At 39.6% G+C, this 72,089-nt stretch overlaps 1 protein-coding gene and 1 long non-coding RNA gene across 2 annotated transcripts in view; both read left to right on the forward strand.

Moving 5' to 3' along the window:
• The first annotated feature begins 3,236 nt into the window (after positions 1-3,236).
• On the forward strand, positions 3,237-51,271 carry ZNF644 (zinc finger protein 644). The gene is made up of 9 exons (XM_051624528.1): positions 3,237-3,306; positions 19,862-19,913; positions 31,473-31,576; positions 32,846-34,889; positions 35,333-35,888; positions 36,082-36,687; positions 39,209-39,331; positions 46,520-46,622; positions 47,127-51,271. The coding sequence occupies exons 4-9, from the start codon at positions 32,877-32,879 to the stop codon at positions 47,317-47,319; spliced, it is 3,594 nt and encodes a 1,197-aa protein (XP_051480488.1). The 5' UTR covers positions 3,237-3,306; positions 19,862-19,913; positions 31,473-31,576; positions 32,846-32,876; the 3' UTR covers positions 47,320-51,271.
• A 17,874-nt stretch (positions 51,272-69,145) lies between these two features.
• The window catches only part of LOC127387062 (uncharacterized), a 5,914-nt gene continuing 2,970 nt past the window's right edge, over positions 69,146-72,089 (forward strand). Inside the window, exon 1 of the long non-coding RNA XR_007890040.1 lies at positions 69,146-69,296. This is a non-coding gene — a long non-coding RNA (uncharacterized LOC127387062). The remainder of the gene's footprint in view (positions 69,297-72,089) is intronic.

Below are 72,089 nucleotides of genomic sequence, written 5' to 3' on the forward strand. Positions count from 1 at the left end.
ACCTGGACAGACCATGCTGCCATTTTGATGAAACGTTGCAGTTACGTGCTCCATGAATTCACACTAAATGTGGATTTTTCTTTTTCCACAGATTGTGTGGATCATAAGCATTTTTTAGAGAGCCCACAACTGCTTATGGAATTGCACCTTTTAGCTCAAGTAGTAAGTTGAGGCATTAAACAAAGTGCCAGATGTATTTAAATTCTTACTAACATGGTGAGATTTGGCAGCGTAACCGAAGTTCAGATTTCCTTAAGCTAACGATTTTGCTGGTTTACAAACAGATATGAAATATAATAAAACACTGCATCTTTTTTCCTTTTTTTAAACTTGGTGTTTTCTTTCAACTATTAATTGCAGAATTGAAGCAAGAACTGCTGTTGCTTGAAAGGGGCCACAAAATATATTCTGCTCAGCAAGAAGCAATGGGTAGTAAAAATATTTGCTTTTTCATATATTTATTGTTTGTATTTTGATTAGCATGGAGCACATATAACCCAGAATCTTAGAAAAAATCTGCAGACTGCACAAGATTATATAATCTTTCCTGTGTTTAAGAGCAGTGGAAAACTGTTCGTACATGCTCCAAAATATCAGAACTTGATTTTATAAATGTATCTTTTTTCAAAAAACAAGCTTAATTCTCAGAAGAATAACATTAGCACTCATTAGGGGACTGAGCGCTTTAGGGTAATGTTAATGAAATTCATAGCCTTTTGCCTGTGAGCTATCAGTTTGAATTCAGTCTAACTCAGTGGGAATTAAAAATTGGCCTATTTAATGGCCTTTCAGTTTTCTCTAATGAGATGAGTTTGGTTGGTCTCAGTCCCATAACATAAACCATTCACACTGCCTTCTCCTAACTGGCAAGCTCCAGAGAAACCCAAAAATGTAATTTTTGGGGATTCTGGGGAAAATTAATCTCTGAAACCAGGAAAAAAAAACAACAACAAAGAAAAGCAAAAGCCTTGATTCCCCTTAGTTACATGAGTACAAACAAACACATTATTTTTAAATGTGGAAGTTATAGTGGTATGTAAAGTTCATAAATTAGCAAATTAGCTGAGCATGTGACATATGTTGCCACACAGCTATACAGAATGTAACATGACAAAGACTCCCAGAGGGCTTATCTACACCTGTGCATAAGATCATGCCAACACATTAAATGTTTAAATTTCTCTGAGATTGGTACCTATCAGAAAAAGATAGGATCAGAACAGATATCTGGGTAGTAACTGCAGTTACAGAAAATTATGCTGAAAGAAATGATTGCCTAGTCTACCTACATTACTTCACAGCAGAGTCAAATGCTTCTAACATGTTCATATGGACATTTAACTTAGTCTTAAAAACTAATAATGAAGTTGCCAGAACTCTCTAGAGAATATATGCCAGTTCTGTTTATCCATATAATGGCAACTCTTCTCCAAATGCCTAATGTAAATTTATTTCAGAGCAGTTTGAAACTCTTAATTTTTGCTCTCTCTGCAGTGGATATAGTGAACAATGTATTTCTCTCCCCATAGTCTTTTCTTTTCTAGACTTCCCTTTACTCTCTTCTATTGGACCTTTTTGAAATAAACTTTTCTTGAAATGCAGAGCCCCAGTTTCAACACACTATTACAGCTGAGGCTTTACCAGTATTAAATGAGGAGAATTTCTTTAGACGTCCTAGATATGACAGTTCTGTTTACACCTTTCTTCGTACTGCAGCTTTTTTCATAACAGTGTGACATTGTTGATACATGTTCAGTTTGTGATCTACTCTGATCCCCAGACCCTTTTCTGAAGACCTGGTGTTTATTAGTCTGTTGCCAGTCTTGTAATTGTACAATCGTTATATTCCTACTTAATCAGTTGGCACTTGTATTTATTCAATTGCATCATATTTCTGCAACCAGTTTGTCAAGAACGTTTTAATTCTCTTCTTGTCCTGCAACATGCTTCCAGCTCTGCCAATTTAGCATTGCTGGCAAATCCAATCAATGTAAACTGTACTCTGTCATTCACATAATTAGAGCGGTGCCAAGCTCAGGACATACTCCCCTCCAAGAAACCAAATCTGCTATATCCTGCTATTTTTCAGTGGAACATTGCTGATGTTATTTTGCACCACTGCAGTCATTTAATTATGTCTTTTGCTTGCTCAATTAAGAGCTCACTGAGACACTGTCAAAAGCCTTATTTAAGTCAGGGTCTAACAAATCTACTGCTACTCCCACCCCAAGCCCATGATACTGCCACAGCATGGGATGAGCTTGGCTTGATGTGGTGTTCTTGGCAAATCCATGTTGGCTGTAAGTTATCACTTCATTAGCTACCACCTATGTAAAGATGTGTGATTATTTGCTTCAGTACTTTTCTGGGAATAGAGGTTGAAATGATGGGCAGTTCTTCGCTCTACGTATTGCCCCTTTTGAATTACACGTGCTGTTTTTACTTTCCTCTCTCCTGAAATCTCAGTTGTCTTAGAGACACTCAGTGATGACTGCTCACACCTCTAATGTTGCCTTAATCAACTTCTCATGCTAGTGTGAAATCCTGTGGGCCTAGCAAATCCAATTTATCCAAGCAGTCTCTACTTCACGGATTTGCTGCTCTCCCCTGAGTCCCTGCCCTTTCGAATCTGGGTAAGAAAAGGCGGCACCAAATGCTTCTCCTTTCTCCGTGTCGCCTCTTAAGTTCCCGCCCCCCGCCTCGAAGGGCTTGACAAGAATGGCCGGGTCGCCTCCTCTCGTCGCTTCTCTGCTCTCGGGTTTCCTGTTCCCCTCTCGCATCGTTCGCCAGACGCGGCTTGTCGCAGGAGCCTGCCTCTCACTGGCACGGCGGGAGCGTTTGCACGGCTCCTGCAGCACTTGACCTAGTTTTCCACTTTCTGAGGGAAAGGCAGCGCCGAGCAGCTGCCGCTGCCCGCCCCCGAGCGCGGCGCGGCCCGGCCCAGGTGAGGGGAGGCCGCGCAGGGCGGGCGGCAGCCGCGCTGGCAGCCCTCGGAGGAACGGTCTGTGGGACCGTCCTGCCGTCACTGGAGGCGTCAACTTCTTGCCCTCGGAGCGCAGGAGGCGCGACCCGCGGGCGGTGGCGGCGGCCGCGGAGCTACCGGCGGCCCCGGCGCAGCGGCGGGAGGGCGGGGCGCTGCCGGGAGGGCGGGGCGCATGCGCGCTGGGCCCACCGCGTCGCCGGTGCGCGTGGGGCTCCCTGCGTGTGCGTAGCTGCGCGCGGAGTGGCGGGGTCGAGAAGTTTGCGCGGTGACGTCACGGCGCAGCGCAAGACGTAACCCCGGGTGACGCGCCGCCCGGAGAGCCCGTGAGTTTCCTTCCCGTTACGCCTTTTTTTTTTTTTTTTTTTTTTTTTCCTCCTTCTTTTGCCGCCCCCCCCTCCGCGCGCAGCGGGAACGGAAGCGGGGGGAGGGGGCGCGTGCCGCTCCGCGCGGCGCCGCGGGGGCGGGGCGGGCGCCCTAGCGGCGGTTGGCGGGGAGGGCGGCTCTGCCTCCATCCTGCCGCAGCGGGAACATGGCGGCCGCCTCCGACCTGGTGCGGCACCGCGACTCGGCCGCAGCCGCCCGTGCCGCGGTAAGTGGCCGGGCCGAGGCGGCGGCTGTGGCAGCGCGGCGGAGAGAGGGCGGGCGGGCGAGGCGCTCCGCTTCCCGGCCCTCTTCGTCGCCTTCCTCCGTACCCGCCGTCGTCCTTCGCCCCTTCCCCGAGCTGGTTAGCGGCCTCCCCGGTGCCCCGGCCGGGCCGGACACAAAGGGCTGTGCCCGAGGAGGGTTCTGTGCGGTCACATGAAGCGACGCAGCCAGTGAGCGCGGAGCTGGGAGGGTGAGCGGAGCCGCCGCCATTGCCGGGCGCCGAGGAGCTGAGCAGGCTGGTGCCGCCGCGCCGGGGCCTAGGGCGCGGGGACAGCCGCCCGGGGCCGGGCCGCCGCAGCGCGGGGCCGCGGGGACTCAGGTAATGCCTCGGTCAGCGGCCCGCGGCCCGGGCTGGTGGATGCCGTCGCTCGGGGGTGGCTGAGGTCACCCCGGGGGGGCTCCGGCTGGTGGCGCGGCAGGTCCTGCCGGGCGGACCTGCCTTCTGCTTCTCACCTGTTCGCTGCTGCTTGCCTGCCTGTTGCGGGTCGGCACACATGCTGCCTACCCGTGAAGGGCTGCCAGCTGCTGTCCTGGGGCTGGGGGAATGTACGATCTCCCTCCCCTTCGTTCCTGTCCTCCTTGGCACGATGCAGGGCAGCTCTTAAATACACCGTGTTGTTTCAAGGAGCTGGCAAGTTTGTGGCCCGCAGTGGGACTGGCCGCAGAGCCCCACGTACCGGGGGCAGTGTCGCTGTCTGCAGTGCTCCTGGAGCCGGGGGTGGTTTACAACAACGAAGGAAAAGTGAACAGTTCGGGTATCGAAGTCGTGTGTGTTTGGGCTCCCAGGGGCTTCAGGGTCTGGCGGTTTTTCTGACAGAGTTTGTGTTATATTAGCTTGCAGTGATGAGCATCTTCCTGACCTGTGTAACTTACCTGAAATCTAGAAAGTTTTATTTTTTCTTATGGCTTATATGTGATGGTCAGTCTATTGGAAATACTTCTGGTGAGTTAGTGTGGGCTATAAACTGACAAATCAGGGTGGCAATGAAAGACAAGCATGGGATATCAAAACAGGTTTTCATCAGTGTTGTACAACTCTGGCTCTTTAAGTAGAGTCTCATTTGCAATGATATTGTAATTCCTACCCCCCCTCTTTCTCAGGCATAATTTAGTTACGAAGATTGTGTCATGGAAGTTAACTCTCAGATGCATATGGGGAATGAATGTGCACCAGATTTTGGAGTAAGAAACCATTTCATGTTGTATAGATTAATTAATTAACACATGGGACGAACACTCTAGAGACTGATAAGCATCTCTGGAATTCCACCACAGAATCGTACCTTACACTGAGAAGTTTGTCCAAAGTTTGTGTTTTGTTGTTATTTTTTTTAATACAAGTAGCAAGATAATTTTTCATTCGAATTATTAAAAAAAACACTTTAAAGTGAAGATTCTTCACAGCTGAGAGTGAAGTGCTTCAGAGTTTTGGTAACTTAGTGAGATTCCTCTGCATAGTATTCTTTACTAGCTGGATTGTGCAAAGCAAGTGATTTGAGGACAGAATAAATGCACTGATTAGGCAATGCAGAATAGATCTGGAGGAGCTTTTAGTGGGTCACTGAGATGCCAAGAAAATGTAGCAATTTTCTTATTGGAGAGGAGTTTAAGTAGAGTGCATGGAGGAGCAGTGCAGTGTGACAATCTTATTACACTGACTTATAATCAAAGCTGATGTTGCAAAGCTGTCCAGTCTAACTGCAGAGGGATGTTGTGTGATTATACAAGACCTACAACAAGACCAAAAATTAATAATCTTCAAAATACTGTCCTAGTTTCTTCTGATATCTAGCATTCATTCAAATCGGGTTTTTTTAATGGAACAGGAGTTTTGTGAAGGAAAAAAGTTGCTAATGTCACCAAATAAACTTTCCTTTTAATGGATTTTTTTCTTTTTTTATATTTTAAAAAATCCTTGGCAAATATCACTGTAACAAAGAGCAAAGTTGTACTCTTCTGGCATGTATTTTTTTTAAGTTTCATGCAGTCCAGTATCTAGTTTTTAATTAGTAGGACTAGAAGGAATGCACCTGGGAAAATGTGAATGAAAGTCATTGAACAAATGCTGAAAGAGAATACAGTTGCCTTGAAATCCCAACAGGTGACCTGCCTAGTAGGAGGAAAAGTCACTGGATCACTTTGAGCATCCTTGAGAGGTTATTCAGTACAGCAACAATTGACTGAAACAGGGGCATCAGCAATTGAATAAACAGGATGTTAAACAATAATTGCAGTGCCTTCCACTTTAGAATAACAGTGTAGGCTTAATTTCAAGGGTTGTTAGTGGAATTTCTTGTGAAATAGTTTGTGCTTATAATTTAAAGTAATAGGAGAACCTACTAGCATGTATATTTTTTCTTAGTGAAGCCTTTTGAAGTCAATTCTGGAGAAAATTGAACTGAAAAGGGAATAAAATTCTCTGTAGCAGTAAAATACACATGCTCTCACACAGTTATTAATTTCAAATATTTTCAGGCTTTTTACTAGCTTGCAAGATATCTAAGAACTTAAAACTGGAAAAAAATACAGAATAGTTGTGTTGCTGTGCAGTTTCAATTAAAGGTCTTTGAACACTTGCTGATTGACTGCATTTGTCTGGCGAGTTGATAACTCACTTTCCTCGTGTTTTTACCTTTTCGAACAGCTTTTTGTCTTCAACAACCTCCAAGCAATGTGGCTCTTGGAAGATTACTTTAAGATACTTGTTTTATTCCCTCTATTATTTTAATACCAAATGCACTGCTCTAATGTTACAGTTATTTTAAGCCAAATTGATTTAGTTCCCTCTGTGCTCTGGATTGTGACTATACAACCTGTATTATATTTATTCAGAGATTAGGAGGAAAATAATTGAATAAAACTAGGTTATATCTGTACAGTGTTGCACTCACTTAAAGTGATTTTGAGACTTGCTTGAGCTGACATAGCCTCCAGAACCCGATTCCTTCAGATGAAAATAGTGTCCATGAAAATTCAGAGTATTAAGAAATCCCTGGTGAAATAAACCAAACCGAATCTGTCTTCACTGAAAATATGTTAATTTATCTTCTTGAGTGGTCAAAATACAAGCTGATTTTTTTATAATAAACTTTTTTTCTTGCTGCTTTTTTTCACTGTAGATACAAACTTCATATAGATACTGGAAAAAGAGTGTAAGGTACCCCAGGAAACTGATTGTTGGTCGTGCTATCTGATGCACATAAAGATGCTACTGGGTTGCTTAAGTTAAAGGATTTTAATGTAGTTTGCAGAATCATGAAAAAATACCCCTTTCATGCTTCATTAAAGCAAGAAAACACAGTACATACACGTTAATGCTTATATACATTGTGTCCCTTAAATAAAAATTTGTGTTAGTTAATAGGAACTGTTCCCACAAGCAGTGATGGTAGCAAAGCTGTGATGTTTACAGAACCTCAGAAAACCTCTTTGATAGGCAGAGGTGTGAAATAGTCACTCTGATTTCCCTGGTTACTTAAAGACAAATGCAGTGCATCTCTACAGTACCGTAAGACTGAGGTGTGATTTGATGCTCAAATCACAGCTATCAAAAAGATCATGTAATGAGTTTGCATAAACTTCTATTGAGTTTTTTTTACAAAAACTGAAAAAAAAGCATGATTATCATGGGATCAGTCATGTTACCTATTACGTGATAGAATGTCATCTTGGTACAAAGTCTACCAAGAATTTTGTGGTGTTTCATCTTAAGTGGTGTTGCTTCATTAAAGGAGAGTAAACTTTTAAAACTTAAAAGGAAATAAAATAATCCAAATAAAAATTAATATCCAGTTGAGCTGCAGTTCTGTCACTGTTGAGCTGTACACAGCAGCTGTTATGTTGATGATGCAGCAACGCCCTTTCCTTGCCAGTGATGTTGAAGGGAGGGAAGACAGTGGCTTAACAGCGAGTATGCGTTTTTGGTTTGGCTACACTAAATATTAACTGACTGAATATTTTTGAGCAAACTTGGCAATGCAGAGAACTCTTTCCCAGTTGATGTAATTCTGATACTCTTGGTATGGGAAATGCTGGTTTCAGATGTGACTAAATCTGGCTACTGGAAATGGTAAATCTCTAGTTGGCATTTATAGATTGATCCTGAGTGCTTAATCTTGCATATAATTGACGAGTTGAAGGATGATGGGATATGCAGTAATTCAGTGTTTCTTGAAACTTAATCCAGAGGATGCAAAATTCATGCTCAAATCAGAATAAAGGTCAGATTTCTGGGCTTTGGAGTTTTTCAGTCCTATTGTTAGTGTGCAGAACTATCTTCAGTATGCTTAACATTGAGACTTAGATACTTGCCATACTTAGAAAAGCTCTGGAGACTGTTTGGAGGACAGTCTTACCCTTTTCTGAGTGAAAATAAAAAAGGTTGAAGTTGCAGTCCAAGATATTTGCAAACAGCTTTTTTTTTTTTTTTTTTTTTTTAAATGGATATTTTGTGAGTATTTTAATAACTCTGTTTTTTGTTTGCCCTAAATGAGTACTTGATAATTTTGTAGTCTTCTCAAAGTAGCTGGAGCGGGGAAAGGATGCCTTTTGGGAAACAAGATGCAAGGAATTACAGGTGCCTTGCTGATTTGTCCAACTGTAGCTGAAGACAGGGGTCGAGATCATTGTGACTTCTCTGTTTTCTGGCCCAGCTGTTTCCTTGTAAAAATATTTTCCACGACAAAGGGATAGAACACAAGCAAAACAAGGTGCCAGCTATGTGTCTTGTATAGTTTACCTTTATTTACAGACTTTCACCTGATGTGTCCACTTTTAGTTTGAGTGAAAGAAATTAGGAATTCCTTAACAAATAATTGTAATTTTGAAACGTAGCAATGAATCCCTCCCGCCTTATTTTTCACAGAACTCCTTGCTGCTGCCTGCCTGTAGGAAGTTGTGGGTATCTGTTTCTTGTCTGGCTGCAGTCAGTGAGGTGATGGGTAGTGGTTACGCTTTGAGTTTTTGTTTAGTATTGCTGCTTTTTGTGGAGTATTCTGGTTGGTGGGTTGTGCCCTCCCCCCTTTTTTTTTTTTTTTTTTTTTTTTTCTTCAGTTTTTGTCTTCTTGAATGTCTGTCATCTCAATATTTCTGCTGTTTGCTTCTGATCCCATTCAGCTCTCCTAGTGGTGCTATCTTTGATATAATTCTTGAAGACTACCTTTTGAAAAGAAGGTCTTAATGTTTATAATTATTGTTGCTGGGATCTTTCTTCCTCTTCGAATGTAGGCACATACAAGAGTCTTGTGGCTGTAGAGTTTCAGAAATTAATATTAACTTAATTTTCCAAATCTATAATTTTCAGTCAGAAGAGGTAGGAATTTAATAGAATTTATATATTAAAATTAGGTTTCCTAACACCAAAGCAGTGGTAGTATGTTATTGAAGTATTTACTGTATTTATTATTATTTTGTTTGCAAATAAACCTATATTCTTACAGATGTTATTTGGACCCTTCAGCGAACTACACTAGTATCTATATGCCCATGATAATTGGTGGGGAGGAGACAGAATGTGTGTATTTTCTCCCAAAAGCTTTTTTTGTTTGTTTTTACTATAAGGTGGCTAGGTATTAGAGGCCATGGTTTCTGTGGAGGACAGCTTTTGCCTGAGAAGTTCCAATATGAAGAACTTAGTTTCTTGACACAAAAGTGCTGCTTTTGTTGTTTTAATACCTTAGCTGTTTTGAGTGTATCTTCTGTGAGAAAGTGTTGATCGTACATGCTATCACGGGGAGTGGGAAGTGACAGTTCTGCAGGTGGCTTCCCCCAGCTCCCTCCCACAGTGAAGTGGGTACTCTGTCCTCCTCTGCTTCCTTTTTTTTTAAAATTTATATTTTAACATCAGTGAAGTCACCTAATCTGTTTCTGAGCAACACTTAAAAACTGAGAACTTGTAGCATGTAATGAAAATAACTGCATTGTATACAAATTATAATGAATGATAGAACTTTGAAGTTACTTTTTAAAGTTTTTCATCTTCTAGAAAGTTGAGAGCAAAATACCAGTTAGTGCTCCCTACTCAGGTACTTAGTAACAAAACCCACCATATTATATTATGGCAGTTTTCTTTTTGGGGAAAAAGGGGAAGGCAAGTTGAGGGGACATGCGATAGTGAGTTAACCTGGAGAGGCTGCTATGAAGAAGTTGAGAGACTTTGAGACTGTTGCAGAATGGGAGGGAATACAGTTTACATGTCTAATATGCAAAATGAGCTGAAATGCTGATGAAACTAAGGTGGAAAAGTTTCTTGTGTGGTACATAAACCATAATCTGGTGGTACAGTACTGTCTGTTCTGTATTTTTGCTTTGGGAAGACCTCTGAAGGTTTGTTTTGTCTGCTTTGTTTTCTTTTAACTGCTTTGGGATCATGATTGTCCTTTTTTGTGTCCTTACAAAGCCTTGAATGTATTGGACAATAATGACACATGTAGTCACCTGAAGCAGTAGATTTGCTGATGAGCTGCTTTAGTGTGCATTCTCACAGATTTTTTCACTTGTTAGTGTTTTGAATTAAGGTAGGTACATCACTAGTATTGAGTGCTGTGTTGCTGTGAAATACAAGCCCTTTTTCCCAGATGTGCCACATGGTGAGACTCACTGGCTGAATTTGCTGTGATTCTCACTGACATACATGTGGCTGAAAGTGCTGGTGAGTGGGAGAGGTCCATTTACTTTCCTGGTGTGTGTGAGACTTGGAGAGGAAGAGGAACAGCTTGTTCAGAAAAAAATTGTTCTCCAGGTCTACCTCTCTACTGCAATTTTAAGACCACTGTTGCTTTTTACAGTTTTTACCAGCAGAAATGTGCAGGCATAATGTATTTCTTCACAAGGCAGAGAACCAAAAATAGAAATTATATTGGGAGGAACAATTCAGGTTCCTATATAGCTGATGTGTCACACTATTTCTAAAAATACCATACAGGTACTGTGATAATTCATTTTTAGAAATGTCTTTTAGATATGAAAAACAACTTGGGAATTTGCCTTCCATTTTTTAGTTCAGTGAAGTTTTATCAGAGGTGAGCAGAGAAGATGATAGGCAAGAGGTAGCCTAGCGAGGATTTATGTAAAAAACAAACAAATTGCAATGATATAGTGGGAGGGTTGTTTTTTCTTTAATCATTGCAGGAATTTTGTGTGTGTACATTTTTTTCCAGTGTAAGATTATTGTCTCATGAAACAAGATACAAAGTTCTAAAGGTTATATTTAGGGTAATTACTGAAATTCATACAATTGTGAAGACATCCAGGTTCTGCAGTCCTTTCAGAAGTCTAACAATGTCCATTAGGGAATAAGAGAGAATGGGTATATACTTTTGCTTGAAAAAGTGCTGCAGTATCCCAGTAGAACATTTCTTCAAGTCATTTGGAGCATTGCTGGTGAGTTGGATTTTTTTCATGTGTTCAGCCATTTAGAGAAAAATGGGTTTGTTGACTTCTGCAAGGGGTTAATTTTGTTGAGGATGTTTGGTGTTGGCTTAAGTAATAATATTTAAGTAATAAATTTCAAATAACTTGTATTTAAGTCCATCTAGTAGGCTGGTCCTGAAGGATGCTGATGCATACAGTTCTCTGTAAATATAAAAGGAGGGAGGCTTAATTAGTGATCTTTTGTGTTATGATTCCCATGATCTTCTTAAAATGAAGGCTTCTTCCAACTTAGTAATATTAATACTGGGACTCAGGGTGGTTTTATTCAAAGTAACCTCTTTTTGACTTCACTTTCATTCCACCAACAGTTTTCCCTTAACCTTTTTTTCAGTTTTTTCAAGTCATCTTCTGGAATGCTGTTTTGAACAGGAGAAAGTGCACTTTTTTACATTCTTGAGGTTCCCCAAGTTGTTTTCTGTTACTGTATCTTCATTAACATTTCTTCCTGACCTTAAAGGAGATTTTAGCAATCAGAAATAAAACCAAAGCTGTATGGCTTTAATCAACAGCTTAGTTGAAATAATAAAAAACATATTAAAGTATTGCCTTTTGTTATCAATACTCTTCTATTCAGAATTCAACCTTTGTTTTTAATAGGACAACCTTATTAGTGTAAGAAAAACCAACCAACCAAAAACTCTAAACCAGAAAACAAACCCACAGCGAAGCCCCCTTGTGTTTTGTTCAGTCTTGCCTTCAGTAGAAATCTGAATGTTTTACGGCTGCCTATACCTCAAAAAAATTAAAGACACAAATACAGTGTTGTTTTCCTGTAAATATTGTAAATTCCCAGCAATTTTCTGATAGGCTTAAATATAGTCAGAGCATAGCTTTGTACACGGTATTCTGAAGTCTGATTTATTACCTGTTCTGTGCTGTAACTTCCTTTGTTTTCTGTTTTATTTGTTCTCTACGTTTTCTTTGTGAATCTGAGGATAAAGAGAGGCTATTTCTTAATTTTGCAGTAATACCGTATGTATTTCTGTATTCTTAACAGGAGTTCTGGAGAGTAGTGCATTACTCTTATTTTCTCTGAAGCTCCTTAAAGCTGAATAAGTAAAAATTGTGTAAGTTTTAAGCCTTTTTAAATAGTCTTGCTCTAGTTACGTATGCTTCTGTATCTTGTCCGTGAGCATAAGGAAAAGTTCCTCTCTTTCCTTTAATCCATTTAAAATAGAAGATTGCACAGTCATAGATGTTCTCTAAGCATTTAGTGCTTATAGTTCCTTCAGTGTTCCAGCTGAAAACAATAATGAAATACTAGAGCTAACCTTGAAAATTCTAACTTGTATGCTTACAAAATTCCCAGTAGTGAGCTGAGATAGTAGCTCTGTGGCCGGTCAGTGGACAAATAAGCAACTCTATTTATGGGCCTAAAAAGTATGCACAGAACTTCTGTTGATGTAGGTAACTAAGTTTTAAGGATATTTTAGTTAATATCTATATGAATTTATGAAGCCTTTATGGGAGATATTCTTGTGGTCGTTTTGTTTTTAACCATGGGTGTCCAAGACAATGGCAAAGCTCCTTTTCTCTTAGGTGCTCACTTTCATTTAAGATGCTTTGTTACTAGTGCAAATAATGTAATCTGTTAATTTGCTAGAATAAAGTATTTCCATATCAGGGTTATGTGCTTTTTAAGATGCAAGAGAAGCATGGGAAACAAAGGTTTCTTTGCTTCAGTTAAAAACCGGTCATTTGTGTCTATATTCTGAAACAGTCACTATGTGGATGGCTTCTGCCAACTGTGGGTAATAGTTCTTTTATACTCTTGATTTTATACAACTTTAGCCCATGCACATCCTCCAGTTGTTTTGCACTCTCCCTATTATCCAAGGTAAAGCATATGAAACAAGCTTAGGTCTTGCATGTCTTGTCTCCTGTTTCTTGGGTTACTTTTGAAAGTTTGTTTGGGAAATCTGTTTTTGTCAGGAATACTGATGAATCAACTGTATGTTTATTTTTTAGCTCCAACCAGATTAGGTGTCTGAGGACAGCCAAATGGGCTGCATATGCACAGGTGGCATGTAATTCATCATACGATGGAGACATCAGCACCTCTATAATGATATCAGCATTTCATATTAAGTAGTAATGTATGTCACAAGATGGTGGTGATGAAGTGGCCAAATGCATGTGATGTAGTGGATTTATTGTTTTGTGGTGTGGAGGGTATGTTGTGACTCTGAAATACATTTGTTATTTATATTTGCCCTGCCTTAGTTTATTGGTTGTGTATTGTTATAGCTAGCTAGTGGAAATCTAGCTAGGCCAGAAGATAAGTATTTGCAGGTGTGACAAGGTAGTAAAAACCAACGTACTTTGTGTATGGAAATGAATGGAGGTAAGTCTCTTCATGAAACACTGCACACTTAGACCTGAAATCCCAAGTTAGACCTGAAATGCAAGTTAGAAGGATTGAGTTTTTCCGTTGTCTGTTATGTGTTTAGAAGAATTAATTCAAGTAGTACAAGAATCAAAGATAGAAAGCTTTTGCCCTTTTGATGGATAAGCAAAAGGAACAGTGAACAGTGGAACAAAGTCCACAAGCATTTAAAGGGTTCAAGTTTGAAGAGAGGATTGAGTCCTAACCATGAAGTGAAGCCTGCCTGAGACTGCTACAGTTTTTTGCAATCTGACATGGAGACTCCATTGAAGTTTATTGAATAATGTAGAAAGTAGGCCTCAAGGTACTGCTAACTTGGCTAGAGAGACCTTGGAGTAGATCTTGAGAATATCTGCTTCATAGCAAAATGCTTTTCATAAATGTCATAATTTTTGAGCAAAGACTTAGTAACTTTACAAAACACTTAGAATTTATGCTATAAGAAACAGTCCTATATGGTGATTGTGTTAGTAATAAAACTTGTGGATACTGAACACAGGGACTATGAAAAGGAGCTTGCTAATTAGACATTAATGTTGTGTCAGAGTTGATCTGTGGTTGTGGTGCTGGTGATGTGTGGCTGGTTTGCTGGAGTGTTCAAAATGGTAGCTAGTGGTCTCGAACTACATTTTGAAGAGGTGTGTGGAGGCATTGGCCCCAGTTTGCCTGTGTGGTAGTATAACCTGGGTTGTAAGATGTGGTCTGTTCCTATTTAAGGAAAAGAATAAAGCCTAATGCAGCTATCTAGCATAAAGATGTAAAAATAAAACACAATTGGTTTAATTCTGTCACATTGCTACAGCTAATCTAAAGTAGGAGATGTTTTTTTTCCTATTTATGTAGGTCATGGATAATGTTGGAGGCTTGAAGTGCCACCAGATCAAGAGTGAACACTGAGTAGGTCAGTGAGGATAGATTTTTACTTAGTTTAAAACCAAATTCCAGCAACTATTAAGGTGGTAGTGTAGACAGCATATTCTAACTTTACTCCTTCAACAAAACCAGTTGTCTGTGATCAAAAAGCAAGCTCCTGCAAAATGAAAGAAAGGCTTTAGTTTACTGGTTATTTACATGTGACTCCCCAAAGTGATCTTTTGTAGATTATAAGTAATAACATGTATATGAAGCCATTTAGAAAGCAAAGTATTTTGTAGCTTCACTTCAAAACCAATAAGCAGTAGTTGAATCCTATAATATAAAATACATGTCTATTTTATTTGGACAAAACTATTGCAGGAAGAATGCCAGTACTGTAATTTGTATTTTTAGGTAATTATTGTATATTATTTTCTCTATACTGAAACATTCATCATAGTGACAGTTTAGTCTTCTGATAAGCAAGCAGACTCCTTGGGAGTGGTGTTTGAAGTGGTGTTTAAAGATGCTAATACACTAATGTCTACTCTGTCCTCTGCTGGAGGTTACAGTCATAGAGATAGCAGAATAAAATGTCTCAGCCACACCAATTTGGAATTCAACATAAACCTACCTTCATTTTAAGCTTAAGCCCTTACATATGAGACATTTACAACCAGTTTATAAGCAGAGCTTTAAAAATACTTACAGAGATCTAAGTGTGCATGAAATCTCTAGGAATTTTTTGTTGCATTTTACATTTTTACATGCATAGAATACACTTCTTCTGAGGCTATCAACAGGAAATTCCCTTTCCTGCCAAAGTCTATGGGAAGTGTTAGAAACACTGTCTAGACAGACAACAGCAGGCATTAGAGCTCGTGATCCCAGCATAGCTACACATTCAACTGGAACAAACTTGTGAGGAACTGAATTTGGACTTAGGATCATGTTTTGTACGGGGTACTCGTGCACTAGTACCAGTTCTCCATTTCCTCCCATTGCTGTTACAAATGTTAGATATTTCACTTTCTTGTGCCCTCCCACCATGGCTTTCTTTCTAACTGTCATGATAGATTATTTTTTTTAAAGGAAGAAGTGAAAATAGGGTAATTTATCACTAATCTGGAGCTGTAGGATTTTAGTGTCAAACTTTTTTAAAAACTGCATTGCAGTATTAAAGCCAGGGAAGTGTTTCAGGTGTTGTCATTTTTAAGACCACAGAAACATAGAGGAGGAGTTGGAAATGAATGTGTATGCTAGTTTTGTCTTAAAATGGTTTTCTAAATGCAGAAAATTCAAACACTTCAATCTACTAAGAAATTGCTTTTGGCTGTGGCACTTGCTTTATTTTGTTAATCTGTGATCTAAGAAGGGGTTCTCTGTGGCTGCTGTCAGTGTAACGACCAAGGCTATATGCCTGCTATGTGGAAATCTTGTCATGTGCTGTGTTCTTAGAGACTGCAGGTTAAAATAATTGCATTGCTGTTCTTCCAGTGCTCTGCAAACTTTAGTCTCCTAAATGTAGTGTTTGGTTTTTTTGGGGGTTTTTTTGTTGTTTTTTTTTTTTTTTTTTAAAAAAAAGTGGACTGCCATACTTGTGTTTTTATTAGATAAACTGAAATCGTGTTGAGTCCAGGATTAGAGGTTAGGTTCTACATTATACTGGAGAAGACTGTCTAGAGTTGAGGTATCTGAAGTATGTAGCCAGAAACAAAACTGCTGAGCAGTTTGCCACCTTTGGGTTTGAACAGATTGCAGTAAGGACTATTTGCTTTAGAAGAGTGTTAAAACTGAAAAGAAAATGGCTACCAGAAATCATTGCTACAGTAACAACATGGCTTGACTATTAATATGCTGTTTTAACTACTATTAGCAGTGTTGTGTGAGATACTGCTTTTAGGTAAGAGTCCTTAATGAGAACAAGAGATTTAAATCCATTCAAGTATTATCTTGAGGCTTCTTATTTTAGAATACAAATCTATTTATTGGAAAAACTAATTTATAGTAAATATTTCTTCAAACCTAGTTACTGCTTTTTCTATCCCCAAAAATTATTTAATGGTTTTTAATTGTATTACTATAATATATTGTTCTTCTAAAACAACTTGCAGAAAAAGAACAGTACAGTGTATTGATCTCTTTTGGTAATTTTTTTTTTTAAATGTATACTGTTTCACAAAGTATGTAGTAATTGGTAACAATTCTGGTTTTCAGAAATTAAGCTTTTATTTTTTTCATGCAGCAAAGCCTTTTTTAAGAGTTTTATATTTTGAGTTCAAAATAAAAAAATACAGCCAATGTAAATCCCATTTGAAGATTTATAAATAAGAATCATTCTAGAGTGGAATCTACTCAGGGATCTGCATTGCATTTTACTTCATAAGGGCTTAAGTGTATGGGTTGTGGAGTAAACTTTTTACAGGTTTTTTTTATTAATGGAGAAGAGTGCAGTTTCATTAAAGAATTTCAGAGGAGTGTAATGCATCACATGAGGAATGTGGTACGTAAAGTGAGTAAATGTGTGAAGATTAATTGATGCATTTCTCTGTGTGACAGGATTCCACAGGTGTCAGATTTGATGGCAGATTAAAGACTGGCAATAAACTGTCTACTCTTCATCAAAGTCCTGTATGTGTGATGTGTCCTGTATACCTGCAACAGATCCCATTTTTCTGTAGTTCTTTCAGTTTCTGTGGTATTTTTGAAGTAGCACACATGCTTTAGTTACTTTGATTGTACTTTCATATTATCTTTACAGTCTTATTTCACATCTTCAATTTCTTTTTATGGAACTCTTCTGACTGATTTCAGTGCAATCCTGCCTCATTTTAGGCATATGTGGCAAATACATAGAATGCAACCTTCAAGGTGCAGAAGAATGCTTGGTACTCGGTACACAACAAGGGATGCTCTAATTCGATTTACTCAACCTTAGCTTGAACGTTTTTATTCTTGTGTTTAGCTTTGCCTCCTTCATTCTTTTATTACAATTGTGTGGGTGTTGTAGAAGGAGAGGATGACACTACAAATTTCTAACACCACTGTACAGTTTGGTTTTTTTAAAAAGGAACCATGAAACGTAACAGGCTGTTTTACTAAAATAAGAACAAGGAAGGTGCTGCCCCAAATGTTTCTAAAAGCGTGTTTTGTTTTGATTTTTTGACAAAAAATGCATGGTTTTGAATTATGGCTGTTGGTTCTTTGGAAAAGCATTCAGTGAAGAAGCTTTCTGGTTTGGATTTTCAATTACTTAGTTTCAGCTGAGAAACTCGGTGTGCAAACTTGGGACTAGACATTTGTAAGGAGTCATAATCAATTTCTATGAGGTGGTGTCAGAGACTGGTGACCTGCAAGGGTATGTATGGCTTGCCTACCCTTGCTAAATTCTCAGCCGCTGCTCTACGCGTGTGCTGACCACCAGGGCTTGCCTTGGAAGAAGCCCCCTCCTCAGTGTCATTCCAGAACTTTCTGGAATGTCTGACCGCACAGATGCGGACCCCAGAACCTGCCAGAAGTATGAACAGCGCAAGTGCAGAAGCTCAACTGCATATTGCTGCACTGAGGGTGGGTTCTGCGGGGCAAGACATTAATGACAAGGGTTGAAGGGGCCACGTGCTTGTCCATCCACCACCCGTGGACCAGCAGCTGAGGCTGGAGGCTGGCAGAGCTGGACAACACGCTGAGAAAGACCTCGCTGGTACAAAGGGTGGTGATATATCTGTTCTATCTCCTTGTCTATGTTTCCATCTTTACCTACAAGTTAAAGAGTTACAAACTCCGAGCCAGTTTCCGTAGTTCGATCCTTTCATCAGTTAAGGAGACGTTGTGAATCGACCACTAACATCTAAGTAGTGAGCTCTTAGTAAAGCATTTGTTGTGGTTCCTTTAGGCCACTTAACATGGCTTCTTTTGTACACCGCGCACTGCCTTCTAGAGAGCACGCCAGCAGTTTTGGGGTATAAAAAAGATTCACCTCCCTCAAAACCCACTGTGGGGTCGAGTGGGTCGAAACGGGTAAGATTTCGTGACTTTTCTGGAGTGCTTTTGTGCAGTGCCTGTTGTCAGAGGGTATGTCACTGTGTTTTGGGATGCTGTACGTGATTATATAGTAATTTAGACTGGAGGAGAGTGATTCCATAGCTGAAGGTTGAGCCAGTTCTGCGCAGGTAATGTATTGACAAGATTTTGCTGACAGCATAATGAAAGAAGTGGTGTTCAGTGTCAAGGGTGATGCCAAGATTATGTACTGTGCTGTGAGTAGTTTGGAGTGAAGAGATGTCATTCTGTGCTTTAAGCTTTTCTCAATTGAGAGAAGCTGTTGCATTCAAGGTATATAAATTCTGCAAATAAAGAGCTAGTTCATGTGGTCAACAAGCATAATCAGCTATGGGGACAAAAGCTAGTTTTGTATTACATTATAACTCTCTTTAAAAAAAAGCAACAGCCAAACAATCTCCAAACAACCAACCAGAAAAACCCAGCAAAAAAGACTTCTCTATTAAGTTCCTGACTGCAACCATTCCAGGAGAAAGTGGATAAAGATGATAAAGTGTTTTTTCCCAGATAGATACAGAAATATCAGTTATCACAAATCTTTTAGGAAATAAGGGCTAAATAGTAGATACATGGATCAAAATTTGTGTCAAAATTACTGCAAATTTTATTTACTCATTGTACACCTTTGCATTCTAGTGTTTCTCAGACTTCTTCCTTATAGGGGGATATGTTACAGGAGGTATTTAATTACAGGAAACAGAGCCCTAATAACATAAATAGAAGGTGAATAAAATTTAATTGTGACATAAGATCTGACTTATGATGAGTAGTTGGTCAAGTTTTATGTAGTAACTCTCATTTGAACTCAGATGAATTGTCTTTATACAAACCTTGTATTATGAATTGTTATGAGCTTGATGCAAGAGTCATAGATGAAATCTTTTCTGCTATCTTTGTAAACATGAAAGTAGATATCTTTGTTGCTTGGTAAGTGAGTAACAGGTTGAATGACAGCCTGCCATATTACCACAGTGCTCTGTTATTGTCTGAGCTCAGTCCTTCAATCCAAAGACTGTATCTGCAGTTGAACTACAAGCCATGTAGTTCATGTTGAGAACAGTTATTGCTAATGTTTAGCTAATGGCAGTGTTCCAAAGATGTTAACAGTTGGTGGTGTGAGATCGTTTTGCATCGGGGCAAAGTCATTGATGTCGGTTCTTCTACTGAGAGAAGTGTTAGATGAGCCAAAGCGCACAGGTTTACTGAGAAGTCTGGTTTAGCACTGATCTTGATGTTTCATAATGTAAAGCCTGCACAGACCTTCTTTCCTGTTTTTTTGAAAGATATTTTGTCTCCTCATACACTCAGGGTATATTATGTGGGTATTGCTGTTGTGGGTATATGTACATTTACCTTCTGTTAACATACAGTAGGGCTCCACTGCTGTATGAAAATAAGACTTCTGCTTCTTTACGTGCATGAATATTACTCTAAAACCTGACAATTATTTTTTTTCTGTAATACAGTTTATTTGAGAAATGAGATTTTGTTTTATTTTGCAGGTTTGTTTTAATGTGGAAGTGGATCTGACAGCCTAATGCAAATCAAGCAGAGGTGAGCTTCCTGGGTTTGTTTTTGGTGTGTTGTTTTGTTGGTTTGTTGTTTGTTTTGTTTGGGGTTTGTGGTTTGTTTTTTTTTTTTTCAAATTTCCTGGACTCCATTAGCATATACTTTTGAACACTCAGAAGAAGTGGCCAGTGAAAATTGTCTTGAAATGTGTATCTTGATTTCTGTAATTTATGGACATAGAGTTACGTCTGTGATACCAAAACAGGAACAAAACACAAATACCCCATATACTTAAAGATTACTGTGATAAGTATGCTTTTCTTCCATAACTGTTACAGTTAAAAAGCTGTCAAGGCATTCTGCTAGCTGTTGAGAGCCAAAACTATGAGTACTTCAAATCTATTTCATTGTCTGTGTATTATCCACCTGGTTTCAAAGTACTGGAAGTGTACTTTGCATTGTCAAAGCAACATGTTAAGCTTGTACTTATTATTTTAATAAATAACTGGGAAATTTGACCAACTACCTCAATAGCATTTCAGATTTTAATAATGAAATTAAGTTGGGATTTTTTTTCTACCCTTTCCTGACCTTAGGAACCCTTTGGGGAGCTATTCGAAAGACAGCATGTGGAAGTTTACTGCTGATACTCATGAGCTGTGTAGAACTTAAATGTCCATTTGCAAAGTGTCTGTCTAGCAAAAATTTTCTCTAACTCCCCCTGTTATATTGAGAAAAAGAACTAGCTAAATCCAGATGCTGTTTCTCTTCAAGTTAATTGATGTTTTGCTTCATGAATACTTTGAACTATAAAATTAATCTCTTCTCCATTATAACAAACAGCAATTTGCTTTAATCTGATTTAGCCTGAGTCTTTCAAAAGTATCTTTAGATAAGGCTCTACAGTTTGGTAGATTCTCTGCTGTGGAGACAAGGCTCGATGGACTTGTATACATGCTTAAGTAACAAACAAAAGTTGGCTTCTCAGGTTTCCTGCTTGCTGTTTGGCTAGTATGCCATCTCAGAACACAGCTGCTTGTGGTGACTTTGTGGTATTTTGAAGAGGTGAGAGGGAGAGCCTGTTTGCTCAGATTGTTCTTAATTTCAAATCTCCAATTAATATGTAGACTTAATGTAGCTTTAAAAATGTAGGATGTGCATTTAAAAATAGAAATTAGTTGCTTTGTTTGTATTGTCTGCTCTGCTGAGCCTTTTCTAGAGGTACTGCTGTCATCTTTAAAATTCTGATTATAGCAAAACAGTTTGTGGAGAATTTTAAACAACTCTTTGTTCAGTGTTGTTCCTCTTTCTAATTTATTAACTGATTTAGGACTTCAATTATGAATTGTCTTCTGAATTATGAATGATTAAAAGTAAGCTATACTGCTGTGGTATGCATATACTTGCTCTCAGAGGATGTTTACTGCCTTAGCCTAACTGCAGGTTTCAAGAATGTGCTGCTTTGAGAGAAGGAATAAATACATCTCTGCTACAGGAAATACTTCTGTTTATCTGAGGATGGGTGTGAAACAAGAATTGTGGCTAGAAAGGGGACTTGAATTCACAGGAAGATTTAGGTTCTTCCCTGTGCCTTCTAAAGCTTTCGGTACTTAATGCTTATGGTTTATGTTCTGTCTCTTCATAATTTATGTGTCATCTCATTACTGGTTTAAATACTGAAAACTAATTGGGAAGTCTAATATACAAATAACTGTTTTTTAAGCATGAAATCTTCTCAGTGAAACTCCAGCTTTCATCTTGATGGTGGTTAGCTGTGTAAAATAGAAAAAAGCTGGTCTCTGAGGAGGAAGTCTGTGCTTTTGCATACAGAACAAGAGGACAGAAAAATGGAAGAATACATGGAAACAGTGTAAAGATGTTTGATCAGTATTGTTATTGCTTGGAGCAGATCTTGAGGTTCTGACAGTTCTGTAAAAATTACAACTGAATAGTCAGTAAATCAATGAAAATATTATGCATTATCAGGGAACAAAACAAAAACCGGAACAAAACAAAAACCAGAACAAAACAAAACTCGGATCCGGTTATACTAATTTGTAGTGTACCATAGATGCATTTCATTGCAATGTGTATTGCTTCTTGAGTACTAGTCTGGTCCTGTGACTGAAAAATGACAAAGCAGAACTTACGAGGGTTCAGAGAGGGTTAGCAATTATGACTGAAAGATTTCATTTAGAAGAACAGCCTACATTTCCCAACTGTCTTGTCTTTTGTCTCCACTCATGAGTCTAGTGGCTGCAGCATCTTGTGGACTTAAAAACAATGAACTTAACTCCCACAGCTCACTGTGTTGAATTTATCTGTAACAATGTGTAAAGTGAGGTCAGATTTTAAGCATTTGAGATATCAGGCAAGACCACACTTGCTTGCAGAAACTGTCTTGAATTTATTTAGTATTGTTTTATCTAAAAGAAGAGTATGTAATAAGTGAATAATAGCAGAATTCTGCACAGGATAAATTTGAGCATGTGGGATTTGAGTTTCTTTGACTCAGACAGGAATCTTGTAGAATTTTCATCTTGTTCATATTATCATGCTAACATGAAGTTGAATTTCCTACCATTAAGTCACTTACTGTGATGACTTTTATTTAAAAAAAAAAAGAGAATAAAACTTAACAAAAACCAGTTATTAGGAGAATGACCTCCTTTTCTTGTCACTTGAAAGTGAGTTTTTTCTCTTCTTCTGGTCATGTACAGAGTTACATACCTTTGAGTCTTATAAAAACTTGTCATGAATATGTTTGTCAGCGAGAACAGTAACATTCTCCAAGTTGATAAAATTCTGTTATTTATCTGAAAAGGTACAAGATGGGTTTTTTTGCCTTACCTGGCACTGTTACCTGCACTCTTAGTAGCTTTTTAACCCTTGATCACTGAAAGAATAAAGAGGATGATGTAAGGATGACGGTATATCACTAATGTAATTCATTACACTAAGGTTCTAAAACAAATTGCTAAAAGCAGTCTTCATTTCAGGTAGTGATTTTATAATTGGGAAAGACAGCATGCGAGACACTCTAAAAATGTGTGGTACTATTACAATATGTACAGCAGAAGGGTATCAGCCAAAAAAGGCAAAAAGCAGGAGAAATAGCTAGATGTGTTTCAGGTCATGCTGGATAAAAAGAACTACAACTTTTGTTAACTAGAATAGGAATAAGGTCAGAATTTTTCCAAAGTTGAAAGGTGTGTCATGTCGTTTTCAAAGGTGTGTCTCAATAAAACTGAGTTAAATTCTTCTTAATGTCATATTTTAGGAAAGCTGTGCTGTAAATTCATTATGCAGCATCATGTTTTTGTCATGCAGGTTTTCAACTATGTTCTGTAGGACTGACACTTCAGGGCTAGTTCATGAAGGTAACTAACAATATAGTTTAATGAACTTAAGTAATGTTCCTGTAAAAATAGTCAAATATACCTGTCTTCTAAAAATCTTCCCAGTCTGGTTGTGATCTTTGCATAGTAACAAAAGTACATTAAATAGCTTATCCAAATCATAAGCTGGATATTTAAACCTTAAGAGGTCTTCTTCAGTTACTGAATTCACCTTTCCCTTGAATTTAAGATTACCAAAAATAAGACTTCCATGGCCATGTAATTGTAATCACTGGGGATTTGTATAGAGCTATGGAAGACAGTTAATCCTTAGAGTCAGTATGTTGATATATGTTGGATTTGAACTGGAGTAATGGATTTTTTACCCATCTGCTCACACAAAGTATCTGAACAAAACAACTACATTTCAGGAAGAAAATTTGTTTTTAATTGAAAGTCAGTTTTAGATTTGGATATGAAAATTCTGTAGCTTCTGCTTTGGTTAGTTTTGAATGTCTTTGTGTTAATACACCACTGCTTACATTTGGTGGCTGGGGGAATGTTTTCAGTTCTGTATACTCTATAGGTGGGGAGTGATCAGATTTGCAGACAGAATTTCACCACCACTTGGTGGCAGTACTTGGCTTCAAAAGGACTTGTTTCTTAGTAGATAAGGTGCCTTTGATCCTGTAAAACTATAGGTTAAGGGAGTGTAGATTTGTTTTAAAATTTTAAAAGTTAGTGATGTGTTTTAGAAATGAAAATACTTCTTTAACCTACTGGAGGGATTTGCATTTATGTGTCTCTGTGGAAAATCCAGCTATTTTGTCTAATATGTAATTTAAGAGTATTTTTCGTGTTAATAGTATTCTTGTAGGATGTATTTAGTGTTTCCCAGCTGAATTATTTTGGCGATTGAGTAGTGTACTTCAAGTAATTTTAGAACAAATCTGCTTCATCATAGCATTCTCATATGTTCTTTTGCAGTTAAATAGAGGACTTCCAAAGCTGCTTTTTTGTCTTCTGAAATGTGCTCTGCATTTTTACTTCTTTATTTGTTGATAGAAGTTTTAGGAAAAGATTCCCCAGTAGATATTTCTGTCAACAAAGCTAGTAGAAGTTTGTGACCTGATTCATAGTTGTTGCCTCTCAGTTGTATTGATTCAGCAGTGCATGGGTCCCAGCCTTTTAAACTGGATAATGAAATAATTGATGAAGTGTGAAAGGAGTGTGGTGGAGGAAGGCAGGAGTTACATAAATAGGCTTTGCTGCAAAGAAAAGCGTAATTCCAATGTATAGCACAGCAATTTGACAGCATATGACTCCATGTTGAGACTACTTCCTCTTCTCTGCAAGCCAAAATCTTCTGCAGTGACAGCAAGTCTTTTCATTTTAGTATTTGTAGCAGGACACTCCATCTCTCAATATGCCTGCCTCGGTTTCCCCTCTACGATTCAATTTTTTTTGTCTCTTCAGTTTTGCAGGCCCAGGCCTGGAGTGTAAAGATTCCTATGAGAAAGGAAAGGGCTTAGTAAGCTCTTTGCTGCTAACAACCTTGAAAGGTATAAACAGAGGGCCAACTTGATGTTCATAACACCAGCTGCTCTCCAGTGTTCAAGAACACGGAGCCCAGCCTGGCCACAACTTGGCCTGGAATGGAGATAAAGTAAGAACGAACAGGTAAACAAAAGAGTTTGCTTGGTGAGGACAAGGCCTTTGTGATTTTCCCACTGTTTTCCTTTTGTTCTCCAGTGAGATTTTGGAGGTACCACTTAAGTAGTTAAAATTACACCAGTCAGTCCACATTATTCTATAAAAGCCTGGTCCCATCTTTAATCAGGAGACTTCCAGTACACTTTCCCAGAAGGTGTGCTGGACCTTCTCCTCTCCAGTGGGGATGCCTGCCGGAGAGATTAATTCCCAAGAATTAAGAACTACCCAGGGACACCCAGCATCCTACACTCTTAAAACCTAAAGGTAAATAGTTACAGCCTAGACCTGGTATAAAACTTGGTAATAAGTAAGTTGTCAACATTTTAATGGTTAACCTTTGTTGTTTGATTTAACTACTAGTAGTACATTTTGTTGTTAAGATATCTTTTGCTTTTGACTGTGCTTGTGCCTCCTAATGGGTTAAGACTCCGGCATCATATACAATAAACCTCAATCAGTGCATATACATCTCATATGTTATCCCATCCAGTTTGGGACAGTCTGTGTTTGTGCATGCTAAGGGTTAAAATCCCGGCGTCATATGCAATAGACCTCTATATATGTCTCCTCTGCCATCCAGTCCCATTCCGGACAGTATTATCCCCCATATAAAGGCTGTAGTGGTGATACTAGAACCTGGAAGAAGGCAGGTACTTTCCTAAATATTTGCTCTTTGTGAAATGTCACACTCACTGTGACTGGAGCACAACTGGCTGGTCTGTCAGTCACTATGCTCACTCTTGTATCATCAACAGACTTGATGTGAGGGTGACTTCTGCCCTGCCATCCAGGTCATTAATGGAGATGTTGAACAGTGTTGGATCCAGTAGTGAGTCCAGGATAGAGCACTAGTTACTGGCCACCAACTACACTGTACCACTGATCACAACCATTAATTTTTTGGCAGTCCAATAAAAATACTGTCTCACAACAAGGATGGGAGCAGGGCTTTTATTTACATACTGTAGCAAGGACAGCAATTGTTGGTACCATACTTGAGGTTTAAGAATACATTTAACTAAAAAACACAGGTAATGGTGATGAAAGATGGACGGTGTTTTCTGAAAATGTTTTTTTGAGAGATAAAAGGGTTGCAAAATTGATACAAAGGAAAATAATTTATCCGTGCATGTAAAAGTGCATAGGGAAACAATTTTGGAGACAAATAGTGTATATTATCACAAAGTGTTAAGTCTGTTTTTTCAAACTTTTCTGTCTCTTACTGGAATGCTGCTAGTCATTACCATCTATGTCTGCATTTAGGAAAACTCAGTATTTGTAGTTCTCTTTTTTAGTAGAAACTTACGGCACTGCTGATCAAACTAGACTGTACTACTGAAAATCAAAACTTAAGATAAAAGAGCTGTGGGAATGTGAAGACTTTAAGTATTTGGCTGCCATCTTAAGAACAGGGTTGTGGAGTTCTGGGAGGAGTTACGGAAACCTGTGGAGTTGCCAGACAATGTGTGACTGTTCTTAAGTAACCAGGTTCAAAGTCTGTTTTGTTTGGTTTGTTTTTTTGTTTGTTTGGGTTTTTTTGTACTGGATAGCCATCTTTTAGAAATACCCAATTAATATTGAAAAGTCTCTAACAATTAGACCATCTTAAACTGCTGCATTAGCACTTACAACTAGAAGAGTATTTTTTAAAAGTCTTGCCTCTGATTCTTGTGACACGTAAATGGTGTTGTCATTTATTGATTTCAGTATTGAATTTTAGCATGATGCACCCCATTGTGACAAACTGGTTTATTTTCCCAAGCAAATCAATATTAGAGGAATAAGATTAAGAATGGTCGGTGGCAGTCATGGTATTCTCATCTATGATTTCTGGTTTGTAAGATGGTTGTTCTTCAGTTGTGTGCAGTTTCCTTTCACATGCAAGAGTTTAAAATGGAACTCTTAAACATCTTAGACCAGAAATCAGTTTTCTGAGATTTTGACACCTTTAAGGAAATGCTTTTTTCCTTACTACCTGACATGCAACTTTGGAAGAAATTACTTAATTAGAAACAAAGCTTCAGTTAAATAACTTTCCAAAAATGTGTGCTTCAGGTTTGATATTCTCAAGTACAGTCTTACTGAAAAGATGGGCTGCTTTTATGTGATGCCTCCTGTAATTCAAAGCTTCTCTTTGGTCAGCTTTCTCCACAGAGACACGACAACTCAGTGATTCAACAGTACGTGGACTAAAGGTTAAAACCTTGTTTGCCGTAGCAAATACGAAGTATTTATTTAGGCATAATACAGTTTCGTATGAATTGCATCAGTAATTTTTCTTGCTGCTATAAAAACAATTTTTACATGAGAGTCTGCTGTTGGTGTTTTCATGTGAACAGCTATGGATCTGAATTGAGGAGAACTAGTTTTCTCTGGAACTCCTCATACTGTTATATTTATATATATAGTTATATTAAAACCAATATACTTGTATGTAAAGTAGGTATGGGATGGAAGCATTCATAGTGTTGTGCATATTAAACAAGCTGTCTCTTCACTACGGAAGTTAAAAAAAATACAATCCAGACATGTTCAGGTGAATTTGTGGATTTCAAAGCTAAGTAAGGCAGTTCACAAATAGTGTCTCTGCTGTGTAGAAGGGGATGTATTTTAAACAACTTAATTTGCAAACACAAATAGAAGGTGGAGGAAGTCAGGGTGAGCCACTGACTCATCCTATGTTTGTCAGGTTTAGTGGTTCAATTTCCATCTGAAGGGTGGACCTGGGTAGCTTTTTAAGACATTAAATGGAAAACAAGTAATAGGTATTATTCTAATGATCAAAGTATTGTGATTTTATTGGCTTTGGATATTCATATTGCTTTGTAACATCCACAACTTGGGAGATGTGAACTGTGCCCCTTACTGTACGGAAGAGGCAAAAATACTGTGCAGCTATCCTCTAAATAACTTGATTTAAAAAATACATTTCTAGATCCTTTGTTAATCTGCACAAACCTTCATTTTCCAGAGCTTCTTAAATACTGCACTTTTTATGGAAGCTTCTGTGCTTGACAATGGCTATGATTAAGTTGTTAAAGGAATATACTGCGTAATGGGGCAAAATGGAAGGAGATTGCTCTTCAGTCCTGTGCCATGACATTTTTAAGCTCTCTGGTCTACTACTGCCTAGTAATCTGTGACTGATTCCATCATCTTTAATATAATCTGTCACCTGAGAGAGCTTTATTACAGTAATGCTTGTGGATAAATTTATATGTTTTGTTTGGTTTATCTATTTACATAACAAAGTTGTGATAAAAAATCTAAATGGAAACAGTGCAAACTTTTGAAACACCTTTCTTGTTTCTTTCTTGAATAATCCCTGGAGTTTCCCAGTTTTTCACATACCTACTTAAAGAACTTGACCTCCTAGGAGTTGCTTAATGTGGAACAGCTGAAAGGCACTATATTTCTTCAGTTACTTTAATTAAGCTAAGTAAATTCAATCTGTTTAGGATATGGCTTCTGAATTTTTGTGCTAATTAATAATAGCTCTATGCTGTTAGCTCGTTGGCTTATATTGAGGAATTTAATGAGAAACTTGATACCAAAACACATAAAAGCACTTAATGCTTTTCACAAACTCAACCAAATTATTCCATCATAATTTTTCAGCTCCAGTGTGCTTTCAAATCTGACATAAATCCTTGTATAATAACATGGATTATATAGAAGAAACTGACAAATGGGTAACTACAACTGTTAGGAGGCAACAGTGTAGTGCACTTAGTTCTGTAGTGTAAGCTTTAATGAACTAGCATTGCGTGAAGGTATTGCTCTTCATTTGGTTTGTTGACCCTATTATATAGCGGAGTTGTCATTATGAAATAAAACCTTGGAAATGTCATAAACCTACTGGTAATAAATATAATTATGAATGTACATAGAACAATGGGATAAAGTACATTCCTATCAAAAAGAATTATTAATGAACAAAAAGTGGACAGCATTGATCTGATGACAGAAGATTGCATCTAATCTGAATCACTGAGTGACCTAGGAAGCTTGCTCAGAGGAATTACCGAATAATTATGTTAATATGCAATTATCACCTCATTTCTTCTGTAGTAACCTCAAGATGTAGTGTAGTAAGGGTGTTATAGCAAGTGCTGATAGTTTGCAAAAATACTGATGTACATGATTTTTGAGACAATAAGATTAGCTTAAGGCATTTAAATTACGATCTGTCAGCTTGGAGATAGATCTGACCTTACACGTTTTTAATGCTTAGACTATTGTGGCCACAGGCAGTCACTGCAGAGCTCATTATATTAAAAACTGATATTTTATGAAGAAACCAATATTAAAATTATTTAAATTTAAAACTACTTAAATAGGGGTGGAATGTGGCTTAATTGGCTAAATAATTGGTTGTTTTATACTTTTCAGGATGAAATTATATCTGTATTGTCAATAGCATGTAATGTAAATGAGGAATAACACTGTTAACTGCACTACAGTCATTATAGGCTTAGCTAAAGTAATTGAATTTGGCCTAACCTTTTAGATAAAGTGTATTTCAGAGGTGTGAGTGGGATTGTGTATGTTTGTGTAGCCTTCTTGAGCATTGACATTTTTACATCAACTAGGTATATTGTACTGTGACTATATAGTGCTTGCCCTGGTAGAGGATATAACAAAGCACTGTTGGCAGCAAATTTAAACTTTTATTTCAATGTTTTGTTTTTCAGACTAAACTAAAGTAAGGATTAGTTATGATAGATTTTGATGTAATTAATATTTTTTATTTCTCATGTGATATAGAGAAGATAATTTTAAAACTGTGATGGAAATATGTGAAGAATCCTTGTTTACATCTTAGCTGTTTCTTTTTTCTTCTCCAGAGTGTGCAGATCAGGTAGTGTTTCAGTTTGGGTGTTGCATTTCCTGAATGGTATGAGTTAGATGGTAAAATTTCCTAAAAAATGATGGCATTATGTGGAATGTTTTCTTGTATATGTCTAGTTACACCTGTCATTGTTAACTGCATAAATTTATACACATGCAGTAGATAATGTAAAGGAAGTATTGCATCTTGGCTCAGTGTCATCTCAAGACTCCAAATTACTGTAATTTAAAAATATTTTCTTACATGTTTTCTTTATACCATGCTGTTAAAACTGCTAACTTTCTTCTTGTTGTTCTGCAATTAAAATAGTGAATTGTTACACCCTGATAGCTGGATAAAATGTGATAATTGGCAGAAAATTATTAAAATGTAACAGTGATATTATTAATACAGTAAGCATTTCAGGCTTGATGTGAAAACTGAAATCTGTAGGGACAGCTGTATTACCATAGAAGACTTCTAATCAGATCCATTTGAAATAGTTCACAATCTCCATAAATACGCAATACAGAAAGGAGTTGCCTACAAGAAAAGATTTCACAGTGTAGTATTTTAGATATTGCTCATGATAACTCTGAAGAGAGTCTCAGATTAAGGTGATTGTGTGGTGTACTAGCCACCTTTTTAACTTAAGTTTGAGCACTAATATATGCCTTTGGTATGGTTTTGTATGTAGAGCAACATGGTTTTGTCTTCATCGTGTTAAACCTGTGAAAAGTTTATAGGAGTGATTCCGATAATGAGGACTGCAGTCTCCAAGCAAGCACAGTATTCTCAGTTTGCCTCCCTGCTGTTCGGGGGGTACCGATGAAGTTGCTTTAAATGGGAAGCGTCTGTTCTTCTTCTGAACCCCTCACACCACAACAGATGGGTGGAACTTGGTACATGGAAGAAGGTTTTACCTCAGAGGTGGTAACAGTGAAGCCACTCATTAACACTGAATTTACCGCTTTGTTAGCAGCATTGCTTCCTGTTGAGAGAAGCTAATACAGGCTCTCAATTTGACTAAGTATACGTGTGTCTACTTCTGCAGTGATAAAATGAGGAAAACGCACATCTTTCAAACAAAATTGTCTTGCTAGATTTCTTCTAAATGTTTTGTGAGCCTTTTTATAGTCTGCTGCCTGATAGTATATGGAGATTATACTATTCAGTTGTAAATTTTTTTGAGTGGTTGTACATCCTTAGATGTTTCACTTCTTTTAATTGACTTTTTGCGTTACTGATTCTTAGTGCATGTTTGCACTGCCCATTTCTAATCTACGTACATGATGTAAAGACTCCCGCTGGGTGGTGCATTAACACCATTTTAGGGTGATAGCTTTGAATGTGATCTTATTGGAAGTCTTTATTATGGTGGAAAATGACCCATCTCAAAATAACGAAGAAATGCAAAAATCCAAGAACTGGGAAATTGAGAAAATGAGGTGTCTAGTAAATCATTTGCATAAATGTATGTTCTAGATAAATGAAACAGTCAAGTATTTCAAACATGCATTTATTATGCATCTGACATGAGTGTAGCTTTATTTCTAAATTGGTTAGTTCAATGATTAAATAGTAAAGGAAAACATTGTTTTAACGGCTTATTTTTTCATAATTTTGGATTCAAAAAGTGATAGAAATGCTGGACTCATTTTTAGAGTGTGACGTATAATGGTAAGGGTGGTGTCACTTAACCAGATTGTTTTCTCTCTTCAGGAAAAAAGGATGTCAAGAGTGGCCTTCCTTGATTTCAGTGAAGGACCATTGCAGGGTGCCATGGATATTAGCAGTGAGTTATAACATCTTAATTCAGAGTCTAGGTAATGACTTCTTCTAACTGAGCTCTATTCAAAATGTTAATTAGTAACTGAAACTAAGTCTGTGATGGCAGAAATCAAATCCCCCAAAAGATGGAAGCACATAGTACTCTTTAGAAGTAAATCACTTTAGAAGTGATTTCTGTAAAATACAGATAGATATTTCTGGCTCCTAGATGGGTGTTCTAATGCTTTACACCCACTGTTTTCTGAGGACCTATGTAAGAGGTAAATGCTGGTAGACTTAAATTCACACTTCTGTTTATTACACAGTGATTTTCATGTGTAGGCAGCTTGTTTGTGCTCACTGAGCATTGGGTAGATGATTTTGTGTATGAACAAAAGTTACTTGTGGAAAGACATAATTTGTGTGCACAAGGCCTTCCAGAGGGAATTAATGTGTAGTAGTTCTCTTATCCTGGTAGGTACTACTATTTCATGCTCTGGATTCAACATGGTGATTTTCTCTCATAGGTGAATCCTAAGTAAATATTTCTTTCTAATTGTAGACTTTTTCCACCTTTGAATAAGGTGCTATTTTATTTGCTTATAACTTAAAATGGCCTTAAATTGGATCCTGCTTACATTATATTTATTTTTAAGCAAGGAGAGTCCTTTTGAAAGAAGGGACTGAGAACATACTTAATTTCTTCCATGAGTTTGATCTTAACCAGTAGTCAGATGTTCAAAATCAACTTAGTTGTGCTTTCTCTTTTATTACCAAAGTAAACACTTCTGCAGGCATCTGTATGGCATCAGGTCAGTGGTATACAAGTAATTTGAAGAAAGTGCTACCTTGAGATAGCTAAAGATTATTTTAGTTTCCTTGGTGCTTAATAAAACCCAAACACCTCACTGAAATGACTAACAGATGTTTGGGTAGTCTTTACTCTGAACTTCTTTTACTTTTTGAAAACAACTGAAAGTAAGCTCTGTGTTTATTTTAATGTACATGTAGAACCTATTTGCAGTTTTTTACAATCTCATTTCCCCCATTTTGTTTGTAGGTCTTGAGGCATTTTTTTTAACTAGGATACTGGGCAGTGACTCATTCACTGCATGATAACAGCATATAAAAAAATATGATTTTTTAAAAATTTCATTAATTGATTGATCTCTCGCATATCCTAGATAAAAAGCACATTTTTAACAAGTTCAAAACATATTTTTAGATTACAATGAGAAAAAGGATGATCCTGAAGAAAACTGTAAATTAAAATTGCCAGTATTTATTTCTGTGATTCCCTGATTCTTTTCTTGTTTATTTTTTAGTATAAGTTCACTTAATGGACAGACCAGCAATATGGATGATTTAGAGATAAATACTGAAGTCACTGGTGCTAAAGAAGAAGAAGAAATCCTATGTGATGATAATTTCGCATCTGAGGAAGACAGTGGCATTCCTAAACCACAAGAGAGTGACACATCATTTCAGAAGAACAGTACATTGCCTGAAGAATTGTCACGGGACAGATCTGAAAAAGCCTTAAGTGGAGGCCAGACTTCTCTGTTTATGCACACTGGTGCTCCTTCTGTTTCTAGTGAAAACTTTATCTTGTCTAGAGGAACTGCTGTTAATGGACCAGTTTCACACTCCACCTCAACTAAGACTTCCATTATGAATAAAGGCAGTGTTTCATTAACCACTGGACAGCCTGTAGGACATCACACAGATTCCTGCTCAACTTTGACAGTGGTTCATGATGTTCAGCTGCCTTCAAAGAGTACAACACAGAAATCAAATCAGCACCAAGTTTTATTTTTGTTACCTGATGTAGCACATGCTAAGAACCTGACTCATTCCATTAAAAATCTACCTACCTCTGCTTCGATTGGTTGTGATTCACAGAAATCAGTTGGAAATAGTGTAGATAGCACTTTAGTAGGCCAAGTAGAAGTTGGTGAGGATGACAAAAATTTACTAGTAAAAGATGATTGTGTCGATACATTAACAGGCATTTCCTCAGGTACAGGTGGTTTCAGATCGGGATGTGATCCCAGCTGGGATCCACAAAAAGAGTTCATACAGTTTCTTATGACGAATGAAGAAACAATAGAGAAGTCTCCCATTCACTGTAAAGCAGGCTTAGAAAAAAAGCGAAAAAGGAAAATGGATGTTAGTAAAATAACTCGCTATACTGAAGACTGTTTTGGTGATACCAGTTGTATTCCTGGTAAATCAAAACTATTAGATGTTGACTTCTTAGAGCAGACTGAGGAGCTACAAATTATAGAACCACAGAAATACTCATTGAGTAAGGTAAAGCCTGAATCCACAGATGAAGAGCTGGAAGCTGCTGATGCTATACAGCAGCTCATTTATAGTCCCGCTAGTAACTGTGCAGAAGATACTTCTCCTGTTCACACTAGCACTTTTCTTCCCAGTACTTTAAAAAATAAATGTGAACAGAATGATTCTGAATCGCCATCTACTTTCAGTACTGATGAACCATCGTTTTATCCCTGTACAAAGTGCAATGTGAATTTTAGGGAGAAGAAACATCTGCATAGGCATATGATGTATCATTTAGATGGGAACAGTCATTTCCGACATCTCAATGTCCCCAGGCCCTATGCGTGTAGGGAATGTGGAAGGACATTTCGAGATCGTAATTCACTTCTTAAGCATATGATAATTCACCAGGAAAGAAGGCAGAAACTGATGGAAGAAATCCGTGAGCTGAAAGAGCTTCAGGATGAGGGAAGGAGCGCACGGTTACAGTGTCCGCAGTGTGTATTTGGTACAAATTGTCCCAAAACCTTCGTGCAGCATGCAAAGACCCATGAAAAGGATAAAAGATACTACTGCTGTGAGGAATGCAATTTCATGGCTGTGACAGAAAATGAGCTAGAATGCCATCGAGGAATTGCTCATGGAGCAGTAGTCAAATGTTCAATTATTGGTAGTGACATGTCCCAGAGGAAAACACAGAAAAAGGCATCCTTGAAAGATCCGTATTTAGGATCCTCAAAAAAGTCATCTACATATATGTGTAAGATGTGTCCATTTACTACTTCAACTAGAAGCATTTTAAAAAAACACATGGAATATTTGCACCCAGCATCATGTATTGATCGCTTTGGTAGCCATCTTAGACTAGAAAAAAGAAAAGGCAGCATCATAGAAGAATCTTTAGATTTTAGTAGCAGGACAAAACAGTTCATCAAACAATCTTCTACTTTTCCAAAGAACTCTGTTTTAAAACAGGATGTAAAAAGATCATTTGGCTCTACTTCACAGTCCAGTAACTTCGCAAAACTTCACAAGAGACCCTACAGGATACAGAAGGCTCGGAAAAGCGTTTCACAGTCATCTGTAAGTGTGTGCAAACTAAATTCTACAAACGACCTTTTTTATTAGAAATAGCATTGACCAGAAACTTAAATGTTTTCATCAAGCAGCAAAGCAGAAAGCTAGTATCAAATCAATCAGTAATTACTTATATAAACACAAATAGGAAAACTACAGCATGATTAAAAAATCTGGTGACTCTTAACCTTTGTGTTTAAAAAAGGAAGAGTCCGACTCTGACAGTTTTTTATATTTGTTTTCTTCATCAAGTAGTCCCTGTAATAATTGTTTTGTCATGGATTCCAATAATCTTGATTGCAAAAGGGCAGAAGGCGGTAAAGATCATAGGCATGTAGCTGTAAAAAGAGTGGTTAAAGAATCCAAGAGGGAAGGAAGGCTCTGTTACAGGAGATTATTTGGATAGCTATCCAGATTTTCTGCATAAAATGACTGTTGTTGTTTTACAGAAATTTAACTCTGCTGAAAAAAAAGACAGCTATGAAACGGAGGATGAAAGTTCATGGGATAATGTTGAACTATGTGATTACACTACACAGTCTGTGGAGGATGAATCTTACAGTGATATTAATCAGGAGCATGCAAACCTGTTCCCCATATTCAAAGGTAAAATGGAAGATCATGAAGCTGGTGATAAATCTGCTCTTAGTTATGAGCAGAATGATGGCTTTTATTTTGAATATTATGAAGATGCTGAGGGTAGTAACTTTCTGCATGATTTGCATGATCCTCAGAATTTAGAAAATGTAGGATCAGCATTGCCAAAGCATAATTCAGTTTTCCATTGGACTGATTTGTCGCTTGAAAAGAAGTCCTGCCCATACTGTCCAGCAACCTTTGAAACAGGTGTTGGATTGTCCAATCATGTCAGAGGACATCTTCACAGAGCTGGATTAAGCTATGAAGCTCGTCATGTCGTTTCACCAGAACAGATAGCAACAAGTGACAAAATGCAGCATTTTAAAAGAACTGGAACAGGAACTCCTGTTAAACGTGTTAGAAAAGGTAAGTTGTTTTTTGATGTTTCATTGGTGTTTAATTTTAGTATAAAGTAAAAGAGACAAAGATACTTAATGAGCACTAAACAGGGCTTGCTTTATCTTCTTGTAAAGCCTCTATTCTTGTTCTGGTGATTTGCTATTGTAATGTTTTACCTGTATATCGTTGTCAAAAAACATGACCATTGTTTTCTTTGTAGCAATTGAGAAATCTGAAACTTCCTCTGAACATACATGTCAGCTCTGTGGAGGCTGGTTTGATACTAAAATTGGATTGTCTAATCATGTGCGAGGACACCTGAAGAGGCTTGGCAAAACCAAGTGGGACGCACACAAATCTCCAATCTGTGTTCTGAATGAGATGATGCAAAATGAAGAGAAGTATGAAAAAATCCTAAAGGCTTTGAACAGTCGCCGCATTATTCCCAGACCGTTTGTTGCTCAGAAATTTGCATCAAATGATGACTTTTTATCTCCAAATGTTATACCTCTTGAAGCATACCATAATGGCCTAAAGACTGAAGATATGTCTGTGTCTGCATCGGAGGAAGAAAGGCTGAGTTTCCTAAATGAATGTGATGAAACAAAAGGAGTACTACATGATGGGAAAAAAAATCAGTCACTTACACTGATAGAACTCCTGAAAAACAAGAGGTTAGGAGAAGAAAGGAATCCTATTATTTCTCCTCAAAAAATTCATAATCAAACTGCAAGAAAGAGGTTTGTTCAGAAATGTGTTCTTCCATTAAATGAAGACAGTCCATTGATGTATCAGCCACAAAAAATGGACTTGACTATGCAGTCAGGTAAGAAGATGTTTCTAGTTGTCTTGACCACGTTTCCAAAGAATCCTTTAATTCATAGAAAATGTACAAGTCCAGAGTATTTCATTTGGGGTACTGTTCATTTAATTCTTGTTTCATTTCCAGAGGACACTAACTGCGAGAGGTAGCACAGCAAATTTTTCTGACATGTTTTTCCTAAAAAGAAACAACCCCTCAGCAGTACTGAGGAGTTTTTACATGGAGTGTTGTTCCTGTTCTGCATATGGCTGAGCATACAAATTCAAAGTGGACACAAAATGCTCCTCAGTAAAGAAGATGACACATCCTGCAATAACAAGTTGAAGTGTCCATGCATATTTGGTAGACTTTAACAGTTCTGAAATGTTTGGGCTTGTAACCTTGTTTGTGGGCACTGAACCAACTGGTTTGGGAACTATTTCATTTAAATCTTTGAGGTTTAGGCAAAGCAGCATTTACTCAAACTAACAGAACTGTTGATAAATGTGTAATATTCCAAATTGGTGAATCACTGTCAACTGATTTGGATGGGTTTAGGCAAACATACGCTTACAACATAGATTCATTCTTGTTTGTTTCAAAATTGCAGCTGCTGTGAGAAACTGGTGCTTGCGTAGGGCTTCTCTATGCTGAGTGAAGACCTGTGCTGGTTCAAGCTCTGTTGGAATACAGTTGTAGCCCTGACTGATACGGACAGACACTGCCCCTCCACTGAGAATTGTGCTAATGAATCAATTCTATAATCGACTTCCTAGATACTCTGTATACTAATACAACAGTTTTTTAGAGTGATGTTTTTAACCTACTTTGTCACATAAGTTATTTCTAACTTTGAGTAATTCTTACAACATCCTTTTTAATGTGTATGTTAGATTTCTCATTTGCCTGTTTCTTGTTTGGACACCACCTTTTAATTCTGCAGAATTCATTAGATTCAGGAAGATCTTATTTTTATACCCCTGACTTTTTGGTTCTCTTTGTTTTCTTGTTACTACTTCATGCAGGTTAGTAAAACTGGCAGTGTCTAGTACTTTTTCAGCTATATTCTTGTCTTCCTTTAAACAAATAAAAAACAACAATCTGATACGCTCAAAAGCTCTTTTAGGGGACTACAAAAGTGCAGCAGTCAATTTCTTAACAAAGGTGGCTTTCTAAAATGACACAGTAGTGGTGGAACAGAATTACATTTAATGTCTTCTGTGGACGTCTCTGGTTGTCTTTTAAGACAGGAGATTGCTTAATAAAGGAAGTGTATCTTGGACAGGCTTAATGATTTGAAAAACAATGCTAAAGAATAACTTGCCAAACCTGACACTGTGTATTGCTTTCTCTTTAATACTTACTGCTGAGTATTAGGTAGCATCTGTTTGGTTGTGATAACAACCAGGTAAAAACAAACTATACGCTTGCATAGGACTAACAGTTACAAATGGGACCCTATCATTTTCTGTGACTGAGTTAACAGAATTTGACAACTAATGCATTGTACCAGTTCAGTTAATAAGAAAATACTTATCGTCAAGTTGAAATCCTCCTGTTTTTCCATAAAATGCAAAAATTTCTAATTCTGGGTTTAGTTTTTAAGAAGGTTTTTACCAACTATAGGTGCTCTTCTTCTGTAACTTGCCTGAGAAAACAGCATGTCTTCTGTGGGCTGCTGGAGAGTAGGATTCTTTCTTTCCTGCAAACAGGCTTTTCAGCTGAGTAGTTTTAGCTTTTTTATATATTCTTCTAATACTTTATCAGTAGATAACTTGAAATATTAGTTGACCAAAAAAATACGTCTTTGGTAAAGCGAAGGGAAAGATACGGTGAAGTTGAGCAGGGTTGCTTTGTCTGGTAAGTGAGGAGTTAGTGTTGTTTCACTGTTTTCCTGTGATAAGTAGTATGTTGCTTTGTTGATCATTTATTTAGCACAAAGATTTTAGCAAAAAACTTCATACAATTAACTTTCATTATCAATCGCACAACTAAAGTAATGAACAGAAAATGCACTGAACAAAACGTTGTGTTTAACAGCTGTTCAGTGGTGTGTTTTACCACCTTTTTCTTGGAGCCTTCAACAGCAGCCTAATTTAGTATTGAGCTCTACAGTCGTATGGTAAAATACTTCTAATTACCACTTTGTCAGCTAGACTTTTAAAATTCTCTTGATTGGTAATGTTGCAAGCTCTGAAGTTTCTCAACAGAATTGTGCCCTTGAAATTGCAGGATTATATATATTGGGATCAGAGTTTTATAACGTGGACATCTGTAGGAATTTGATTGTAGGTATTAAATGCAGAGTAGCCTAATGGGCTCAAGTAGTTTCCTTTCTGTTCTTTTTCAAATAACATTGTTTGGCTTAAAGCACTACATGGAGAACTAATAATGGTTAACTTGGATCCTTCTAATATACTAAACTATTGCGTCAATGCAGTGAATATATTTTAAACCATCTTTATTGCAGAACATTTTCTACAACGCTTTGAGAATTTCATTTTTTGAAGAGAGAACTGGATTATAGTTTTCTTTTGAATGATAGGTATGCCTGTGAAGCTTAGAACGTGTGTGCATTGCAATACGACGTTTACAAGTGCTGTTAGCCTGTCCAACCACTTACGCGCTTATGCACGAAAGAAGAGTGCTGGACTTTTGACTGGGACAGGTATGTTTTGTTACAGATGTAAAAGCAAGTCTGTCTATGATACATTTTCCTCATCAGACTGGACAAAAGCATATGTTAATGCAAAATAATTTTGAAACTACTGCTGGTTAAAAACTTATTTGCCGTAACATTTCAGCAACTTGTAAGAATAGGTATGTTGCTGTTGTCCACTCTCATGTCTGATTTTCATTCCTACTCATTTATTTTGGATCCAACTTTTAAGGTGTGTAAGCAAAACTAAGAAATTATCACTTAAATTCAGCCTCGTACAAAATTACAACTTCAAACCAACTAATGAAGTGTAAAAGTACGTAAAAAATGAGAGGCAAAAAAATTCAAAAATCCACATCAAACCAGCAAGTAATTTTTACAGTCTAGTATTTATTTTTAGTAAGAATACTGCAGTTAAAATAGGAAAAGCAAGTTAGCTTCCCATTTGTGTGTTTCTAACAACATATACTGTATGTAGTTGGTTTAATTTCTTGTTTAACTCACAACTCAAAAACTAGTGAGTGTAGTACAGCATTTGGCACTACTATTAATGTTTTTTATTAAAACACACTTAATTTACAAATTTCTCAAACATTCCATGTTTTTACTCATTTTCAGAGACCTGCAGTTTGTTTGACTGTAGGCAATTTCGGAGTTTACTTGGATTATTGCTGAGATTAGTGCGACTTCATATGATCAACAGCAAGTGGGGGAGCAGAGATGGAATATAGTGAGGAAAATTTGGAGATACAAAGTCTAGAATATTCAATAATTAAGAAGGGCAGTTGTGAGTTTTCTGTGTCAACAAGCACAGACCATTATATAATGCTTTGGAAAAATGCATAATCCTATGTTAATCTGAACATGTAATTCATTACACTAAGAATGGCAAATAAACTGAGTTCCAGGCTCTCTCTGCAGGAAGCTTAAAAATATTTTTACAAGCTTTACCTGTGGCTGCCAGGTTGTGCATTACACTAACTTTATGCTATGATGAAGTAGATTTAGAAAGAAGTCAGCAGATGCAGTAATATCCAATGTGTAGGAGTATATGCCTTTAGTTAGTCATTCTGGAAGTTTTCTTATTTGCTCAGTAGAAAGATGATGACAGTGGATGTCATTTCCCACTGCTGTGATTTGATACTAGTCCTGTGGTAAATTAACTTCACTTATATACCTACTGGTGAATTTTTTTTCACTAGCTGTATATTTAAATTGCATGTTGAAATCTTAACAATAATTCAGTAGAGGAGACACTGTGGAAAGCAGAGTAGTACACAGATCCTGGATAAGCTCCTTGTACCTCAGCTTCCCTTTTGCTAAATGGGAAAAGGGAAGGTAGCTCTTGTGAAGGTGCTTTCAGAGATTTTTGTTTTTCTTTAAGAAATCTATTTTGCTAGAAAACTAGTAGCATACTCATCAGAATAGTTGCCACTTTCTTTAAAAGAACTGAAAGAAAACTCTTGTGTCCTGTATCACTGGATGTAGAAGTTTAAAATCAGGTTAGAAACAAGGCTTTAAAAAAAGGCTAGAAAAAAGCCTAAAAATCTCAGAAGCCGGAGCTGAGCCAGTTAAATAGCCTGTATCAAGTGGGTAAAGGCCTTTCACTGAAGCCAGTGACTTAGAGAGGCTTAAATTCTAGCAGTAACATTATGCAACTCATGTATATTTGTATTAACTTTGTCACTACCCTTGAAACTGTCCTAACTACGGAGTTTGTAAACTTTGCTTATTGACTCTTAATTCAAGCAAGCTCAGTGCAAGGCTTGTAGACCAGAAAACAGCCTTCTAAGCAGTGGTTTTATTTGATACTCTGCTTTCTGTTGTAAGTTTTATGAAGAGAATTACTTTTAATGCAGATTTCACTAGCACACACAAGTTTTAAACTTTAGTATGAGTATCTCTATTGAGATCTCAGGTTTTGTTGTTAAAAAATGTTTGCAGTTGAGAGCAATTTCAAGAGGTCTTCAGTTTGGATTCCGCCTGGAACCTGTCTTCGTACAATGGGGATATGTTTATACAGGCTCCTTCTGTTTCCAGGAAACCTTTCTTCTAAATTAAACATAACTACCAAGACACATTGGTCTCAGTTTCTTGCTGTAATTAAATAATTGTGTGTAAACATGAATGCTGCAGTTCTTCTATTTGGCAATCATTATGGGAGCTATTTAGGCATTACTGTTTAGCAGGAGAAATGAGTAATCTGCATGTTACCAAAGTGAGACCTTTAATAGTGCTACATTAGCATACCTACTAGTATTCTGCTCAGGTTGTTTTTTTCATTTGTCAACATGCATTTTTTTGTATTGATTATTATTGTATTGCTTTTCTAGCAGATGCCTTGCTTCTTCAGAGGCAATAATTTGATCATATTTAATCAAATCTTACCTTTTTTTTTACCTTTTTTTTTTTCAAGTGCAACTTGAGAGTTTTAGCAGTGTAGTAGTCATAGTTAAGCAAGTGGTAAACTTTGAGAATGGACTCAGAAATATCCTAGGAGTTAATTTAGGCCGTTGCCTGTTCAAGGTTAGTGTTTATTAAACTTTATTTGTTCCTATAGTTATGCAGTATGGATCCACTGTATAGCAAATGCCTGTCAAGGTCCATTTGGTTAGTTACTTCTTTTTGTATTAGTGTTTGCATGATGGTCTTCAGATGTCTGACTGGAACATTAATTTTGTTTTGTTATGCAGTCCTATTTTGACCATTGTAATGGTTTATTTGCTCATCTTCAGTAGATGCTAATTTTCTTCTATGCCTGTTTTGGTGAATAGCTACACATTAGTGTTCCTTGAAGCATGTGGCAAACTTGCTTCTTCCGGTTATCTTCAGAGCAATGGACAGACCTGGGCAAAATCTTAAAAATGCATCTCACTCTTCTTTGTACAGTTGTATATCCCCTTTCCTTCCTTTGCTTCACTGGAGGCTTCTCTCCCCGCCCCTCTCCTCCACCAAGTCTCTTGGATACTGTCTTGCACCCTGGCTTTTTTAACCTTCTCATTGTTGACTCTTTTGTCATACACAGTCTCTTAACAGCTGTCATCTTCTGGGAATCACTGCTCTGTTCTTTGGTCTTTGCTTCTGCAGATGCAGACTGCTTTTTCAGAAGTTTTGGAGAGAACAATAAAATACAGAGCAAAGAGTCTGGCCTTTGAGCCAACAGCATGACTGAGATGGCAGTTAAAGCGGCCACTAAACTTACTGCTTTGTCAAAATGGTAGCTTTGAAAAGTGTACTATGGAAGCCTATACAGCTACAGCAGGAATCTGAGATCCACTGACTTTGCACATCTTTATTCTGTGCTGTTACAGCTAAAACTGATCAACCAGCACAATGAGCTAAGTTTTGTTATCCTACAAAATCCGTCAGGGTGCAAATTACTGGTTGTTTTTTCTTAATGCATGTAATGATGAGGATAGATAGCAAGTCACTGAATTTGAAAATATAGTGAATAAATACACAAGAAAGAGAATTAATTATTTTTTTAAGAAAAAATTTAGTGGTTTAAAATTGTTGATTATATCCATTTATGTGGGCAAATATTCAACTTGTGTTATCTTACATACTCTATGACAAAAGTAATGAAGTCTGAATAAAGACTCGGCTTCAGGCTTCCTGAAATAAGGAGTGTACCATGTTGAGGGACGTGAAGAAGCAATGTGCAGATTAACATAGTTGCACTTGTTTTGAACCTCAGACCAAATGTCATGTCATGAAGGATCTCTAAGTGTGACTTTTCTAACTTGTGTTGTCTTACGCATGCTCATTTTAGACTCCTATCTCCATCTGCTTGTAGTCTTTCTTGATAACCAGTCACAGAGGTAAAAAAGGTTTTTATATACAGCCTTTTTAGCTAGCAAATATTTTTCCAAATAATGTGATCTGAAATGGAACTTGAGTGCCTCAAGGAGATTCCTTCGAAGTTTGATGATCTTTTGTTTTAAAAGTGTTGTTTCTCTTATCATGCTGTATCAGTGGTTTGGTGAAGTGGTGCAACTGATTGTTTACAAAAAGTTTTTGGAATAGCAACTAGGAAGCTCCAGGTGGTCACACTTGAAGGAGGAAGGCTTCTTCCAAAAAGAATCAAGCCTTTATGGAGAATGGAAGTATGCTAGTTTGGGAGCGTGATAGCCACAAAATAGGTGTTAATGGTAGGTAGTGCTTGCCTCTCTGGCAATTTGCTGCAATTTCCATGCAGCTTACTAGAGTTGGATTATCCTTGATCTCTTCCCAGAAGCACTAAAAACATACTTTGTGAGGTCATGCTTTGTCAGTAACTGCTGACTTTAGGTCAGAACATGGCTGCACTTTGGTATGGTTGAGGCAATGGTGTAACTTGATCCTTGCAAGCACTTGTAAGTATTGTGTCAACGGAGTACTTAAGTGTGTTCATGTGACTTCATATAAACTTGTTACTCTCTGGTAGACAAATTAATATGAGAGTTACTGGTAAATGTCTGATAATTGATGTTGGAATTACAGTTTTCAGCCAGCTTTACCCACATGACTCTTTCCACTTACTTTCTTGCTTCATTGGAGTAACTTCAAAATGTACTTAGGCTGCTTTGTGCCCTCAGAAATATGAAGGAGTATGTTCACTAGGCCTAAACACAAAGGGAGCAAAAAATACCCCTTGAATAACACAGGTTTAGTATTCTTCATATTTCCTGTCTTTTGTAATAGCTTCTTGCTTGGGCAAATCTACTTTCAATCTTAGCTAAGTTACTCTGAGGATGCATTGAGTGATCTGAGTTTTTTTCGTGATGCCTTTTAGTGTGTTATAATCTATTATTTGTTTTGTAATTTATCTAGAGCCTCCATTGTACATTACTCATAGAAGATGCCCATTCTTTTGTTTTCCTTTTTTTCTCATTGTTCTTGGAAAAGGTACTTTTCAAGGAAGTAGCAACTACCTCTCCTGGTACATTATTGCAGTTTCTGTTTGTGTTGCTGTCTGTTTGATTGCACAGTAGTTCAGAGGTTTATGGTTGTTTTTTTTCTTAAAATATTACATACACACAAACCATCAGGTTTCAGAAACTGTTGCAAAAGCCCAGTTCAGGTCTAGTAAGAAAGTGAAAGCTGTCTGAAATGCTAGGAATGTATGTGAGGAGAATAAAATTTGATGAGAATGAATGTCTTAAGCTTGTCAACATGAAGGAATAAGCTAGTTCTGGTTTCAAATGCATGTAGGCTTCTCTAGAAGGAGGCTGCTGTCTACTGCTTTTATTGTTTTGTTTTGTGGTGGTGTTTTGTTTGTTGGTTTTTGGTTTTTACTCTTATCAACTGACTGACATTAGATGCAACTCATGGATGTGTTCACATTCAGATAACACTGAGCTCTGTTTCCCTTCTACCTGTGATGTTCTGCAAAATCTGCAATGGCAATGGTTTTGCTCTAATAACTGCTTCAGATAAGTTGCCCCTTGTGCAAATAGTTCTCTTCAGAGAACGGGTGTCTGGGTTTCAGTATTTTATCTGCTTACATCTCTGGTGATGTTGTTACTGACTTTGCAGTATATAAAATATTTATGCTGCTTGGTAGTTCCTCCAGCTTGAAAGATAGTCAGCTTTTTTTCTTCCTAATTATATGAAGAATAAGCTTTTGATGAGAGCATAAAGCATGAAGAACCCCTTACCTATTCACTTTTCCAGAAGTTGTCTTGGCCATTTTTCTTTATTTCTCCCTTGCCACCTTGGGTTGCTGCCTTTATATCCAGACTGCTTTTGTTGTTGCTATCAGAAAAAATGCTGTTGAGCCTCATCTTCCTAATGATGGCTTGACCCCAAGGTCTGAGGAGGTCTCTTTAGGTTGGTTTCTGCTTGCTACCTGTTTGATAAGTTCTCTGCTGCCTTCAGACCTCAAAAATTCATTCTAATTTTTCTAGATACTGTAGGAATCTTTAAATCTGGGGATGGGACTGGGAAATGTTTGGTGTATCTGCAAGATAAAAGTCTGTTTACAGGGTAAAAGCTTGAGAGGGGCTCATTTGGAGGACATAAGGAAAAATGAAGAATGCAATCAAGACTTGGATCTCTGTATCGGCATGTTTTGCCTCCCCAGGTGATGTCTTATGCTTCAGCATACTGAGAGGTTTATTCTTCTGTTTTATGTTACAGAAGCCAAAACTTAGACAAGTGTAACAGGTATTTTAATTTTACTGTTAAGTTGCTTCAGTAGCATAGCACTATGCCTTTTGGGTATCAAGAATACCTCTTGTTACTGTCTTTCAGGTTTCTGTGGAGTTAAAGTGTTGGTGCCTTGTGGTTTGGAATAGTGTATAGCTGGATATACTTCTCACCTGAAGCAGTCCAAAACCTCTTGCTTTTTCTTGAGCCTTATTAGTGGTTTTCATCATAACAATATTAACTCGGTTTAATCCCCTCATCTCCTAACTTCAGATGCTTCTTAGAACCTCCAGGTTTTGTTACAGATTACTGTTACATCTTCTTATGGGAGGTACAGACCTCAGTGCTAATGGAACCTATTTGATATGCCTTTCCTGTTCACACACTTCATATGTAGATTAGACTGAATTGAAAAAATGTCCTTCTTGATTGTCCTAATACCAGCTCCCACTGCCAAGGATTAATGCATCATTTATGTAAGATGCATTAGATTTCATACAGGAGTGAGGAGGGAAGCCTAAGCTTCATTTGAAATTCTTAGACTAAAAGGACAAGCTTGTTTACATTGAAAACAACTGGCAGGTGTTTTACTCAAGGTAGAAGTTCCTGATTGCATCATCTGAAAGCTGCAACTTCTTGAAGTTGTAACTTCGTTGAACATGAGTGGTCCTGTGATGGTACTTGAACTACAGAAAAGGTTCCGAGATTTTGATGGTGTTTTGTGTATGAAACGGAATTTCCAATGGTGCTTTGCTTGTGTGTAATTCTGCAATAGGTTAGTTGGTGCTTGCTGATAGTAAAACAGCAGCTTAATGCTGAATGTCAATTACCTAGTCTTTGAAACCGTGAGCACTGTGCTAAACTAAAAATAAAATAAAACTTCAGGTGTTTTGCCAGTAGGTTTCTTAGAGCCCATTGTAATTGTTTTGGATTTACATTATAGTTAAATGTATAATAACAAGGAGGTAGATGTTTTTTCACTACTGCTATAGGGGATGCTTACTAAATATCTCTGGTTAACAGTCATTGAAATACAAATTTCACATATGGCAATTTCTCTTTTCTTAGCTTTAGACTGTAAGCAAAAGAAGTCAAGGTCAAGATCTGGAAGCAAGAAAAAAATGCTGCCATTACCTCATAGCGCTGATGAAGTTTACATACTCAGATGCAGGTACATTGGGTGATTTTAATTGAAAGAACACATTCTTAAGAGCTTGCTAATTTTAGTTGTAAGAAAATGTAAGATTCTATCCTGTAAATGTGTTTGTGATTAAATTGAATAATAAGGAGGGGGGAAGCAGTTGCCTATTTTCACTAATTTGAACAAGAGGACTTGAATCAGTCATACTCAAGTATTAGGTTGCCAGCTGTTTCTCTAGCTAAAAACTTATTGGTCACATCTGAATAATTCAGTCCTTCAAAGTCCTTCAAAAGAAACCTTAGATAAGAAAAATAGGTTGTTGTTGCTGGTGTTAAAAATGTAAGAGTGTCAGTTGTAGTAACTGCAAATTTTTTGTGCTCATAGTTACTATAAATTAACATAGTTGCTAAGGTTCTCAGCTAAAATATGGAGGAACAAACAAAAAAAATGAAGACTTTGCATTTAATGTCTTTGTTCTATAAATTTTAGTAGAGCTAGACACATCTTGATGGAGTAATTCTAATATTTGCATAGGTTTTGTGGTCTGGTCTTTCGAGGACCTTTGTCTGTTCAAGAAGACTGGATAAAGCACTTGCAGCGACACATTGTCAACGCAAATCTTCCACGGACTGGAGCTGGCATGGTTGAAGTCACATCACTACTTAAAAAGCCTGCTTCAATTACTGAAACTTCATTTTCTTTACTGATGGCAGAAGCAGCATCATAGAACAAGGAAACATTTTAAATTTTAATTGGATGTAAATTTGAAATACTTTGTCATTTTTTTAAATAAATTGCTACACTAAATTATGTTTATAAATGCTAAAAACAGAAAAACAAAGGAAGTGGATTGCAGTAATATCAAAAGAAATTGAATACTCAGCAGTTACATTAAGTAGTCTTTATATTTTATATAGGGTGGAAGATGTGTTTTTAAGGTTTATTATGTTTTTGTCAGTTACTGTGTTCACTATCAATACAAGACCATTACGTGTATGGCAGCCATTTTAAAATTGTTGCACATGGGTACTTAAAAGACAGATTTTAATAAAAAAAAAGAAAACATGTTCTCTTCAGTGTTACCCAAATCAAGGCTCTGTTTATTCCAAAAAGAATTACATAGTAAAATAAGATATTATTATATTTTGTTTGTATGTATGTAGTGTTTTGTATAATACCAAGAACTGCTAATACAATTTACTCAACTTAGGGCATTAAATATCATGTACTTCATAGTTCAAGAGACTGTTTCATTCAAATAGGGCAGTTAGTACTATTCTATCTAGGTGTGTAAGTGTTTTTTTTTAAATCACATGAGGCTTTTTGTACTAAAAAGTGGAGGGAAACTTGTTTAAACAAATTTCTAAGAGAAATATGTACATAGTACTGGAAATTTGTGGTAAGGAAATATTCTTTACTTCAGTTGCATTTCTCACTGACAATAAAGTGGTGCATCCATGCTACCTCCTACTTGTCAACAAAGATGGTATTTACCCTTATGTTTTTGTATCATAGTAGATTCAATCCAACTTTCTTTAATACAAAGCATCTTTTTGTTAACAAGTTCATTTCTTTATGATGATTTACTGAAAATCTGACTTGCTTACAGGTGTTTGCCTCTCTACTATTTTATTTAACACTGTAGAAATGTACTGATAAGCATTGCTCACTACACGGTTAGAGTAGACTTCTCATTTATAATTCTGTTTAAAAGATTGATCATTTTAGAAAATTCACAGATTGAAATGTTTCTACATATGAAGAGAATGTTTACAACTTCAATTTTAGAGCTTGTTTTGGATGTGATTATATGTATGAAAACTGTAACACTATGCTCATGCTAAGGACCTACTTACAGAATTACTGAAATAAATGTGCTGTGAGGATGGAAATACGGTGCAGGTGTCTTGGTCATGATGATTGTGTTTATTCATTTAAACTGTCTTCAGAACATGATTTTTGTTCAAATCAGATCAGATTCCTCTACAAATCAATTTTGTATGCAAGTAACATTTCATTTTACTCATATAGGGTAACATACTGTAGTTAAGCCAAGGATATGCATTGATATTTTCTTTATATGTAAATAAAGTTAAAAGCAGTTAAAACAAGAGGAGTATTTTGGTAGAGTATATACATACCTCACTGCCAGTGAAATTGCTTTCCTATGGTATATCTCCTTACCAGAAAAATCTCTAAATAAAAGGTTTAAAGAAATCTAAATGTCTATAATGTGAAGCATTTATTTGCATTGTGTGAATTAAGTTTGTGAAATTGATTTGTCTTGCTTGAGATTAGAATCTCCTCATGATCTTAAGTAAAAGTACATTTACTTGCAATAAACTGACTTGTTCAGATGCATTACATTGGATTGGTGGAAAATATGAATAAATGTCTGTCTTCCTGTATGTGTGCAGTTCAGAGTTAACACACGAGGCTTTTCAATGTTCTGATAAAATAGATGGGCTAAAAATGCACAGCTGTGCAGGACAGAGTCCTGAGACAAGACCATCCTAGTTCTGTCAAGGCTATCACTAAATTATTTCTATCAGGTGTTTTACTGTACAAGTTGCTACAGATAACTTTAGCTTTATTGTGAGATTTTATTCCTTTTTTTTTGTACTGGAAAGTTCTCATTATTGCATTTAAAGGGTGAAGAAAAAATAGAGATTTTAGGAAAGATAACTGGGATGTTGAAGTGTATTGCAGACAAATGATGTATATGTAGGCTAAAAAATTTCTAAGTTCATAGGTGGTTTTGATACTTTTTAATGTGCTTTGATGATGGAAGATTTACAGCAGTGTGTTGGAACAAAACAGAGGGAAGTAATCAGATCACCTTGAATGTTTATAATGCTTTAATAGTGTGCTTGTTTACCCTTCTCACCAAAAAAGGTGCTTGTTGAGAGCACTGTATTTTGCGGCTGTTTAAGAGATGAAAAAAATCAATGAAGTGCAAATGATATTTATCTAGTATTGTTAGGAATGCTTGTAAAAGTGAAGCCATACTGCGCAGAATTTAGCTGTAGCAAGAAGCTATTAGGTTCATAATAATTAAAAAAATAAGTTAATTCTATTCAGTTCATTAAAACCCAATAGTGAACTGCTTTGTGTAACACTTAAATGCGAGGTTGCACCTGATGAGCAGGGAGCTCTAGGCCTGTCTAGTTTCTGAAATGAGTTTGTTTTGACGAGCAGCAGTTTTCAGTGGCAGGCTTTCTGGGTTGGGTACACTGGAGCTGTTTGTCCTGCTTGCACATATATAAACATGAGTGTTAGTCTGTTCACATTGGATAGATTGCTGTGGGTAGAGGCTGCAGTGGCAGAGTGACTCTTGTTTGGTTGATTTTGTTCCCTTATCACAATCTTACATGTTTCTGGAGATACCCTGGTTTCTGGTAAAGGTGTCTCTTAGGTAGCAGCCTCTGGAAAATAACGAAGGAATTTTCAGATCACTTAGAGAAGCCTGGGAAATTGTAGAAGACCACCCCTCACGTTTTTAAAGATGATTGCCTGTATTCACTACTTCCAGAGATACTTCCAAATAATCTTAAAAAATTAAAACTCCATTTGCATTCCTTGAAGTTCCTACAGGACCTTGAAACAGCAATTTGGTGCTGCCAAGTGGTGGTAGTGTGTTCAGGCTGTGTACATGGGAGATGGAGGCAAGTGGATGACAAGTGTTGGCTCACAAAGATCCCTGGGCATTTACTCTTGTTTGCCATATATTGCTTCATATGGATTGGGTGAATTTTATTAGGTGAACTGCTCCCACAAGCCAAGGCAGTCTGGTGCTGCCCACAGATCCAACTTGTGCTTCTTTGGGATTCACCTTACAGCCAGTGGTATCAGGAAATGAGCTGCTGATGGGAGGAAAAGCCCAGGTCAAACAATAGCTAACACCAAGCCAGTGGGGAGGGAGAGCAGCACCTCATGTGCCAGGGGTGGCAATTGTAATAGTTGGGGTTTATGTTCTGGGCCAGACTTTCTGTGTTTGAGCAATGTGCCTGTTCGAAGTCCTACCTTTTCAGCCATGCTCAGGGAAATCACCAGGGTCTTTGAGGTAAGTGGATCACAGGAGGAACATGAGTCATGAATTGGGGCTTAAAGAAGTGCATCCATCCAATGATTCAGAAAGCATCACAGGGATAAGACAGGGAGATCTGTTCCTGCAAAGCTGTTTTGACCAGTGATTTTTCTGGGCCAGTTGTAGATTTTTTGTGTGTAATTAGTGCTTTTAAGATTCATAAATCTTCTACCTGATTCTGAAATCTTACAGAAGATAAACGTTGTCTGAACAAATGTGGAAAAATTAACAGCAAATAACAAGTTCTTGCTTTTAACTAAATGGTTGGGGCTGAGAATGAAGCCAGTTAAGCACTATGTTTAACAGACTTTTCCACTTTTTACCATAGTAGTTAATGGCCTGGATACTTAAACACAAGTTTCATATTTTAAAAAAGAGTTTATATAGTTTTGACATTGTTTTTTTAAAAAATCTTTTTAGGGTGGTACTTACTTTAAAAAGCTGATGCATTATGATTTCAGATCTTCCAATCCACCATGCTTTGTAGGTGCTGTTGCCTGGTACGTGGATAGCAATTTTGATGTAATGGAAACATTTGGCCATAGTGCCAGGTCTGTAATCTCTTGCAATAAAATGTTCCTTTTTAACACCACAGGCTTCTTAGTGTTCTTCCCGTGGTTGGGCGGTGAGCTGCAGTGCACGTGTTGCTTAAACCAGGGGCTCCCACCCTACCCTGACTAGTTCCATGGTGAGGCAGTTTTGCTGGTTGGAGCCTTCTGAAAATTCAGAGGTGAGGCAGGATGAGGGTGTTTACGTTCCATTATTGGAGACCAAAAGTGAGGACTGTTGGTGGAGGTAACATCTGCAGAGCCAGAGGCCCAAATCTGAAGCCTAATCACAACATTGGCTCTTACCTGCATGTATCCTCCCACATCTTGCTCTGCACAGTCTTAATTTTTGCTGATGCCTTCTTTCCCACTTAGAAGCATTTTTTCCCTACAGCACTAGCTGTGTAGTGACTTCCATGTGTACCTGGACCCATCGTACTTTGAAAAACGCAGTCTACTTGGTGCCCTGCTATTCCCCTCGGTCTCCAGCTGCAGCATGAAAGGATTTGTTGCTGTACCACAACCATTCACAGACACACCCTGTAAGAACAAAAAATGAAGAGGTTGATCTAATTTAGCATACAGGAGCATTTGGGGCTTGTTTGTTTTAAACAAGGCTTGGAGTGGGGCTTCCCTCCATGCTCCCTTGCTAGGGTTGATGTTCTGGCAGTGCTCATTCTCATTTCTAGTTGCAATATCAGCTTTTCAGAAAACTTATTGGTAATAGTCAAGTACATCAAATAGAAGAAGCTTGTGGTGCAAGCAGCTGGTGCCTGACTGAGGTGGGATGGCTGCAGAGCTTCCCCTGAGGGAAGCTGTTGGGGCTACTCAAGTGTTGTTAGTTCCAGTGTGCTGGAAGGGGAGGTGGAGGGGTCTGTGCAGTGTGTCCCTGGTTATGGAGATGGTTTGCTGAGGTTGCCTAAGGCAGACATGCTGTTATTTTGGCTAGAAATAAAAACTGGAATAAATGTATCCCTGTAGGGATGCTCTTCTCTAGGTGGAGGCAAAATTTTACATAAAAGCCCTGAAAGACCTTTCTCGTGCAGGCTTTGCACGCACTTTTACTACAATTAAAACCCAAGCAAATCCTTGGTAACTGAGCCTAGTGACCTCAAAATTAGAACCCTTACTGTCCAGTGGGGGAAGAAAGGGGGCCTTGGAGCCTTGTCAGTGCTTCTGAAGTGCTTGTACTACACATGTGTAACTTGAAGCACGGCTGGGCTTTCTATCCTGTATTTTCACTTAAATTTGTACTTCTAACTCATAAAATGGGAGGTTTACATACCAAGTGATTATGATAATCCCTTTGCTTTTGTGTCAGAGACCAGCAACATGGAACATACTTACATGATGTTTATGGTGAGTGTTCATAAATACAATCTGCCACTTTTTAAAAATCTTTATTGGAAACTGGAAACTTCATGTTTAGACATTTGATTATGTATCTTTCAGCCAGCAGCAGCTGTTACTCATGTTTGTAGCTCTCTGTGAAACCCAACCAAATCCATCCTCATCCTCCATTTGTTGCTGTAGCAACAAATGCTGAAGTTCTGAATCCCATTGTGCTCTTTGAAACAGCTTCAGAAAAGAGTGACTGATAAAGCAAAATGCAGGCTAACACCATTAACCTGTGTCATAACCAAATAAAGAATTGAGTGTCACCCAGATCCAAGTCTTGCTGACAAGAAATAATTCTTTCATCTGTCTCCCCTGAAAAAACAATTGCGTGAAAGTAGGAGAAATAAAATAGCCTTATTTGGATAAAAAGGCAGGAGAAAAATCTTTCAAAAACAAACAAACAAAAACCCCCATAGGTTGAAATAGAAACTGCAAACAGGAGAAGACAGTATGAGCCTGAGGTTGACACTTGTTTTGTAGTCCCTGAAATCCAGCTGATGGCTGCATTTGCTGTGGCTCCAAATCTTCAGGGGTGCATTTGGGTTCGTGGCACAGAGGAGGTTAGGGCAAATATTATCCTTAGCTGAACAGCCAAGGAATAAGTTTTAATTCCAAACTCTTGAAGAAATAGGCAGTGACAGGGAAAAGTGGCTTAAATCCAACTCCCTGTGTTGAAAGTCAACTTGTACCCATCCCCTTTGCCACTTGGAGTACGTTTACTGGTACTTTTTAAGTGCTGTGTATAAATCCATAGACTCTCTGTGCAGTCATGACTGGGTGTGAGCTGCTTCTCCCAAATACAGCCTAGGTCACAAATTTGCTACTGAAATCTGAATTTTCCATTTTCTGATCATGTGGGGATTACCATTCACTGCCTAAAGCCCATCTCTTTACTATTTGGTATCCATAATTTTGTAACATTTTCGTTTAATAACCTCTACTACTAAACCCAGTGTTCTCTGACTGCAGCTGACCATGAGTAGCTAATAAATGACTGAAGACCCTGACCCAGAATGTGAGCATTCTTCCAGGATCCCAAACTCATTTCTTTGCCCTCAGGCCCAGGTTCCCATCTGGGGATGGTACTTAGCTGCGTCTCACTGGGCTGCTAACCTGACCATTTTCATTATCTTCATTCTGAGCTTGGTTTGTTTTCCCTTTCCTCAGTTTTTGCTTATATCCACATTTGCTTTTTCTTCTTCATTTTTCATCTCTCTTGTTCTTTTGGACTTTATTTTACCGCCGGCTACCACTGATGAAGCTTTTTTTGGGCAAGTCCTATGAGCTCTATCACTGTTAACACAGAGCATTGCTTAATATTCTTAAAAGCATAGCTAATGGCCTGATTTCTGATGTATTTTATAAGGAGAGAGTAGCTGTCTGTACCTAAGTGGTGGGGGGAGGAGATGGTTAGATTTCAGAGGGACTTTGAAAGAGAAATTACACAGAACAAAAATCTCAAGTTACACAGTTGGTACCAATTCAGGACTCTGAAGTGGATTCTGTTGTTGTGGGAGCTGAACTCTTGCCTCATGAGTTACCTTACATAGCATCAACCTATCTGGGGAAGTGAACATTTTGTACCATCTTTGTATTTCGGCTGCATAAAGGTGGATTACTGGCTTGTTTGGGGTTTGGGTTTTTTTACCCTTCCCCCCACACCCTTTTTTTTTTTTCTGGCAGCCTTTCTGAAACCATAGAAGTATTTAAAAAATGGAGCATTTGCTTGAATGCTTTTTGTGACCAAGCATCTGGTTAGCTTCTTTGAACAAAGTGAAAGAAGAATAGCTATCAGAAACTGGTAAAAACATATTTGAGATAAGAATATCAGGCCATTTACTAATAAATGATGAATGCGAAACATAGCATGAAATTCTTAGGAAATTAAGCTCTGATTTTAGATTTGGATGTAGAAATGCACCAGGAGTATATGAGCAGCCCTCCTCTACTGCCAGCAACAAAAAAAATTAACAACCTGCAGGTTTGTGTAATTTCCTGCTTATGTAGCAGCTGGCACAGAATGTTATAAAGGCTGGGGAGAGGGCAGCCCTGGTTTCCAGTCACTCTTGCTGTGATGCACGTTTTGTGCTGGGCTGTGGAAGTTGTATGATGATCCAGTGTACATTTTCTTCATGTTACCTCAGAAATTGAAAGCAGCAGGTATGTTATGCAAAGGTATCCACTGTCTAGATATGTGTGGAACAGCCTGCCTAGGGAGCTGGTTGAGTCACCATCCCTGGAGGTATTCAAGTAGATGTGGCACTTCAGGGCATGCTCTCGTGGTTAGTTGTGGTTGGTTTGGTTGGATAGTGGTGTTGCTTGGGGTTTTTTTTTTGTGTTGATCATTGGATTCGGTGATCTTGGAGGTCCTTTCCAACTTAAAACTGTGTGATACCTGCTACTATACCAGCCAGATTTACAGTGGCCACAACTTTTTTTGGTTGTTGTTCTTGCTTTTGAAGCAGTAGATGCTTATCTTGGTGTTGTCTTCCAGATTTCAGATGTCTTCCCTGCCTCAACAGGCTCAAAACTTTAATCCTGATTATTTAGTTCTAGGCACTTGGGTAGTGTCTGTAGAGGGATCCATGAATGGGCAGTGAGAGCTCCCCATCATCAAGCAGTCAAGGCTGATTTTTAATTTAGGTGCTTTATTTCACCTCTCTGAGAATTTGGCCCAAATTGGCAAATTTGTTCTGCTATTGCTGTTATTACTGTGCACAGACAGAAAGCTCTGACCAGCTTGGGTTCACATAAAAACTGGGCAGTTCCTGAAAACTGAACCAGGTGTATTGAGAGTTTCAACTGCTTCACACTCCAGCTGGCAGCAAATGGCAGCACGTGCTGCCTGCAGCCAGTGCTGGTATTTGCTGCTGTCACTGGGAGCTCATTTATCATCAGAGAAAATCTGAGCACTTTCCCTACTTTTTTTGAACTTTCCCTCCATGTATATTCTCTCTCAATCTATTTATCCTGCCCCCCAGGAGAGTGTTAGTTACGTTGTTTTTAACAAGAAAGGTTATTATTAAAATCTCTGTTAATTCTAGAAGACTTGCAAAGGTGAGATTTCTTACTCCTCTTCACCCTGCAGGCCTGAACTACTTCCCTACCCAAGCGTGGTCTCTGCCTGCACGGGTTAATGAGGCCCATCTCTAGTTCTGTGCCCAGGAACTAAATGAAATTAAATAAGTATAAATTTATCCTTCATCATGGTGGTACTTTGCCTTGGTTAAAAGGCAGAATTATTTTAATCTGACTCAATAGGGAAGCTATGAAAACAGCAAGCCAATATGAAATAATTGTGGTGTTTAGATTTAGTGCTGTAACTCGAATATGGAGAACAGCAAAGCCATGGCCAAGGGTGGTGCTGTGGATGTACAGAACAAAGCCGCACCCGAGTCCTTCAGCTTTCCTGAGGTTTTCTCTCAAAGTCCACGTGATCCCTGGCCTGATAAGTGCTAGGAAATACTTAGGTAGAAGATAGTGTTTGTGCCTACTGCTTTAAAAAATTTGCTTGGAAAAAAGTGGTGTAAGTGATCAGAAGTTAGGGAAATTGATCTCCTTTAAAATACTCTATTTGAGAAATTAATAGACTGAGAAATGCAAAATGTACTGTCTTAGCAAAACAGGTGCATCTAACATCTGACATGGAAAATATATTGGTACTTTCAGATCAGGTATTATATAAGAAAATAGCAAAAGTTACTAAACTACAGCCTTAACAGATGTATCTGCTCTTTCTACAACTGCATGCAAACCTGAATATTTTGTTGTCTCTCTCCCATAAAAAAAAAATCAGCTTACACTAAGGAATAGGAAATGCAAGATAAAAAGGAGGGAGTTGTTTCACTGCAGTGTATTCATTAGGATTGTGCAAGATTAAGTGATTTCTCATCAAATGGGAGAGGGATCGAGCTGTGGAACCCGTGTGTGCTGCAGCAAGGCTGGTAATTAGAATGTAGCCAGGCAAAATCACATGGGGGTATGTAATAAAAGAAAGCTTTAATGTGATTTAAATACCGTGACGGAGCAGCATTCAGTGACAGGCTGGTCACCCCGTGCGGGGCGACATCCTCCTCTGTCGAGATGTGCTCCTGTGAGAGGCTCCTGCACCAGCCATCTGGCTCTGCTGCAGGAGCACAGCCAGGGACACCTCACCCAGTGGGACACAACAAATTTGCTTGAACATAGACACAGCATCTTCTCATAAAGAAAGCTTGAATGTGGCCCTATTTTTACCTTGTGTGGGGGTATGTCACTTAGAAGAGATTAAACCCAAAGTTATAGTGTATTTTGGACACATGTCTATAAAACGTCCTTCATGGATCTTCATTGCTCACAAGTGCAGTGGGTGAGTTGTGTGCTGGGCAGCATGGGCTGTGGAGAAACTTGACACTCTTGCTCAAGGAAGTTGGTAAAGGCATATCACATATCCGTAGTTCCAGAAGGCTGGCAGTGGCCAGGGTGTATGAGCTGTGTTTATTTTCTCTATAGCTTCCATTTGACAGGGTACTTCTGCTTCCTAGCCCTTTAAAAAGGCACCAGTTTCCTGTTGCCTGTATTTTAACTCTATTTTTTTTTAATAATCTGGTTTCTTTTCATCAGTGTGTCACTAATGTGGGTAATATATTTGCTTCCTTTTCTAAACTTCCTGTGCTGTCTACTAAATGTTCCTGAAGTCTGGCATGGAGGCGTGTTGCTATCCTTTAAAGCATAATGTTTTTATTTACCTTTTACTGGTCCTTAAACAGGCCATCACTAACAGTGTGCAGGGCAGCTCCTTCTTCTGATGTCACAGCCCAAGCTGCCCTGCACTCCTGGGAAGCAACTTCTTTGAGAATTACTCTGTCACTTCTCTCTGCTTTTCTTGTCAACCCTTTTCTTGGCTCTGATGGAAATTGTCCCCTTATGTCTCTCTCCCTCTGAGTACTATGTTTAAAAATTTGGCTTTTTTTCCTTGTGTGCCAGAAATACGTGGTCATAATACTGCCTGTATTTGTAAGGTTCCTTCTGGGCCACACAGTTAGTAAAAATTCTTCTGTAAAGTAAATAAATAACTGGAAACTTTATAGGCATAACAGTTCTATGAACAGTTTCTCTAAGTTGAATATTTTAATTTAAATATTTAAATTCAGGTGTGTGGGTTTTTTTCAGAAAATAGGTGGCTTTTGAATTGTTCACCCACATAAAGGATAAACTGCAGGGATGAAGGCACAATTTAAAGGTAAATGAGATACTGGAGAATCTTAAAACACTTCACCTAAAGAAAGAGGAATGCCCAAAGATGTCCATAAAGCCAATGTTAGCTAATGCTGGAGCTCTGAAGAAAGATCTCAGCTCTGCTGTGAACACTCAATACTGAAAACAGTTATTCCAGCCAAATACCTTTGACTTGTGTCTTCTGCTTTCTTGTTAGCAGCAGCAACGAGGCAAAAATATGTTTCCTGCCTCTCTCAGGCAGGTGCAGCAAAAGCTTTCATCGTGTGAAATTTCTGAAGACAGTGGATGTTGGTCACAGATGATATTCTGATGATGAAGACATTTGGCACAACCCCATGTACCAGTACAGGTTGGGGGCTGACCTGCTGGAGAGCAGAGTAGGTGAAAGGGACCTGGGGGTTCTGGTGGACAGGAGGATGACCATGAACCAGCAATGTGCCCTTGTGGCTAAGAAGGCCAATGGCATCCTGGGGTGTATTAAAAAGGGTGTGGTTAGTAGGTCAAGGGAGGTTCTCCTTCCCCTCTGTTCTGCCTTGGTGAGGCCGCATCTGGAATATTGTGTCCAGTTCTGGGCCCATCAGTTCAAGGACAGGGAACTGCTTGAAAGAGTCCAGCACAGAGCCACAAAGATGATTAAGGGAGTGGAACATCTCCCTTATGAGGAAAGGCTGAGTGAGCTGCGTCTCTTTAGCTTGGAGAAAAGGAGAGTGAGGGGTGACCTCATCAATGTTTAAAAATATGTTAAGGGCGAGTGTCAGGAGGATGGAGCCAGGCTTTTTTCAGTGATGTCCAGTGATAGGACAAGGGGCAATGGGAGCAAACTGGAACACAGGAGGTTCCATGTAAACATCAGAAAAAACTTCTTTCCTGTGAGAGTGACAGAGCCCTGGAACAGGCTGCCCAGAGAGGTTGTGGAGTCTCCTTTGCTGGAGACATTCAAAACCCGCCTGGACATGTTTCTGTGTGATGTGCTCTAGGTGATCCTGCTCTGGCAGGGGGGTTGGACTAGATGATCTTTCAAGGTCCCTTCAAACCCCTAAGATTCCATGATTCTGTGATTCCGTGATTTGGGACGTTAATTGGTCAGACAGGATCAATGGCCAAAAGACTCAGTGATACCTACACCAAGAGCTACCCATGTATTCCCTTGTGCTAAGGCAATGGTAGGCAGACTGGTGGCAAGGACCTGAAATTCTGCAAGACTGGTGATACTCACAGAGCAGAAGGTACACCATCTTGTTTGTCTTCCTGTTTTCCCCAAATCCCCTTTGTGAAAGGAACTATTCTGGAACAAACATGGAGCCTGGTGAAGTTCAATGGGTGTCTGTGCTGCTGCTGCTCAGAACATCAGCTTGTTTTCCTCATTTTAGATTGTGCTTTTTCCTTTAGCCTACATTTCACTGGTTCTATATGTTGATTTTCAGGCATAATTAATACTCTGAAAATGTGTAGCATCAAGAAAGGAGTCAGATTAGCTCTGTGAGTTCTGCTGTGTGTGACTGGAGTAAATTAGAAGGCTGACACCAAGTGTGTTAGAGCTGTGCCTCTCAGCTGATGGAGGTACATACGGGCTTTCTGTATCTCTGTGTGCATCTGAGATGTTCAGTTAGCTCTGAACACTCATTTGTTGTGTTGGATGTTACTGCTGATGTTCTTGAAGAAAGCTGGTGGAGAACTATCAGCTGTGAGAACAAAAAAGGATAATCTGGAAAATTCTCAGTGATCAGACTCCAGGGCACTGGATTTCAAATTGTCCTGGGCTGTGTTTAAACATATCACCAGGATAAGGAGGAAAACATGTTTTCTATAATATTCCAATAAAATAACTTAAAAGACCTCAAGGTCCTTTCCAACACCTGTATATTACTGAGGTAGGTGAATCATTAAGAGATTATGCAGATACAGTAATTTGGATTTTGGATCTAACAGTTTCATTGGCACAGAGATTGCACCAAGCAGGCTGATGCAGGTATGGGCTCGATCTGCAACATACTGAGCAACAACTGCACCAAAACTGGGAAGCAACAGCTGACCACCTATAACTCATTTATTGTGTTCTGCAATAAGCCTTACAGAAAAGTGTATGGAGCAGATGGGCAAGAATGTTCCTGGCCTTATGTGCCTGTGACTTCTCGTAAACAGATACAAGTGAATGTATCTCAGGAATTCCTCACTGAGGCTCTTGGGCTGTGTAAAAACATTAAATGGGCCTCCTGGAGAGGATTCTTGAGCTTTGAAACTAAACCATCATAGATGTGAGTGAAAATATTATTTGTCAGTGTTACAGATGTAGCATTTATTTGTCTGATGCACCTTACAGAAGATCAGGGTGATGTAATTGGAGCATCTGTCACTATCCAATGAAAGCATTAACATTTTACACTTCACTTCAAAGCAGGATGCCAGTAGGATCACTGGCATTGCCCCTGATTCTGTGGGTGGACACAGAATCACTTCAAAACTATGTTTGGGCTAACTGGTGGAGATGTAAGGGAGCAGGACAAGTGAGGCTTTCCTGCCTTTCAGGATCTGTTAGCAAGGGCAGCAATGCAGCTCCAGCTGCTGTGGGAGCCCTGCTGGTGTCCCCCGGACCGAGGACGGACACAGACCAGTGCAGGCAGCAGGACACTGGTACATCTGCACCCTGATTCCTCAGTGACATGTTTCTCCTTACTGAAGGAGACTCATGGGAACCAGATACAGGTTTGTGATGGTTTCAGTGTTGCAGACTAGAAAAGATGGCTGTGCTGGGGCCATAGGCTTTGTGCACACAGACTTAGTGCCCACAGCTAGGTCCACATCTTTCTTGTGCCAGGTTTTAGGTGTCTGCAGGCTGGGGCTGTGTCTTGGGACTTGAGGGCATCTGAGCTGCTGTGGCTTCCTTTAGTGCTTGCAAGCACTGAACCTTCATTACAAAAAAGCACCCCTTATGGCTCTAAATGGCATGAGACCTTGTTTTTTTCCGCTCTCACACAATCTCAGATTAAGAATACCATGCTAAGAAAGGCTGTTACTTTTTCTGTACCATTTAGCATATTTTTGATTGATAGAAACATTAAATGAAACAATGAACATGTATATGTACACGCATTTACACCCCCATTCAGACATGCACATGATATGCAGATAATTCATGGTAGCATTTTCCACTGACTTAAGTGGGTATAAAAATCCCAGATGTTTATTAGTTTTGAGATGAAGGTCTAAGGTTAACTTGATGGATTATGATTCATGTTATTCCCCAGAACAAGCCATTTGTTCACTGCATTAATTTTTTACTCTAGTAACTCCACACTTTATCATTTCTAAAATCAGTGCAAAGGAGAGACAAAGTTAATGGTGGAAGCAGTAGTTTCCCTTTATTTGTGCACACACTCAGCTCTGCGATGACTCTGCTTGCAAATGCCCTGCTCCTTCCTTCCTTCCACCTCTTGTTTCTTTAGGATAGTAGCTCTTTGAGAAGGGAAGTATCTTACTTTTGTATGTGCATAGCTTTTGGTACTAGGGATTTTATTTTAAGTGTTTGTTTTTTTTCTTGGTAATAAAAATAAGTAGCAATAATCAGAATGATGATTTGTACTGAGCAACAATAGATGGACCACATGAGCAGCTGTGCCGGGATGAGACTGGTGAACTCCTGGGGGGAGGATGGGACAGCTGTTGTCAAAGGGATGTTCACAGCCAGTTTTGTCCCATGATATAGTTTTCGTATGAGAACAGTATCAGAAGATTTATTTCATTTAGTATTTGTGAATATTAGCTACGAGAAGCAAAATATAGTAAATAATATAGTGTACAGAGCATATGAGAATCCTGTTTCTGATGTATGAGAAGAAAGGGCCCGAAGCCCTGTTTTATTATTCCATAAATATGCTCTGCTAGAGGCTCCTAAAGCAAGATGAAAGTAGGGAGGATTTTTTAATGTTCATTACAAAGATGTCCTTCTCACACTTGGGTGGGTGAATCCCCTTCTCCAACTGTGACTTCACGTGGCTGCTTCTCTGGAGACCCCCCAGAGGTCAGCCCTAATAAAATGTTATCAAATACCAAGATACCTCGGAATTCTCAGTAATCAAAGTCTGCTCATAAGAAGTGCCAGATAATTTATTTGCCTTCTAGAAATGACAGAGGAAAATTTGACTAAAGGAGGGCATTCTTTACAATAGAAATAGAAAATATTTTTAAACAACATTACTAAATTATTAAAATAATTTATAAATTGGCAAAAATGTAACATAGAGGTGCCAAATTTTCCTAATTAAAAAAGCTGGTCTCATTGGTGGTATGAAAATTATGCACATGAACTAATGTGTGCAAAGCTTCCCTGCAAAACTGTGCATAAGGCTGGATGTTTGACATGTTCAGTTCTATACTCGGTAGCCTACAACTAGTTCCTGGGCTACTGCAAGCTGCTTATGGAATTATTTATAATTAAAAGGTACAAAAAAGATAACGAGAAAGTAGTATGTTGGTATTAGGAAACCCTTCTTAACATTAAACCTTCCCAACATCACAAGCAGTTTACAATAATAGACAAAAATTGATTAGGGGAGCAATTGAAAATTGTAGCAAAGTGTGATTAGAAAAGTGGGAAGAAATTTGGGCTTAGAGAAATACAGTATTTATCTGAACTATATCTTTTTACCCCTTTCCCCTTTCTTTCTCTCTTCCTAGCATATTGCTCATTTACTGGGGAAAAGCCCCTGGCATTATAATATATACCTAGGGAGAATGGGCTCATGTTCTGCCTTAGGGAAACAACACCCAGGCTTGGGATCACCTCGGTGATCTGGTTCTGGATGTACCATAAGCATTTTGGTGTCGTGTGTCTTGAGAACCACCTAACCTACTGAAGCCCTTCCAGCTGGCACATGGCACCTGTGCAGCCGATGGGCCACGGGCAGAGGCAGAGGGGTAAGGCTGGAGCAGGGCTGAGCTGGGGTGAGACGGGGCGCTCGGTGGGCGTGAGACCCCTGCCCGGGAGGGACCGAGCCCAGAGCAGGCAGCAGAGGAGGGTGCCTGCCGGCACCGCGGCTGCAGCGCTCCTCGGAGATGGGAGATGGAGGTTCACAGCCCTTCAGGCAGAGAAAGGATTGAACATGGATCTCCCACATCCTGGGTCACTGCCCTAATTACTGGGTTAGTGGATAAAAAGGGAATGACAGCAGCTGTGGTGAATCCAACCTCTTATTTCCTTTGTGGCTTGTTTGTTGTTGGAGGGGTTTTTTGTGTTTTTTTTTTTTCTTTTTTTTCTTTTTTTTTTTCTGTTGCAAGTGCCAAAATTGAAACATTTTGGATGAAGCAAAACATTTTCCTCGCTGCAAAATTTATGGAATTTGTTTCAGCAAAGAAAACTGGAAAATACTACTTCAGATCCATCTGCATGTGGGTTTTTTGATAATTTTAAATCTCATTCAGTCTTTTTACAGCAGAATCAATTATTTGCACAATGTTTAAAAATGGCAATTTGGGCTTTGTCAGAGGACAATTGCCTACAAAATCTCTGCCCATACTACTGGGCTGTGATCCTCCCAACAACAATTATTCCCAGTACAACAGAGCTCATTGGGGTGGTACCTGAGAGTAGTAGGTATGTGTACACACTGTTGAAAAACTGAACACTATCAACTATATATTTACTTTGATTGAGAAACTTTAGTAAAAAAGTGGCAGTATGTATTCTGTTGGTGCCTTTCATTGAAAGTAAGGGGCAGCTGGTCTCATAGTGAGTGTCTTCAGGAGAGCAGTTGAGTACAAGCCAGAGCAATCTTCTTGGGGAAGGATAACAGCTTGGTACAAGCCTTCCAGTGGCTAAATTTGGATGACTGGGTTTGGATGCTTTCTTGGTAGCTGGACAAGGCAGAAGCTTTTAACAGTACTAAGCCTTAGTTATTGGCACTCACTGGGCAAAGGCAAGGTGTGCTGTGAGGACAGAGGAGGCAACATCTTCTGGCAGAGAGAAGGTAAACCCTGTTGTGAAGTCTCTGATAAATGAAAGGGGATTATGGACAGCTTTGCCATACTTTTTGAATATTCAGGATTGTGCTTCATTTTTACTACTGATCTGCTGGTTGGGAGTGGTTACCACAGCTGGCATAGTTGCAAGAAGCAAATGTACATGGTTACTCCTGTTATTCCCTTCCTTGGGCCATTGTGGATTCCAGTATGTCTGTTAATTGTATTTTATAAATGACATAAATGTACATGGAACATTACAACAGGGAAAATATGACAACAGTAATACTACAGAGCATAATCCCTGCCTCAGGATTTTTGCTATCCAAAGGCCTGAACATGTACATTGTACTTAGGGAGGGAGTAGTGTGGAGATGTTATCTGCGCTTGGCTTAACACAGGACTTAGGGTTCTGAGAAATGGGCAGGAAGAGGAGCTGAGAACTGAGAACTGCCTCTCCAGGGGAAAGACAAGTTTTGAGCATCACCCATGAGGTTCTGGTGCTCTGGAAAATTCTTCTGTGAGATGCATAGGAGGGATTTCAGCTCCTCATTGTAGCCAATGGAAAATGTTTAGGGGTTTTGTTTTGGATAAACAAAACAAAAAGCTGAGTTTACATTTCATATAATTCAAAATTGTCAATAGAAAAGCAAAACCCAAAGCGTAGTCAGCTATTTGCACAGGCTTGCTTAACCCTCCTCAGGTGCAGCACACTCCCACAGATCAGGCCCTGAGGGGGCGCCAAGAAGAGAAATGCTTGAAAGCAGCATATGGAAATCGAACACAAAGTAAAAGCTCGAGTGGAGGTGGGTGGGTTTGGGAGCTGTCTGCAGGAGAGGGAGCCCAGGCTGCACAGTGGGAAGTGTGAGAAAATGAAAGTGCCTAGAAACTGAAAGGCATTCAGTTGGAGTCATGTGAACGTGATCTGTGCAGTCATTTCCTTTTGATGAGCATATGTGGCACATCACAGAGGTGGACCTGTTGTCAGGGGAGGGTGAAGGCAACACATACATGTGTGCCTGTCATGGGCAGAGCAACAGTGCGAGGGGTACGAGGTACGCATGGGGAGAAGCCACAGAGCAGAAGGCTACAAAAGATGAAAATACATTCAAGAAGGGCTGATATTTTTGTGGTAAAGCTGACTGGTTATTCATAATTAAAAGAAACGTTTCCCCAAGGTCACTTGAATTTTTTTGCCAGGATCACAAAGCTGTTCTCATCTCCACTGGTATTAGATCTTGAACTAAACGTGTGCTGGCATCTGCCAGGGTAAGTATTTCTGTTTTCTCCTCCCACTCATTTTAGGAAACTTGGTTGATCTGGAAGGATTTAACTTCTGGAAGGTTCTGAGCCCTGCAGAAGGGCAGCAAAACATCTGCAAGCACGTGGTATCCCACAGAAACCATCATCTGTCTAATCTAAGATTCCCATAGACCTTGAACTGGTAAATGTCCCAGTGACTTCTTGATGTGCCTAAGTGTCAGTGAGGGCTGAGCTCCATCATTCAGCCACAGACACAGAAGCGATGGCTTCTTTATCCGGGCGGAACGATCTACTTGGAAAGGGCAAGCCATGCTTTTGCTCCCCAAGACCAAAAGGTCGATTTGGGCTATTGCATTCCCCCCCAGAGCTCAACCTTTTCCAAGAAGGCTGCCATACTCCTGTCTCTTCCTGTGTAAACTTAGGGTATTTCTTGTGGCAAGCAGCCCATACACGTCTGTGCGTGGTGGTGGGTGGGTGTGCAGTTTAGTGTCACTCACCTACATGCCCTTTCTCTGTGGCAAGTGTTTAAAACCTGGAGGGGCTGTCACAGGCCCTCTCGGTTAAAAGGGCAGTTGGAGTCCCCACCACATCTGGGCTGCTGTTTCCTAGCACTTACCCAGGCATTGATTGCTTGTTGCTTATTAGGGGAAAAACTGAAAGGCCACTTCGTATCCAGTATTTTTTTGCAAGAAAATTGTCAGGATGGGCAGCACATCTTTGATATTTATCTCTTTATCAGAGTCCAAGACAGCTGATGACATTATATTGGGTATTCTTTTTAGATCTGCTGAGTCCACAGAAATCAATAGTTTTCCATTATCGGGGCTGGCTGGGTCACTGGTCTGTCAATGAGCTGTTACAATCGTTGTACAAGGGTGAACCTGACCAGTCAATTGCTGCTGACAAGAGGAAAACACGCTGACAGCCACTGGAACAAGCCAGAACACAGATTTGCACTTTGGTTTGCCATCTGAGGAGGCTGGGATTGGGGCCATTTCCAAGATGTAGGGCACTCACAGTGGGAGAAGAGCCCCCCTCCCTCCATCCATCCTGCATGGCAGGCCTTCCCTGCTCTGGGAATTAAGGTTTGATTCTGTAGTCCCAAACCCCAGTGAACTCACTAACTGGAGATGGAAGAACCACCTTCCTCAGTGCTGTGTGTTTCCTGCCAAAAAGAGAAGTTCTAAGGGTGAATGCTTCTGCCAGCGGGACTGGTCCTCTGGTGGTGGGACCAGTCCTGCAGTGGCCACTGCTGGGGAATGCTGGGCTTGGGGACTCCTGGTCCATGGCAGGGGACTGTGCTACACCAGGCAGGAACGCAACAGGCTTAACTCCAGCACTTGCCAGTCTGTGTTTTAACACCGACTTCCTATCAAACTTGAGAGCTGAGCAAAAATAAATATTTAGAAATTATCCCAATATTATGATTTTTAATTTTCAACTTTATTAACTTCTTTCAAGTGTTAAATCCTGACCGTTTTATTTACGCCTCCGGTCGTCTGTTTGATTCTCGAAGAAGTCAATATTCACTTGTGTTCCATCATCAAACAAAAAACTGGTAATCAACTTTATTACTGGAAGCCAACTAGCTGGGTTTTAAAAAACACACTACCCAAACGAAAGATCATTTTCTTTAAATGAGAGAAGAGGGAAGTCTTTTTAACAGAGAAGAGCAAACCTTCCTTTACTAGTAATTAGAAGCACCAGCCTCATATGACTCGCAGCATTTGCTAGTTCAAGCCGCGTCAGATCTCTTACAGCATTAATTAAAAAGAATTTATGTTTTTTTAATAAAATGCTTCATGTTTTAGCCCCTCTTCTTCCTCCTACCAAATGTGATTACGGGGGCTGAAGGGAATTCAGGTTAATATGTTGACACACTTAACAATGCGGGGTCATGTTGCACAATCCGCTTGGCTGGTTCGGTGCGGCTCAGCCCCTGACAGGTCCTAATCAACCGCTGCCCTGAAGGCAGAGCCAAGGAGAGGATTTTAATTACTGCTCTGTACGCGGGTTTGCCAGCATTAAATTGAGACATAATTAGGCCTCCGAATTTTAATAATTGTCCTAGCTAATTGGGCAGACAAGTACGCTCTGCAGCGTGGCGTGATTAGATAATTAGTGTTTCCAAATGACAAAATTGGGCTCTTGATTGCAGATTCCAGATGCGGGGGCGGGGGAGAGGCTGAGCGGGGGGTTCCTGGAGCGGGCAGAGCCGTGCCCGGGGAGGCGGCCGGGCGGGGCGCGGTGCCCGGTGCGGGAGCGGAGCGGTGCCGCCGCAGCTCCGGGCGGGGAGGCGCACGCCCTGGCAGCCCGCGGTTCCCCCGCGGCGCTAATTGCCGGCTCCAGCCCGAGGCCACCAGCGGCGGCCACCGGCGGCACGGGAGGGCCCGGCGGGACCGATCCGGCGCCGCTTGGCGGGGGCGCGCGGCGGTTCCCCCTGCGGCCGCCAGGGGGCGCTGCTCCCGCACGCGCCGGCGGCTCCTCGCGCCGGCGGTGACTGCGCGCGCTCCGCGTCCCCCGGCAGGGCTGGGGCGGCCGCGGCACCGTCCGTGCGTACCGTGAGTACCGTGAGTGAGCACCGTGAGTACCGCAGCCCCGCGGGGCCCGCGTCCCGGCGGCTCTCCCTCTGCTGCCCCTCCCTGCCGCGCCCTTCGCCGCGGAGCAGGTGCGGAGCGGCTCCCTCGGTGGCTCTGCGCTCTGAGCCGCTCCCCGTGCCACGCAGCTTGCTAGAGAGGGTCTGCTAATGATATATTTATATATATATAACTGTAGCTAACATATACATAAATATCGATCTGTATCTGAGCTCGAATGGCCGCGGACAGAGCCCCGGTAGCCGCCACCGCGGCGCTGGAGCCGGCGGAGCTGCCGCTGCCACCGTTGCCGCTACCGACACCTGCGGGTTTTAGTCCCCGAACGGTTTTTCCCATTAAAAATATTTTTGTTTTAATGATACAACCGAGCGCAATAATTTATTTTATTTACTCTCTGCTGGGGCTGGGCGCTAGGTGACCCGTGGCGACGTGCCGGGCGGGGGTGCCTCGGTCCCGCCGGCGCTCCGGGGCCGAAAGGACAACGTGTCTGTGCCGGGGGAGCAGGGCCGGGCGGCATCCCCGTGCTCCGCGGGCAGAGCGCATCCATTCCCTGATAGAGAAACGCGTGCAACCTGGATCCGTCTCCCCGTTTCCTAGGAAGAAAAAAAACAAACCAAAACAAAACAACGGGGAGGAGGCGAGGGAGCCGCTGCAAAGCAGCCCCTCGGGACCAGGCCCTCTCCTGCCCCCTCCCTCGGCCGCCCCCCCGGCAGACCCGTCCCCGCCGCCGCGCAAGTTGAGCGGCACCGCGGGCTCCCGGCTCCGGCAGCCCCGGCTACACGAGCCGCCCCGGAGATGCCACCTTCGCGGGCTGCGAGACCCTCCCGGACCAGCGCTTGCTTTTGTTTATTATTGCTATTTGTTCCGTTAAGAACCGGGCGGTTTCACGCAGCGATGTAAAGTTGAATCGCTAATAACCGAAAGTTAAAATGCAAACGCTTCCTTCCATAGGAAGAATTTAATTTGTATGGTGCAAAGTCGCTTCTATTTTTTATCTGCAGGAAGGGAAAAACGGGTTTATGATTTATTTATTTATTTATTTATTTGTGTGTTGATTGCACTGTCATCGAAATACAGATGCTTTTCCCCTACATCAGTGGTTTTCACTACAGCCTAAGGGCTTTTTGGCATTAAAGGTCTAGTTATTTTTGCTAATATATCAAAATTTTATCTCCTGACTATTTAATAAATCCACTTCAGATGCACTGTACAGTATTTATATACTTGTTTTCAGAGATATATTCTAGCTCAATAGATTGCTGTCTCACTATTTCAGTGCTTCAAAGAGATGATGTTAGGAATTGTCAGCTCTGAAGACAAGATTAGCTCACAGGAGCAGGATGTGCTGTGTAAAATGTTGATTTATGAAAGTGCTACAATCCCTATATCTTTCAGGTCGAATTGCATGCATTATATGATCAGAAATACAGAGGATTTATCTGCTAATGCAAATTTAAAGCAAAATTCATGTTGTCTTAAAAGGTGAGGGTGCCAGAGAAGCACCGGAGCAGAGGCTAGAAGGCACATCTTGCAACCAACTCCAGCCCTGGAGAAGCTATGGCAGAGCCCTCCTGTATTCTGATAACAAACTTCTGTGGCCTAACATATGTCGTCTGCACCCCAGCCCTTGCTAGGAGTGGTAAGCACCTTGCCCTTCTGCAATTGAAAAATACCTCCTGTGAACCGAAGAGATGCCTACTCACATTTAAATATTTTCTGACTTTGATGGGCTCTTGACCGCCAGGAGACACAGCCTGGGGGCCTACGAGCTGCCGAGGGTGTTGCTTTCCTGTAATCGGTTGCTTTCTGAGCAGCCTCAGTTGCCTCTGTGCCCAAGAGGTCTCCGGGGGGTGGCTCTGGCAGGCTCCATTTTGTCATCTTCTCGTCAGTGTTCGGGTGAGGCTGCCAGCAGAAATAGGTAGGCCTGCAGTGCTCATACAAAGGTGACATCCAGCTCCAAGTTTGTAGTTAATCAAATCCACTGGGTGAAGTTGAGCAATTTAATTGGTGTCTGATGAAGCCTTGGTTGTTGTTTATCTAGGGTATATCAAATTTTCTTAAAATCTAAAACAATTGGTAGAGATGAGGTGGGGGAACCTAGCAATGCAATAGTAGTTCCTGCCCTGATCCTGCAAGAAATGCTGTGCAGTCACAGCAGAGCCATGTGGGCACAGCAGCCTCGACTGGTGTGTGTCACTGGAAGGCCAAGGCTCCTATTCTCAGGACACTTTTTGCTATTTACTAACCAGATCACAGTTTGAGTACGCCATTACTTATAAACCCTTGCCAGAATCCTTTTTTTCCTGCCTGGTGACAAGGCTGGAACTCTTCCTTGAGGGATCCTGTTAGAGAGAACTGTCCTGCTGCTTGTGCACAGTGTTTGTGATATGGTGGTGGAGTGTTGGGAGCTGAAGGCTGTTCAGGTGCTGCACTGAATGCAGTGTGTGAGTTTGTCCTGTTTCTTGCAGGAAACATACCCTGCCTGTGCTTTGTGCCCTGCTTGGCCTGCTGCTTCAACTCTGGGTGCAGAGGAAGATATTTTTGTAGCTAAGATGCTACTGTCTTGGAACCTGTTTATATCCAAGTTAGTACAAAATTCTGATGAGTTAAACTGCAGAAAAAGGTATCCCTTTTCTGGCCGATGACTTCTTGGTGAAGCCCAGGTTGCATTTACTGTTTCTCAGCTGATAGCTGGGTCTTGTAGACCATCCCTTGGGTGACAGCGATGACTGTCCATGATGGGATGGACAAGTAGAGCTGAAGAATTTTATTTGCTTTCTGAGTAATGTGATTTTTCTGGGTACTAATTTGATCAAAATTTGGGCTTTGTTTGTTTGTTTTCCTATTGAGTTTAATGATGCTAAAAATTTGTTGAAAGTAAATAATCAGATCTATAAAATAGGGCATATATTTATAGTGGTGTAAATGAATAATTCAACTTGGTAGTGTTAAGATAGCACAATCTCCTCAATGTGCAGGCAGTTGTAGTAGAAAAGCATGTTAAACAAGTAGAAGGGTTTTCACTCCTGCTTGATGAAGTGTTGTGCTTTTTCCTCTGATCTAAAACATGCCTGAAAAACCTGGCTCGATAAGGTGTCTCCATTCCCATCAGCCCTGGAAAGCACAGCCAGGTGCCAAAGATTGTCCTCCGCACCACTGCTCCCTCCTCCCTCCACCGTGGCTGGGAGCAGAGCCGTGCCTGTCCGGCGGGCTCCAGGTCTTGCCAGGGCACGACTGCACTTCTGGGGGTTCGCTCTCAGCGCGCAGAGCCCCTCAGGACCCGCCAAACCCGCTATCCAGCCCGGCCTGTCCCGGGCGGGGCGGGATGCGGGGCCCGAGGGGCGCCAGGCTTAGAACCTGCGGCAAACACGGAGGCACTAAAGTTCATTCTTCAAAGAAGCCGTCGGTGGCTGGAGGGAGGCGGACAAAAGCCAGCGCCCGGCTAGCAAACGCGGCGCTCTGCCGGCGAGTTTTAAGGGGGTTTAAGTCTAAAGAAGAAGTGACAGGGCAATCATCTCTCCGGCTCGGCTGCGGATGGGAGGGTGAAATCTCGGTAACAGCTCGTTTATCTGTATATTTAATTGCGACCTGGCTGCGCGTTCCTGTTGAGGAAGGATGCAGATGACAAGCGAATCTATAAAAAAATAGTTGACAAACCCAGGAAAGGGAAAACTGACAGATGAAACGACAGTCAGCGCGGAGCTAACTGGCAAACGCATCAGTACAAAGTCACATACCTTCTGAGAGGAGTAGTAGTTTGTTTTATTCCGGTTCTCTAGAGTTTTATCTACTGTCGATGTGATGGTAGAGAAAGGAGCTAATGTGCCCTGTTTAGGATACAAACATGCAGATTAGATCAGACTTCAGACACCGTGTTTCACTCAAGACTTAAAACAGAGGAATAAACCCGGCTTCCCTCACTGAGGAAAAGGAAAACAGAAAGACAGGATTTTTTTTTTTTTATGTTTTAAAGGTGTTTTAAACTTGTTTAAACAGAACCGTTTTGCATAAGGATAGAATGAGCTAACGGGAGTTCATGGAGGTGGGAGCTGGGGCCCGGAGCTCGCTGCCGGCCGAGGCTGGGATGTTAGGAGAATGTCAGCCTGGCTCCCGTGTTCTTCACTTTTGTATTACTTTAAGTTTTCAATGAAGGCAGTGTAATTACGAGACGTTTAACTTTTTGCTAGGCTCTTTCATTATGGCCTTGCATTTGCACCTCGCTTTTAAGAGAAGTAATAACATTCACAGTGAGGGGCAAATCCCGTTAATGAACAAATTAAAGTTCAAACAGTTATTCAAGTTCACAGCCCCGCTCGCTGCTCCTTTAATAAGAGTTATACATGTTACTTTCTCTCGGGATCACTCCCCCTTTTATTACTTTTTAAGCTGTTCATAAGCACTGCCGGGGTATATGGGCAGCTCCCAGCCTCTA

This window comes from Apus apus, chromosome 7 (assembly GCF_020740795.1).
Source record: "Apus apus isolate bApuApu2 chromosome 7, bApuApu2.pri.cur, whole genome shotgun sequence".
NCBI classification, from domain to species: domain Eukaryota; kingdom Metazoa; phylum Chordata; class Aves; order Apodiformes; family Apodidae; genus Apus; species Apus apus.

Coding starts and splice junctions, on each gene's coding strand:
- ZNF644 (XM_051624528.1), top strand. CDS start 32,877: ATGGATGATTTAGAGATAAATACTGAAGTCACTGGTGCTAAAGAAGAA. Junction 34,890..35,332: donor AAAGCGTTTCACAGTCATCT/GTAAGTGTGTGC, acceptor GTTGTTTTACAG/AAATTTAACTCTGCTGAAAA. Junction 39,332..46,519: donor TGGACTTTTGACTGGGACAG/GTATGTTTTGTT, acceptor CTCTTTTCTTAG/CTTTAGACTGTAAGCAAAAG.